The 60,948-nt window shown below is 37.7% G+C and overlaps 1 protein-coding gene across 2 annotated transcripts; it reads left to right on the top strand.

Annotated features, from left to right (window-relative positions):
• Positions 1-13,349: 13,349 nt before the first annotated feature.
• On the top strand, positions 13,350-28,560 carry spp1 (secreted phosphoprotein 1). Of its 2 annotated transcripts, none has more exons than XM_028463480.1 (8): positions 13,350-13,466; positions 21,274-21,345; positions 21,433-21,477; positions 21,555-21,629; positions 21,709-21,747; positions 22,430-22,540; positions 23,681-24,031; positions 26,083-28,560. In XM_028463480.1, exons 2-8 carry the CDS (start codon positions 21,292-21,294, stop codon positions 26,470-26,472), a joined length of 1,065 nt encoding a protein of 354 aa, XP_028319281.1. In that variant the 5' UTR covers positions 13,350-13,466; positions 21,274-21,291; the 3' UTR covers positions 26,473-28,560. The 2 variants fall into 2 exon arrangements, with proteins under 2 accessions (XP_028319281.1, XP_028319282.1); XM_028463481.1 differs by having other exon boundaries at positions 13,361-13,466; positions 23,681-24,025.
• The last annotated feature ends 32,388 nt before the right edge of the window (positions 28,561-60,948 follow it).

The raw sequence follows: 60,948 nt of genomic DNA, 5'->3' as shown, positions 1-60,948 counted from the left end.
TAGCTTTTTGTTCTGTAAGTCTTTGTTTGTTGTGTTTAGTTTCTATTCTAGTTCTTGTTTCATGTGTTAACTCTTGTCTATGGCTGAGTCCGAATAGTCCCTCCTATCTCCTTTCCTATCTCCTTTCCTATCCACTGTTCTTTCACCCCTGGAAGTGTTTAAGTGTCGTCCATGATAAAGAGCGTCCAAGTTCTTTTTAAGCTCAGGAAAAGAGGCTCAATGCTTCCTTTTTCACCTCCTTTAGCCTAGGAAACACTGATGCATCCTTTACCAAAGGAGGCAAGATCATTATGTTTATTATGTGTAAGACATATCAGATTATAACAAAATAGACACTCGGAAAAGAGATCAGAGACATTTTTAGCCAAATTAGACACATTATGTTTTATTCAACATAATTCTTATTTGTGAGTGGAAGGTGAGTGTTAGCAACCATTCTTAATGTGACATTTTTTTAGATTCACTTTGTTCTTCATTGCCTGGTAACCTCTTTTCCTTTGATTTACATTCAAACCTTGTGATATTTGAGATTATATAAGTGGAAAGTGTTATAAATGTGCTTTCAGTTGTCCATTTTCAGGAATTTTTTTCACCACGGCAACCTTCACGGCGTCAGATTTTTACGTCACCTTGTGGAAGTGCGTCTGATTGTCAAAACAAACGTGATGGCTGCTTCCTAGCTCCTCTCCTAACCTCCTAACAGTGGATAGGAAAGGAGATAGGAGCGACTATTCGGACGCAGCCCATGTGTTCCAGGTCTTCCTGCTGGTGTGTCCTTCTCCCAGTGATGTCACTGTGTTTGGGTTGGGAGTGATTAGCTGCCTCATGTTTTACACCCAGGTGTGGCTCTTGTTCAATCAACCCTCACTATTTAGCTGAGTGTTCAGATCCAGAACGATGGCTCAATGATTGTCAAAGTTACAGGGTCCCCACGGTCATGAAATTCCTTGAAAAAACATTTTTCCAGTCTTGAAAAGTCATGGAATAATTTAACTGTTTTGGAAATATAGCCTATTTTGCTTTAATGTTTAAAATATATTAAACCCCAAAGATGTTAAGCGTCATCTCAAAGTGAAAGTACTCCATACCGGCAGCATCATTGAGCGGAATCGCGAGATCTCACAAATTCACGCAAATTCACTCTCCAGTTAATTACGTTAGTTACCTCTGATACACTGGAAAGACCCGCTTATTTTTGTACTTTAATGGTCATGAATAGATCTTAGGGGTTCAGAACTAAGTCATGGAAATTTGGTAAAATGTTTTGGAAAGATTTTGAAAAATCATTGTGAAAAAAGTGTGGGAACCCTGATGTTACGTCTTTATGTGCTGCTGCGTTTTTCTGATAACGTATTTCATGTAGTCTTTCCAATAATGTCTTACCCTGAATTTCCACTGGATACGTGTCCGCAGCGTTACGGCTCCGCCACGCCAGGTTTCACTTTAGTTTATGAGTTCATTTCTACCGGGTCCGGTGCAGGACTCCTATTTCTGGCAGATGCCGGAGCATGACGCAGCAACTCAGCACAGAGCAAGTATAGCAAAACAGGAAGTTAAGCACATACTCAACATTGAAACATCCGGTTACTTTGCAAAATAAAACACTTCAGATCATATTTCAAATAACCACATCACCAAAACGTCATAATGGGTGGGGCCAGGCCCAGAGTCAACAGGTAAGAGGTTTTCAGAGGTCCTTGACGACACCATGGACAAGGAGAAGCTCATCCTTGAGGTGGAGAACCACAAAATAATTTATGATGTCACCCATCCTTTTAATAAGAATAATCATAAGAAAGATAATGCATGGAAAACCATATCAGCAGCTGTAGGTGTGGATGGTGAGTTACTAATTGTCTTCAGTTCTGATGTAATGCAAATTGTATAGACAGACAGATAGATACATAGATAGATATTTTGCAGGTATTGTAGGTGATAATGTAAAGTTCCATGATGTGTAATTTAAACATATATTTATGATGGTACTTGACATTAGTTAAAGTGAATAAAGAAACAGAAATTCAACTGCTTTGCTAAGTTTTGAGTTTAAGTTTCCGTAGAGTGGTTTCTGTGAGGGGATGTCTTGTACTTTGCCTTCGTCTTGACCTCTTTTCACAGGAGGTGTAACTTCACCTGTTTATCTGTTTGTTGTTGCTTTTATAACACATACCTTTAATTGCGTTCTTGCGCGATTATGTAAATATCGTGAGAACTCCTCGGTCTCATGACGTCAGTCGTCCGAACGAAGTGCTCCAGCGGAGCCGTAACGCTGCGGAGACGTATTCAGTGGAAATTGGGCTTAGCAGACAAAAAAGTAAAATGGTGACATAATCCATAATCCATTAGGGCACATTAAACAAGCAGCCGTTTGAAAACCACTTCCTGAACAATTTACACAAAGAGGTTCAGCTCCACTGGACCACCTTAGAGGAAATGTCACATAATTAGTGACGACCTATGGCCGTAACGTCAGAGAAAAGAAGGAAATAACACGTTGGAACGACCTTGAAGTGTGTGATTACACAGTCCGACAGAAAGACCGAAGTAGAAACAAACACAACCAAACCCCGAGCGCCTCAAAACCTCTAACACCCAGAGTAGAATGCAGACTGCAACAAAATCTAAGCCTTAAACATCTGCGGACATGAACTCTCTGAATAATCTTTCATTTGTGATAAACTGGCTTTTAAATAACAACCACAGAGATCTCACATCCTGAACTCGAAGTTCATTTTCAACTTGAAGCTTGTGGACAGAACTTGAACAAATCCAGAGAGCAAAACTGGACACAGGAGGTGTTGCGCTTTATCTGGTCAACCTTTTAATTGGTGACATGTCACAGGAAGGTTGAGTTAGAAATGTTAAAGTAATGCAACATTTTTGAAGTCTCCTGGTGCAGGAGATGGACAAGGATGTGCTTGATGTTGTCGGACATTTTGGTTAATGATAATAACTACAAATGTTTTAAAACACAGATAACAGATACGTTTAGGTCTCACTGATGAAGAAGTTTAAGGTATTTCTTCTAAAAAATGAGAGAATTTACTCACATAGCTTGAAATTCCGTTTTTGACTCCACCTTTAAAATGACCCCCCACTTTTTTCACAAATTTAGCCAAAAATCTTTAAAATGTATGTCTAACAAAACACATTATTATGCATCATATTAAAATAATTGCCATTTAAAAATGGGACTACTTTACAGTTTTAGAGACTGTGTTCCACCATCTTTAAATCAAGTGATTGATGATGTCACACAGCCCCACTGCCTGTAAATATCCCTTTGTGGTCAAAATGGCAACTTGTGCTGCTTTTCGTTGCTCAAAGTAATCATAAAAAGTTAAAGATGGCGACGTAAACCTCTTTTGTTTACTGAATGAGGATAAAAACAGTTGTAAAAAAAAATCTGTGACCACAGAGGGCGACAGTTCAAACTCTGCCGTTTGGTAATCGACAATGAAGCAGAGAAGAAGAGCTCTCCTAAGGGGCCTTTACTCACTTAAACAGTGTGTAGCTCACGCTCTGATCGTGGAATTGTGCCAGATGTGCACTGTTTAAGGGGGAGTAAAGGGCCCTGAGGAGAGCTCTTCTTCTCGCCTTCATTGTCTACTATGAAACAGTTGGAACTGTCTCCCCCTGCGTTCACAGATTTTTTTTGGGTCACAACTGTTTTATCCTCTTTCGTTAAGATGTTTACATTGGCATCTTTAACTTTTCCTGATTTTTTTAGAGCAACTAAAAGCAGTTGACATTTTGACCAGAAAAGCTGCTAAATGATCTAAAAAGCAGGCTGAATTCTTCACTCTAATAGAAAACAATGGGATTTTTACAGGCAGTGGGGCCCTGTGACATCATCATTCACGTGATTTCAAGATTGGTGGAACACAGGTCCTAAAACTCTTGTCTTATTTTTAAAATGACTATGGTGCATAACAGTGCGTTTTGTTAGGCATATATCTTCTATTAAGTACATTTAAAATGTTTTAGGCCAAACTTGTAAAATCAGTGGAGGATCCCTTTAAAATTGGGTTTCTTGTCAAATGGTCATGTGACTTGAAGTTTGTAAACGTTTCGTGCATTTTATTGTAAGAAGTAAAGTCCTGTAGAAGAAGCAGAGACGGCACCGAAGTGGAAAATTATCATCCTTAATAGATTTTCAATTTTTTTTTCAAAAGCATTTTAAGTTTTTAAAAGGAGAAATAAAGCTGGTTCATCTGATAACAAAGCTCAGATTTCATAAACACAGGAAGTAGCAAAGCTGTGTTAAAAGTAATATGTCAAGTTTTGATTTATTCAGACAACTTTTTTCAGGAAATTTGATCTCCTGACATGTTTCGACTGCCAGTCTTCCTCAGAGGTGATTGCTTTCAGGTTGACCATGCCCAGAAAGAGCTCATAAGGGACACAAAAAATGTTTTGCCGCCTTCCTTATGAAAGAAGGGTCACATCAAAGCAATCACCTCTGAGGAAGACTGACAGTTGGCAGTCGAAACATGTCAATGGATCAAATTTCTGGAAGAAAGTTGTCTAAATAAATGAAACCTTAACATATTATTTTAAAAAAGACAACAAAATGAACTTGCTGTAAGAACTACGCATTAAAAGGTGGAAATATTTGGTCCCAGAGCAAAACTAAAGCTGGACAATACAGGAAGTCAGCAGTCACCCAGTCAGTGGAAACTGAGGGCGGACGCTGCAGCGCACGTTTGTTTGTCTGGGAGTGAGCGCGCACGTCCATGTACACAGAGGAGCCACAACATTAAAACCAGTGCTGATGCAGAAGTGAAGAATTAAAATTTAAGCAAAAAAGACACTTTGTTTTACTTTTCTTAGCAGAAACTCAAGCATCATTCTCTTGGAGGCGAGCCACATCTGTAGCCAGTGCTGTTAATCATGGCTGCATGACTTTATGGCTCCTTTAACCACAGCTTTGAATAAGCAGGTTAAGGGCAGGATCCATCTTTGTGAGTTTGGAGCGTGTTTGTTTTGGGACTTTCCGTCGCGCTGAGACGGTTTGTTCTCTCTAAGTGTTGTGGTCAGTAGTTTGAAGCTGTCCAGGCTGTTTCATCACGTAATTGCTCCTTGGCTCGTCAACATAAGTCATCCTGTTTACAAGACAGAACAAAAGCTGAGAGTCAAACTCAAACAGGTCTATAGTTCAGAACCAAGTTTGGGTTTCTATTCCAGTGGTTCCCATTATGAAGGGGATTGGGATGTTCTCACATATGCAGAGTTACAGCATTTAATCCCTTAAGAGCGTTAATGAGTGATAACATGCATTTTGACCTGTATTCGGGATGGTGGACAAAACGAGGTTCACCGAAAAATGTATGTAGTCAACGTTCTCAATTATGTTACTATTAATTTTTGCATTATTGTATATGTTACACATATTGTGGTTGGCGCAAATCTGCAGACGGTCTATATATTTTATTCTATTTTTTCTTTTTCCCCCCCGGCGGGAATCCTCAAAAGACTGGTCGTAGAGAGCTAGGATCTTAGTCCATGGCAGAGTTGGGCAAAATGGTAAAGCTTTACTGAAAAAGAGCCCAGGTGTAGTTTGAACCTTCAACCTTTGACCTACTTGAGACTTCATCAACCAATTCCAGATCATGACTTGTTGCTCATCTGTCTGGCTGCTGCATCTTTAAGGCTGCTTTCACACATACAGTCCGGTGGACTCGATGCAGTTCAGGTGGTGAATCTGCAACATTTTTGCATTTTAATATGGTCCAGTCCGCTTTCACACATTCTATTTGCCAAGTGCACCAAACTTTCTGAGCTACATCACGCAGGCAAAACGGTTGGTCTCCGATTGGACAAAATAGAAAAAAAAATAAAAATAATAATACTTCAGCCTCCAATGAGTCACTACTGACAGTCGCGCCGTCACGTCCTATATTTGGTTTCTCTTCGTATGTTTTTCAAAGGAAATCCTAAAACAATCCCAGCAGAAAAGCCATTAATGATCATTCAAAATAACCCATAATCACACAATGCCACAACCTGCGCTAATGCTCTACATAGATACACAGAGATGACTCCACTCCGTCTCCACCTGTCAGCGCTCAGAGCCGTCATGCCACCGGTAACTTACCGGTAAGGATGGGTAATATGTGAAGATATGATAATATATACGCAGATAAAATGAAGCAGTCGAATGTGCAGCGTCGCTGATCATGTGTAACAGTAGCTTCGTTACAATAGTGCTTCAATGTAAAGTCCTATGTTTGCTCCTGGTTGCTTTCTCACATGGTTAAAGACCACACCATGCTTCGCTTGAGCCGAACTGAGACCTACATTTTTCAGAGGACTGGAGTTCACTTGTTTGCTCCGCACCTGTTTCAGTAACCTTTCATATATAGTATCACAAAAAAGGCCGGAGTATCCGAGGAAGAGAAGCATGGTGCGGAGCAAAAAGGCATGTGTGAAAGCACCCTAAAGGTTCCATATCATGCTATTTTTCACCCATCTCCATTTGTTCTAATAACCCCAAAAATCTAGTATTTGAGATTTATTTTCCCAAACTCGACTGTTTTCCAGAGTTTTAGGCTCAGAAAAGTCACTTTCTAAACAACTCTACACAAACAGGCTGATTTGCGGCCAATATATGCATATTCATAAGTGGGCGAGTCTATAGATGGGACACTGACTTCCTTCTCCCGAACGGTGACGTAGGGCCAGAGGACGGCCCTCCCTCCTCCAACCCACTCCGTAGCTGAGCTTATGCTGCTTTATAAACAAGACACAGAGCGTGGGGGCGGGGCGTTCGCCGGTACATACATAGACTGTAGAAAATACACACATAGCACTGGGCGAAGGACGCTGACATGCTCACATTCGTGGGCGCGTCTGTTTACATGTCAATCACGGCAGCTCAGTGCCGCGTCAAATTTAGGAATGCGTCATCAAATTGGAGCGAGGTGTTTGTGCTCACCCTGCAGTAAGAAAGGAGAAAATCACCCTCTAACTAACGATTGAGGGAATCAATAAAAAAAACACTTTGGACATGTGCATGAAGCCCTAATAGTACTTTAGGATGTTTAAAGCACAGAAAAGTTGATTACGCTTAACATGAGCCCTTTAAGTTTCCTAATGCTATTTTTGCATCAATTTGGTGGAACTGAATTGATTATTTGGTGTTTTACCACCACCTCTGCATCTACCATTGTTTTGATTGCGTCTTTGGAGACAAACAAGGCTTTAAAAAGTTTAAAGTAGAGTATCCCAGAATGAGACGTCCTCAGCTCCTTTCATCTGGTTTTCCAGACAAACACTTTTAATATTGTTACCCTCAAAGTTTGTTTCTGTTGGGGATTTTTTTCTGCTGAGCACAAGGATTTACTCTCCGTGCTTGACTGGTCTTTGCTGTTTTAACGGCAACATTCAATGCAGTGATGTGCTGTCAGGGTAGGCAAGGTAGGCAGTGCCTACCCAAGGGTGAATTGATATTTTGATTATTTGTTTTAATTATAATTTTTTTTTTTTAATTATCATATAATTATAAATTATTTATTTTTCTATTTCCAATAGCCTACAGTACCTAGAAGTTTGAAAGTATCCGCATTTTGTGCGTTTCATAGCCCAAATTACTAAACGGCGCTATTTCCTGGTCTTTTTTTTTTTTTCACTCCGCTGTAAGGCAGAGGGAGGCCACGCCCCCTCCCAAAGGCACGTTGCTCTTCTGCCTCCGTTCCCATTGCGTGTTTTTACGTGTTTGCGCATGCGCAGTCAGGTCCCCAAGATGACAACCATTTACGTGCAAAGGCAGTGTAGAGCGCTGCCTTTGGACGTAACCGCGCTATGCTAAATGCTATATGTAAGTTCACAGTACATTAGTGAATAGATATCATGTGCCTGCTGCTGTTCGTTGGGCGGGATAACACTACAGGCATGATGACAGCACTAGAGTTGATAGAGAAACTTTGTTTTGAAGAAAAACGACAGCTTTTAAAAGATGGGAGACCAACACCTGAGTTACCAGAGCTTCAGCAAAGGTAAGGTCAGAAAATGTTTCATACTTTTCACAGTGAATGGAACAAAAGGAAGGATTGACTTTGTGGATGCTCCTCACTGAGGTTGTTCTGAGTTGTTTTTGTTGTCATTTTCTCCGTGTTTCTGTGTTTCCAACACAAACAACAGATGTGCTGCCGAGTCATGAGATATATCTTGTTGGAGAGTATGGAGGTTATATTAAATAATTGTTTATGTTTCTTTAATGGTGTTTATGATGTTGATTTTGTTAGATGGCTAAATACTTGTTCATGTGGATCTTGTTGGGTTTTTTCTTTCTTATTATGAATTTTATATTTTGATAAGCGCATTGAGATGACTTTGTTGGAAATTGCTTTATACAAATAAAATTGATTTGAATTGAATTAACACTTGACAGCAGAAACATATGAAATTGTCATTGGTGGTCTCGATTTGCAACGTGCCTACCCAGCCCTAGTGGTCACGTCACTGATTCAACGTTCATCATAAAGTTATTAGATGAATGCATGAAAATAATTATTTCTCTCTTTTTTTTGGGATATACCAAATTTCTCAGTCCTATCAGCCGATATTGGCATATTTCTCAATTCATTTCCTAATTAATCAGAACAACAACAACAACAACAACAAGCTAAACAATGCAAAGAAATTTACCAAAAAGAAGCATACATTTTAAAATAGCCACAAAATGAAAACACCAAAGAGTAAAAAAAAACAGCAAAGACACAAAAAGCACCAAAAACACACAAAACAACACGGATGCAAAAAACACTCCCAAAAGACAGAAAATGACAATAACAATACACAAAATGACAACAAAAGCTTGCCACACAACAAAATCATACAATACAACAATGAATAAAATATTTTGAAAGACAGCGTAAAAGAAAACTGACAGATGGAATATGAAAAATATGCAAAAAGACACAAAACATGGACACCAAAAAGTCACAAAACAGCAAATACACAAAAACAAACCCAAAAATACGCAAAATGACTCAAAGCATGAATCAACTTGGAAAATACACTAATGTGGTATGCTATGAAACGAGATTACCTCTTATCGCATCAACTTCCGGGATTTAATCAGTGTGTACTGGACTACAAAACTCTCTAACGTCTTATGGAGCTCAATCACCATGGTAACTTATGATGAACGACTAGCCTGGTCGGGACCAGGTTTTGCTCTGGCTATGATTTTAGTGAGTGCTGAAGACCCGCCTCCTGACCAGTCAGTTCTCTTAGAAAGCGAGATGTCTAATAAAAGGTGATGTGTGAACACGTCACTGTGGGGATCTGATGTGACAGCTGACAGGAGAGAGATTATTTAGACATCAATGCAATCCTTTCATTTACCGATGACATCCTTTAGGAAAGATTTAGATTTATATCTGATGGACTGATCTATAGTCAGCTGATGAAGCCTGTGTCTGGATCCGTATGCATGGACGGATGAAGTCATATAAGAATTAATTAATATATGACTTCACCCGTCCGCGCATAAGGATCGAGACACAGGCTTCATCAGCCAACTCTGTGAATGTGAATCGTCGACTGTTAATACGTAAAAGCGTGACATTATTTATGATATTAATCAATTGAATGGGATCCTATCCAATGGATTCATATGATAAATAATATCACGCTTTTACGCATTAACAGTGTCAGCAGCTTCCTGCCTGAGTTCTTTCATTCCTGCCCATTCTGTAACAACGGTGTTGTTTTTGGTCTGATTTATGGATTTTAATTATTCGTCATTTTAAACTTAAGCAACACCTAACGTGGTCGGGACCAAGTTATGAAGTGGATCAGATCTGAGCAAGTATAAAAGCTCCGCCTCCTGGTGCCCTGCACTAACACTGTTGCGCTTTGCTGCCGTAATGGATTTAAATGAATTTGTTTAAGATGATAAGCTGTTCCTCCACTGTAAAGACAGTCCATCTGTCAGTTTTAAAAAAATGACAACACCATGTGACTTTCCACTGACCTTCTGTCTGTTACAGCTTTCTTAGAAACAAACGTTTTAATGACGTAGATGCTTCAGAGAGTCAGTGAGGACAGAGAGAGACACAGCAACACAAACTGAGACATGCTTAAATAAACAAAGTGATTACAGATCCAAACCTTCAATCACCAAACAGCCACGTTTCCTCAGGGGTCGCACAACACACAACACACACCTGAGTGCGTCGCTGGTGAAGAACCTTCAGAAATGTTGTGTAACTGCCGGTTTGTTTTTACGGCCTCATCAAACCGTCTGCATACACACACGCCGCGCTAATCTGTGTGTTTGCATCTGAGCGTAGATGTTGTGTTTGCATTTGTGTTATTGTGTCAGAACGTATATACGCATGTGTGTCAGACAGACGTTTGACTGTAATTGCAGGTTGAATCTGAGAAAACGTTCAATTAGCCAATCAGCTTAATGATGCTGGAGCAGCGAGGTGCTGCAGGGACATCATGCAAATATTCACTAAAGTGTTTGTCTGGGAGCTCACGTAGTGCATGGATGCATTCGGACCATGGCCGGTGCACTTGCAGAAGGAGGTCATGCTGTTGTTGCAAACAACAGAAGCAAGAAGCAAAGTAAAGCAAAGAAGAAGCAAAGAAATCAGAAAACAGATGGAAAAAAACTTCCATCCATCCATCCATCTTCTTCCGCTTAGCCGTTTCCAGGTTTGCGGGGGCAGCATCCTCAGTAGGGAGGCCCAGACTTCCCTCTCCCCGACCACTTCCTCCAGCTCTTCCGGAGGGACCCCGAGACGTACCCAGGCCAGCCGAGAGACATAGTTTCTCCAGCGTGTCCTGAGTCTTCCCCGGGGCCTCCTTCCGGAGGGACGTGCCCTGAACGCCCCACTAGGGAGGTGTCCAGGGGGCATCCTAATTAGGTGCCCGAGCCACCTCATCTGGCTCTTCTCGATGCGGAGGAGCAGCGACTCTACTTTGAGCCCCTCCCGAAGGAAAAAAACTTCCCTCATCAGAAATGGCAAAATTGTCATCATTGTTTATTAACTATTATTAGTATTGTTAGGCTAATGCTAATACTAGGTTAGTGCTAATGCTAGGTTAATACTAATGCTATACTAATGGTAATACTAGGTTAATGCTAATGCTAGACTAACAATAATACTAAGTTAATGCTAATGCAAGGTCAATGCTAATACCAAGTTAATGCTAATACTAGGCTAATACGAGGTTAATGTTATTGTTAGGCTAATGCTAATGTTATGTTAGTGTTAATGTTTGGTTAATGCTATTGCTCGCCTAATGCTAAGAAAATGATATGCTAATATTATGCTAATACTAATGATATGCTAATAGTATGCTTATGCTAGGTTAATGTTGATGCTAATGCTAATGCTAAAGCTAATGCTAAAGCTAACATATGCTAATGCTAAGCTAATGCAGTGCCACGGGGCCAGCATCTGCATCCTCACTTGCATTTTCTTCAGGAAATGCAAATATTCTAGTTATTATTTTTTATAAATGTATTATTGTTTTTTTTCAAACAAAATCAAACAGAAATTGGCATTATGACAGTGAATATATACCCTCACATGTTGGGAAAATAAGAAACAATTTTACTTTGTAAACGGGTGAGCAAAGAAACAAATTTTGTACAACAAAATTATTGTACAAAATATGACGTAACGATAAAGGCGATATGACAAAGTTTACCTCCTGAAATAGAAATGTTTGTATGATGCGGACTGAAGCCTTACCGACATATTTTGGGACAATATTACTCATTTAAATGCAAGTCTTCCTTGTAAAACGGGTGGCCTAATGGGTCGTAACTTGTGCAAAGGGACAGACGTCAAATCTCATGTGATTTCAGTACATTCGTTTGGCGCAAATACAGCGATTTCGGGAATTATGAAAGCTAGAAATGAAACCCAAAGAAACAGAAAACGGTAAAACGATACAAAAATGGGTAAAATCTTAAATGGAAAATTGGAGCCTCTAAAAGTGAACCATATCAGAGGTAGAGCTGACGAACGCAGCTACACTGCAGCGTGATATACTGTATGTAAAAATAAAGTGACGGCTCCTATGCAGACGTGGAGCAGTGAGGAGGAGCAGGCGTGAGCAGATGCTTGTAGGAGTAACAATGCAACTTGTTACCATGCTTAGGGTGAATATAAACCTACAGACTGTAAATGTCAGTGATGCTCAAAGATAAACTACAGACCAGAGATGAGCAACATTCATCACATCTGGGGACCACAAATATTTGATTGTCTGAACCGAGGGCCTTATTATCAACATTAACGTCAGCATCTAGAAAAATGATCAATCTGAGCATTAATAAAGGAAATCACAAAGCGTTTGTGTTTTTTGGAGTCATTTTGTATATATATTTTTCTCTCATTTTATGCTTTTCTGTTTACTGTATACTTTTGGTATTTGTTTTGTGTATTCTTCTGTTTTTGTCATTTTGTGTATTTTTGTTGTCGATTTGTGTATTTTTGTTGTCGATTTGTGTATTTTTGTTGTCGATTTGTGTATTTTTGTTGTCGATTTGTATATTTTTCCTATACTTTTGTAGTCGTTTTGTGTATTTTTGTTATCCTTTAGTGTTTTTTTTTTCTGTAGTTTTGTATTACAGTTACTGTTTTGTGTTTGCGTATAACTATATGTTATTATAGCTGTGTATTTAATGTTGTTTTGTGCATTTTGTTTTTGTTGGGGGCATCACAAATTGAGTGTTGCTTTAGTTTGGTGGCTTTTGCCAGGAGGAAAAAATGTTTGTCAAGAAAAGATTGCACGACACGTAGTTTCAACCTAAGATGACAAACGCAGACACGAGGGGAAACAATAAGTAGAACAATTTCACAATAAAATTGCTCAATTCTATTAAAAAAAAAAAAAAAAAAAAAAAAAAACCCAGTCCCTCGATCGGGGCCGTAAATAAACATGATTCACAATGTCTATTTTTTTTCACACTTTGTTCTGTTTTTTTTCACTGCGTAGAATTTCCCACTGAGACAAATCGGTCTGTTTTTCCAGACACTTTTTTGAAAATATGCAAAGAAAACCTCCTTCAGGTGCTTTTTCTTCTGTCTGCGAGGAAGCTGAATCACTGTCATACCATCTTCTTCCAAAAGCCTGTCCCGGCATGTCCTTAAATTAACTTTAAATGTGTGTGTATGTGTGCTTCTGTCTGGACTGTAAACGTGTAAATGTCTGCATACCTCTATACATGTCATTGCAATTGCATTAAATGTGTGTGTGTGTGTGTGTGTAGACTGTACCACCGACCACAGGAAGAGTGGGAGGGAGAAAGAGAAGGAGGAGAGTACTGGAGCGGTTAACCTCATGACATCACATGGGCTGCCAACCCCAGCTTGGAGGCTTTATAAGCCGACCTGCTTCTCCTGCAGAAGCATCACAAAGCATCGAGGAGCCTTCAGGGAAACCCAGGAGGTGAACGGCAGACGACTGGACAGACTCCCAACACTGATAACAAGGTCAGGATGATTGTGTGATGCAGGGGTGGAGCAGCCATTTTTAAAGTGAGGGTGTTCTAAGTGTAGGGTAACCGTCCACTCCCAATGTAGTTTATTAAATTATATTATTAAAAACAATGATGAATCTGTTATTAAGTCAGTGATGCTCAACATGAGGCTCTTTTTGTCTTAATTTTAATTAATATTCCCCTAGAAAACCTCAAAAAGGGGAAACTTTTTAACTCCTTTTTATCATTTTGCAAAGTCCTGTGTCCCATTTTTGCCCCTTTACCTTTTGTTTTGTCAGATTTTAGCTTCATTTTGCCAATAAATATACCTTTTCCTCATTTTTGTCCATTTTTACAAGTTCTTTTTGACATTTTTGTCCAATTTTTGTCGATTCTTTAACCATTTTTTTGCCACTTTTCATCCAAATAAGCTGCCTTTGGCCCAATAAATAACACTTGTTTCCTTTTTTCTCTACATTTAGCTTATTTTTGTTCCACATTTTTGCCCTTTTTAACTATTGTTTGCCACATTTTGCTCATTTAAACTAACTTTTCACATTACATACCACCTGTTTCTTCTTTTTTTGTCATTTTTTGCCACTCTTGACTGTTTTTAACCCATTTTAGTCACTTTTCTTTTTTTTCTTGGCACGTTTTTGCCACTTTTGGACCATTTTTGGCCACCTGTCACACATTTTTTGTCACTTTACTTACACTTTCCACATCGCTGTAAACTCTTTGTTTACGTTCTCTATGGCTGGCTGTGATTGGCTTTATCACCATTAAATCAATCTAACTGGACCAATACGTTTTCAACAATGAATCCCCCTGTAAAAAGTGAGGGGGATGATTTTTTGTTTTTATCAAAGTGGTGATGTCGTATCCCCCGCACCCCCCCACGGGTGAGACGCACCTGGTGCGATGTTCTGCTTGGTGAGGCTCAGCTGGTGTTTTCTCCAATACTGAGACAAAAGCCATGTTTACAGAAGTTCTAGTGCAGATACATGTTTTTTTTAATCGTGTTTATTTAAGTGTGTTACAAATACAGAGTAGCCAGTATTCGTGCACAAAGTGAAATGTGCACCACCTCTTATATTTTTATACAGTATTTTATTTGAACTAGATTTCTTATTGAGAAAAGTTAAATATATGATTAAAGTGATTTGATATTTATTGTGTGATGTGTATTTTTAAAAAAAAGAAAGAAAAATGATAATAATGATTTAAAAAATTGAATTTTAATCTATTTTTTAACCAATTACTACATAATGCAGGTGACCCCACATGGGGTCCTGACCCCAAGGTTGAAAAACCGAGTTCAGGGAACTGGATTTGTTTGAGTTGTTTCATATTTTGCTGATCCATGAGGCTTTGTTTTTATGCTCTAGCCTCGACGTACTGTATAATTAATTAATTAATCCAAACACGTCTCTTAGGACACAAATAACAAAAATGTGTGTTACAACACATAATGGAACGTTGAATGACAAAAAACTCCAAAAAGGACAAAAGAAAACGTTTTCTACAAAAGTGCTGTTTACAGCAAAATAAGTTGTTCACAACAAAATTAGTCGCTCAGGACTAAAGAACGCCCTTTATAACTAACATGTTGACTACACGTCAAATGTCCTTTACAACAAAAAAAGATGTAGTGTACGTAAAAATGTCAGTTTCATGAACAATGTATGTTGTGCCAAAAAATGTCAGTTGCAACAAAATATGCGTTCCATTATGACCATTTATACACAAAGGCTGACATTACAGGTGTCGGCATTATGACATGACACCTGTCAAGTGTTACCCAAAATTTTCTGTGGAAATTTGGAAAAAAAAACGCAGGCGGCTTTGTTTTGATTTTATTAGTTTTTTGTTCAGTAAAGGAAAAAAATATAAAACCTAAAACAGTTTGTCGTATATAATGAATGTGTGAAAACATCAGCAGAACTTCATATTAAAATGAACAGCTTTACTGAAGTCAAACCAACACGCTAACAATGCTAACACGCTAACAACAACAACGGCAGCTTAACCGGGTTTGTTAACATCGCAGCTAGCAACGCTAACGGAAGTCAGTCACCAGTTGCAATGTCACCATAATACAAACTGTAACAAGAATTTTTGCATTTTCTAAAGAAAATGCAAGTGAGGATGCAGGTCCGCATCGTACTGCATTAGCTTAGCATTTGCATTAACATTAGCATTAACTATCATTAGCAATAAGCTAGCATTAGCATTAGCTTGCATTAGCAATAACATAGTATAGCATTATCGTAACTTTAGCATTAGCCTAGCGTTAGCAATAACCTAGCAGTAGCTTTTAAATAGCAGTAGCATTTGAATAGCAGTAGCATTAACCTAGGATTTGCATTCGCCTAGAAATGGCAAGAACCTAGATATAGCTTAACATTAGCAATAAGGTTGAAAAGGTTGAAAAAAGTTGAAATGGGTTGAAAAAGTTTAAAAGTTATAAAAAAAAAGCTAAAACATAACAGAATGTCCCAAAATTATTTGAACATTTTGACACCAAACTTGTTGAAATGAGTTGAAAAATGCGGGAGTAGCAGGAGTGAGACCGAAGAATAAAGTTTAAGGATAATAATAGTGAGGATGCCTTACCAATAAAGTCACGTGAATCCTCAACCACAGACAACTGATTAATAACTGTGGGTTGTAACTCGGTTAGCAAAGGCTACGCTAATTAGCTGCTGTGTCTGTCTGACTGTAGCATTGACATGTTGCACTTCCCCAAATCTATGCTGGTTTAATCTGACACAAAAAACAACAATAACGTTTTCCCTCTAGAAAGCAAAATAACACATTTTGTCAATAAAACCCGCACTGATGTCTGCTTATACAGTACCGTTCACTGTTTGACACACTACTGTGTGCAAGTAAAGCTGCTTCAAAACCCCAAAGTCGGCCTCAAACGTCTGGAAGAAAACATTTCTTTTGCCCAAGGTTGAATCCATAACAGCACTTCATTGGAAGACGGACCCGCAAACACACACTGGTGTGGGCGTCGGGGGTGTTTCCGCTGCCTGTGGCTTTCCACTTTTAACCTCCAGAATTATACAGTACAGAACGGCTCCATCATTACAGAGGGCTCCTCCCACTAAAGTAACCCCAAAAGTAAAGCTTGTTACACGGAGGCGGAAACGCAATGAGAGCTCCAACATGAGGCCCAAACACACACCCACACACACGCACACACGCACACACGCACACACACACACACATACAAAGGATGTAGCTCCAAAGTGAGCTTCCAAAGATGGAGTGTTAATACTTTGTTTTGAACACTTAGCCCAACATTAGCTCCACAATCTAAACTGAAGAAAATCTTCTACTTTGACTCCAGTACATGAAAATACAAAGCAGTTTATAGCTAAGATAAGACAAAATATCACATCAGTTACAATTACGCCTTTTTAAATTACCCATGTTCAATTACGACTACAGTTACCAGCCTTTTTGTCCAATTACAATTAAATCACAATTACTTCTTATCCACAGAAAGGCAATTACAATCTCAATTACTAAAGTTCAATTACAATTCATCACAATTACTGATCCCAAAATAAATAACCTAATAAAAGTTAGCTTTCTGTTAGCATCTCTTATGATAAATCAGCTAAATCAGCTGTAAAATACACTAAAAACAAATATCTTTTATCTCATTTCTTTCCTATCTATTGGTTACCTCTGAGCTTCCTAATCAATTCAAATATAGGTTTTAATATTTTTGATGTTTTATGTCAGTATACCCCAAGAGTTTTTAAATGGTAAAATGTGGGAAAGCTTTAATCATTTTTAACTACATACAGTATGTGTAGAACTGTAACATGGTTCCCCAGTTTTGAATTAAATTTGAATTGACCATTTTTGTAGAATTTACAAGGCAATTACTATTACAAAGTAAATTATTTGAACTCAATTACAATTTAATTATGATTACGACAACAGACTTTGAAAATTACAATTATGCCATAATCGGAATTAATGATCAATTATGTAATTACAATTATAATTGACCCCAACCCTGACAAGTACTCACGTTACTGTAATTGAGTTGCTTTTATGGGTACTTGTACTTTTTTGAGTATATTTCTGAATCAGTCATTTTACTTGTACTTGAGTACATTTTAAAAGAAGAAAGGTAATTAATTACATTTCTACACCCAACCTTTACTTTGTAAATATTATTTTTTGTGATTTTTTTTTCTTTTTTTCCCCATTTCATGGTCTTCATTAAACATAATCGAAATTGTGGTTTCTACCTATTAGTTGTTACTTACTTGGCACATTTGGCATGGCACTGTTTTAGAGTTAATAAAATGTAGCTATAATTAGAACCTGAGAATTCTCCTCTCAAACTACCTCAGAAGTATATCGTCATGTATGTAAAGCTACATACACAAAATGTGTTCTCTGCATTTAACCCCTCCCTGAGGAGCAGTGGGCAGCCACGGTGCCAGGGGGCAGTTAGTTAAGGTTAATATAAGGAACTGATCAACACCCACAGTGATGGACCGTCGAGATTAGAACCATATGATTACAATCCTGCTCCCTTAACCACTTGTCCCTTTATCCATAGACAATATATTTTTGTTCAGTATATAGATAATCCAGTATATAGATAATACGAGGCGCAATGAGAGCGCACAATCAGTTCCATTTTTAGTAGCCGTTACATCGCCTCGTATCTCCTTTGACATGATGTGACGTGTTTGTGATGCGACGCAGCGGTTGGACAAAACAAATGATTATCACCTTAAATGCACTATTCCTGTGGTCAGTAGCAATGTTTGAAACAGCTGACTCAGATGACAGTTTACTCTGCTGCCGCACACACACCATGGAGCAACGTTTGTCGGACACACAACCACAATAGGTTCTTATGTGTTTTACTGTAATGTGCAGTTTTTTTTGGCTGAAAACAATAACAAGAGTGTGTGGATAGCAAAAGAAAATTGCTATGGTAATAACGTTGTGGCGTGGAGTCTGCGTCTACAGACACGCCCACTCATGCATATGCATGAAGCCCCCAAAACAGCCTGTTTAAGGAGCACTTTGAAAGTGACTTTTCAGACGCTAAAACTCCAGAAAACAGCCGAGTTTGGGAAAATAAACCTCAAATACTATGTTGTTGGGTTTCTTAAAACAAATGGAGACGAGTTGGAAAATAGCATCATACTGGAACTTTAAGTGTCATTTGTTGCCCTAACAGTTCGTTAACCTAACCCTTAACCCTACCGAGTTCCTTCACCTAACCCAAAAAATGCCAACGTAGCTCCAAAGGTGTCATAATTTAGCAAACAACACTTAATGACAGCCTTTATGACGCCTAATTCATGCTAATGACAGATAATGACCCCATAATGTCAGCCTTATGTATAAAACGTCAGTGTAAAGTGTCAACAATATTGTCAACTCAAACATTCTTTTATCAGCTTTTCATAATCAGCAGAAAACCCAGTATCCCAATCTACCGATATTAAATCATCATGCTAATATCAAGCTGATATTATCGTTGGGCTCTAACAAGGATAATGCCTCACACATGACATGTAAAAGTCTGATCATGTCTCAGAATGTCACAAACAGAATGCAGAGTTTGACCTTTATTCCCTGATTGTAATGATTTTAAGTGCATCTCTCACTGATTTTACATTTAAAGGTCACTGGAATGCTTTGCTGTTGTTTGAATGTTGTCTCTTAACCCCTGGAGCAGGCCTGTCAAACCTATTAGTGATGCATTCAAGTATTTTGTTTTGAAACCCACTTTCTTTCGATGTGCTGTGTAATTTGTGGATATTTTGTAGGATTAATTGAAAAAGTTCTTGTGACAATTTGCAATTTATTATAACTGCATTCATGTGCTGATAAGCAAAGAATTATAGCGATCCTTTGCAAGGGAATTTGGATTAACACAGATCATTTTGACTGAATTATATTGTCATTTATATTTTAATTTAAGGTTTTGTGAGTTAGATACCGGCTGAGCTCACATTTGGTTTGATAAGGTCTGTCCAATGTATTTTTTGAAATCATGTCAATGGCATTTTCATTGTATTTCATCTATTCCTTTTAAATGTACTGTACTTAATATCATGTTGTGGACTGTGGGTGTAAACCGTACAACTTGGTGGCAAATAAGTTTCCCCATTGGGGATTAATAAAGTTTCTCTAATCTAATATTTATCTTGTTACTGCATACAGAGGTGAAAGTAATGGATTACAAGTACTCTTATTACTGCAATTGAGTTGCTTTTATGGGTACTTGTACATTTTTGAGTATATTTCTAAATCAGTAATTTTACTTGTTAAAAGAAGTAAAATATTTCATTACATTTCTACATCCACCTGTTACTGAGTAAATCATTGTTTTTTTTTGTTTTAAAATGATCAACAGACATCGTGAAACTACAATAAAATTAAATCACCAGAAAACAATCAAATGCATCACGTCATAGCCGACCAATCAGATTAAACGTAATGCACAGCACCAGAACAGTGTTGAATGCTGGTTGTTTTCATAAGTTTAGCTTGACTTAGAGCCTGAGAATGTTTTTTTTTAATTTTTGATTTAATTGGGGTTATTTTATTTTAAAAAAGAATTGTACATTTTGACATACCTTTTATTTATTTATTATACAGATATATAAATTACGTTCTAATTGTGCAAGATCTCGTCACTTCCTCTCGAAGTTCATACATGAGATGTTTGTGCATGCAAGGGAACCTTACGAACAAAATAACAATGGGTTGGGGTTGAAAGTAACTAGTAACTTTAACTTTGAGTTTTTCTTGTACTTGAGAACAATTTCAATCAAGTAACAGTACTTATACTTGGGTAGGAAATATTAGTACTCTTTCATGGAGCACAACCCTGCTGTGGCTGCTTCCCATTACTGGGGGTTTCCACTGGATACGTCTCCGCTGCGCCACGACACCAATCCGGTTTTGCCCCGCTGTCCTCCGTCAGGTAATCCACACCGGTTGCGTTTTGAGTGCGCCACGGTGCGCTCCGGTTGAACGACTGTGACGTCACGAGACAGAGCAGTTCTCACAATATTTATATGATAGCGCGAGAACGCAGTTAAGTGTTATAAACGCAACAATAAACAAATAAACAGGTCAGTTTTCCTAACGAAGGAGAACAAGAAGGTCGGACTCTCTGGATTTGTCATAGACACATTTTTTAGCAACAGCCAACAGAGAAGAGATAAAACTGCACCAGTATAACATGAACTAAATAAAAGTTGCTGCAGTTTACAGTGCAGTTACAGTATGAGAGAAAACAATATAGTGAATGTGAATTTGTTTTTACACATTATGACGTTTTGGTGATGTATTTACTTGAAATATAATCTGAAGTGTTTTATTTTGAAAAGTAACCCAATATTTTATTGCGGAATACATGCTTAATTTCCTGTTTAGCTTCATTTGGTCTGTGCTGATTGATGCGTCGTGCTCCGGTGTCCGCCAGATATAGAAGCCCTGCGTATATCTGATGGAGGGCACTGGACTACCACATCTGGGAAGGAGCAGACATGCACCGCAGTGGACCCGGTGGAAATAAACACATAGACTAAAGTGGAAACCAATATACTCCGGTGACGCGGCGGTGACGTAACGCTGCGACGCCGCATCCAGTGGAAATTGGGGGTGACTGCCGTACCTGTCCCCCCATGTTTCTTGGTCGGGATGTAACTGAAACTGAATTGCTCCTTGGGATAAATAAAGTTCCTGAATCTGAATCTTTACACCTATTGATACTGGTTTTGTTTGATTTCGTATGTTTCTGTTCTCATGTTCAGGCATCAAGCTGTGGAACGATGAAAGCGGTGGTAGTTTTTGTTCTGCTCTTCGCCACAGTTCTGTGCCGGCCGGTGAGTCTTTGAAAGAGTCCTCTTATTGTCTGGCTTTTGTCATTTAATTTTTCCTTTATTTATTTTTTAACTCCTGCCAATTTTCAGGCAAGAAAATTTTCCTTAAGCAGTTCAGAAAGCTCTGAGGAAGCGGTAAGTTTCAGGACAGACAGTTGTCGGTTGGTGGGAACAAATCCTTGAAAATAAGACTTTCACGTTCTTGTCCTCAGGCAAGACGTCCAGCACCTCCGGTCCAAAGAAAACAGGCTCAGGTGGTTCCGCAGGCTCGTGCAGCTCCTGTTCAGGTGATAAACTGATTCTGAGTTGGTTCTTTTTGTAGTGCAACCAACAATGTTTTCATCACGTTTGTCTGGGATGTTGCAGGCTGCTGCCCCGTCAGAAGAGAGTTCAGAGGAAGAAGAGGTGAGATATCTTCAATACTCCTCTTAAAGCCCAGACAGTGGTCACCTGCAGGGCCGGCTTTAGGTCATTCGATGCCCTGGGCAAGAGTGGACTTTGCCCCCCTCCTGGGAGCTGTAGTTTGTGTCATGGACCAATTGCTCCTGACAGAGCGCCACGGGGATGGGCAAAGGCCAAATGTAACATTAATGTCAACCCCAAACATTGGTCACCCATAATTTAAACCAAAAAATAATCCTTATGTTGCATCCGAAATCTGTATAAATATGATGAAAAATGTCTTTGCACAAAAGCCAGACAAAAGACTATTTGTAATGTTTTTCAAACAATTGATATTTATTGTAGAACAATGGAGGAAATGCTAGCTACTCGGTTGCCTTTGCCATGTTTTGTTGGGCAATGACCAATGAGTCCTAATTCCATTTTGGCATTTCAAGGACCAATGAATGACCAACATTGTCTATACGGAAACACAAAGAGTGCAACAAATGTATTCAATTGTAAACGCTAGTCTCAGCAACATGGTCGTACTCATTAGAAATGGCAAAAATCCAAGTAAATACCGGTAAGGTTTATTCGAATACCCTCTGTTTAAGTTTTCCACCAGTATGAAATTGGTCTGCAGCCACTACAGACACTACTTTGGCCCAGTTAAATTGACCGAGACATGCCACTGTTTCCACAGCTGGCAAAGGAAGTGAAGTCTGACAGCGTGGACACAACTTCAGCCTCGGATACAACTTCTGTCAACAGTGACAGTGATGAGGATGACGACAGTGATGAAACAGAGGAGAGTGTAAGTAGATTTCCCCCCCTAAATAAGATACGTAAAGCCCCTTAGAGGACCTAAGCTAATTCAGTTGTAGATATTTCAGTATCTTCAAATTCATTGAAAATGAAGATTTTTTCCTGGGTTCACAGTTTTTTAATGCCAAAATCACAAGATGGCGGTAATTTTTATCTACAAATTTTTCCAATTTTACTCAAATTATTCCCCAAAATATCCTCAAATTAATTTTAAAGGGCCTATGTTATGCTAAATTGACTTTTCTGTGCTTTAAACATGATAAAAGTGCTATTAGGGCTTCATACACAGGCCCAAAGTGTTTTTTTCATTGATTCCCTCAATCGATAGATAGAGGGTGATTTGCTTCTTTCTTACTGTAGGGTGAGCCCAAACACCTCGTTCCAATTTGATGATGCGTTCCCACTTTGATGACAAATTTGACGCGGCACTGAGCTGGAGAAGCCGCGCCTCCATGAAGCTCTCTGCCGTGATTGACATGTAAGACACGCCCACAAAGGTAAGCATTTCAGCGTCCTTCGCGCAGTGCTATATATGTATTTTCAACAGTCTATGTATGTACCGGCGAACGCCCCGCCCCCACGCTCTGTCTCATGTTTATAAAGCAGCATGAGCTCGGCTACGGAGTGGGTGGGAGGAGGGCGGGCCGTCCTCTGGCCCTACGTGGGAGGAGGAAGTCAGTGTCCCGTCTATAGACACGCCCCCTCATGAATATGCATAACTAGGCCGCAAATCAGCACGTTTTTGTAGAGTTACTCAGAAAGTGACTTGTCAGAGGCTAAAACTGTGGAAAACCAGCGAGTTTGGGAAAATAAACCTCAAATACTATGTTTTTGGAGATGGGTGAAAAATAGCATGACATGGGACCTTTAAGATCCTGTAGGTACTGATAAATGTTGCTTATTGCTTGGATATTGTTGGTGCCTTACATACTTTAAATACTTTTATAGGTTGAAGTGAAAACTAGGGCACATAAATGGTAAAATTGCTTGTTTTACCGCCTATAATCTGCAGCCCATTTGAGATTCAACTGGTCCTGAATTAAAATGACTTTGACACCCCTGCTCGAGCAGAATAATTTTTGTATGCCACTGTCTCTAATCATCTGACCACCCACCTCTGTACCTCTAGGACCCCCAGGAGGAAGACGAGGATGATGACTCCAGCGATAGTGCCGACTCAGAGTCCGGCGAGCTCTCCACCGCCTCTCCTACCGACACTCCCGCACTTGTGACAGAGGAACCAGTGACCGAGGACCCTTTTGAGCCCACCATCGTCACAGACACAGATTCTGGCCGAGGCGACAGCTTTGCGGGGTACCCCAGCGACTACAAGTCCATCATCTACGTAGAGGACAAGTCCTATCACAAGAGTCCCGATTACTACAAGTCCTATGAGTTTGTGGACAGCGGAAAGAAGTCGGCTTACGGCATGACTGACGGCAACGATGTGGAGAAGTCCTTAAAGGTGTACAAGGTACAGGTCAGTTTATTGTTTCCAGACATTAGCTGGGTTTCCATTACCCTTGGAAATGCGTATAATCTAAATAACGCAATAAAAAAATTGTCATGGAAACACCTGAATTTTTAAAAAGCACTCAAATAGCGGCAAGGCTTTGACACTTTCATGAGGAGGAATTTTAGATGTTTTTAGGTGTATCTGCAAATACACATCACAGGGCATGATGCGACCACTGCTCTCTAAGAAAACATGACGCGGTACATGTAAACAGGAGAGGAGACCGAAACATTTCTTAGAATTATATACAGTTTACAGTATATAAAATTTTTACTCCCACATTAGACATTAAACAACAAAGGAATACAGAGTTTTATAAGGAGGTTATGAGAATCCGTCTTTCTGCAGCGAAGTTCCACGGGATGTGATTTCACAGGAGTTACAAGGCTCCTGTCCAAACAAAGTTCAATGGAAACACGTTCAAAGGGCAATCATACTTTGTCGACATTTGGAAATATGATTTTTATTTTATTTTATCTGTAATGGAAACCCAGTTACTCCTAGCTGAAAACTTGCTTTGCAAAATGTTGGCACTCCAATTTACTTGCAGTTATTGGTGCAGATGTTGCTGGTAATGGCTCTTGTTGTAAATGTAGTGCAAAGAGGATTCCACCCTTCTAGTTGTGGTCTCAAATAGTCTAACCCTAACCCTTTCACTCTGACAGTCAGGTGGTATGATGACCTTGGAAGGTCTGAGTCAGAAGACGGAAAGTCTCTGTGGCGATGGGGGAGGGTAGGGGGAGAGGAGCATATATCTAAGTTTGAGAGTGGGACTGATGATGAGAAGATTTTCAGACGGCAAGTCACAACATTTGACTACCAGCCCTATTTGTCCCTGGTCATTCCAATAATCCAAATGATGTGGCCCTTTCTTGACCCGAACTCCCCACTCCTCTTAAAGTTCCACAGTGGATTCCATCTGAAAGTTCTGAGTTCTGAGAGCTCGGCCCCCTCCATCGATGACTAGCGGATTCCAATAATGCTTTCATCATAGTCTGAATTTGCGATATATCAGGAAAATACCAGTTCCAATCAGCAGAAGTCCTGTTATCATAATTCAATCCGGTCAGGTGGATGTCTTCCACATCCTCAGGACTGACAAACTCTCCCATTGCCCGCCTCCTTGTTGTGAGCTCCTCCCTCTCAAACTACCTCACAGATAAAACAAACACTGCGGTTTAGTATAGAATGCACATTATACTTTGTCATATATGTAAAGCTACATAAACTAAATGTGTGCTCTACATTTAACCCCTCCCTGAGGAGCAGTGGGCAGCCACTGTGTAGCGCCCAGGGAGCAGTTTCACTTTTAGTAGCCGTTACATTGCCTGGTATTGCCTTTGACAAGATCTGACATGTTTGTGACCCAATGCGACGCAGTGGTAGGACAAAACAAATGATTATCACATTAAATGGACTACTCCTGTGGTTAGGAGAGGTGAGGAGGAGAAGAAAGTGACTTAGTAGCTTACTCTCATGACTGTTTGAAACAGCTGACTGACTCCACTGCTGCTGCCACACACACACACACACACACACACACGCACACACACACACACACACACACACACACACACACACACACACACCCTGAAGCAGCACTAAGATGGACTCACAATCACAATAACCGCTTATATAGCTCTATATATTGCTTTGGTGATCACTGATCACCCTCGGAAGAGCGAGGCATGAAGTCTGCGTCTACAGACACGCCCACTCACGCATATGCATAAAGGCCCCAAAACAGCCTGTTTTTAGAAGTGTCATGAAAGTGACTTTTCAGAGGGTTAAAACCCCAGAAAACAGGTGAGTTTGGGAAAATAAAACTCAAATACTACAGTAAGGTGTTAGAGTTCTTAGAGGAAATGGAGATGGTTGAAAATACTGGATCTTTAAGGTCATGTTGTGCATGTGTGTCACCACGTTAAAGTCTTGATGCAAATAGGGTAACTTAGTGTCTATTGCCAAAATCGCAACAAAATTCTACAAATAAAAGTATTTCCATATATTTACAGGCTTTTCACGTTCACTCTGACTTCCTGGAGGAGGATACCAGCACCCCTGAGGTGGAAAGCCAAGGCCTGGACCCTTTATCCGGTCCTGCAGGGGACCAGAACCTGAACCCCCGCCAAGCGTATCTCCCAGAGGAGGAGGAGAGCGTAAGCCCGACTGAGGCCACCACGAGCGACAGTTCCAGCGGTCAAACAGAAGAGGAGGAAGAAGAGGAGAGCGCCAGCACCAGCCAGGAGTCCCAGGACGAGGATAGCGAGAGCAGCGAGGAGGCTACGGCCACACCCGGAGCCGCCGACAGCGACTCAGACGAGAGCGAAGACTCTGAGGGCGACTCAGAGGAAGCGGCGGTTGACACGGTCACTGATGCGCCAGTGGTTGTCACGGCTAAATAAGCCCCGCCCACTAAAATAACCCAAAGTACGGACAGTGATGTCAGATGGCGGAAACCTCTTTATCTCCAATGGCTCAGCAGAGATGCAGTCATCACTATAGATTATTTGTTTAATTGTCTTTTATTTAAATAAACCACCAATCCTTTCATCCTAAATCCGTGTAACCTTCGTTCTTTGGTTTTTCCGTTTTAAAACCAAATAACAAATAAACAGTGTGGTTATTTTATTTTATTGACTTAAGACCAAAACAGAAATACAGAAAAATGAAAAACAGATAAGCAGCAATTTTTCAGTTTTTTTTGTGTTTTCTTTTTTTTAAAAAAAAACTTTTGTGAGATGTTTGCATATTTATGAGGAAATTAGAGCGAGAGCTTTCGTCCACTGCACCTGGTTTCCCTCCACAGGTCCTGGACCAGGGTTCCTCACACAATAGGACTGTTTAGGATTTATTTCAGCAGTTTTCTGGTCCTGCTACTGTTTTCATGCAGTCTGTGGATGTTTTAGCTCATAAAAAACTGCTCAGAGTTTTGTTTTATGATGTGACGGTTCAAATAGTATCCAAATAAACTGGTGACTGACTATGGACTGTGAGGGTGGTGTGAACAACAATAGGTGTTAGAACTTCTACGATTTGACACTTTTTGTACGTTATAATACCGCTAGCCACTAACGGCAGCCGTCAACACACTTGGAATTTGATCACAAGAAATGAGGAGCAGCAGTAGATTCTGGTTTCTTTAATCACATATCATATGCATGTTTTACGTAACATACTTTTTTGGTTTTGATTTATTAATGTATTAATAACGTTTCAATTCACCAGTTCATCAGTAATGTGATTTATTGCTCCTGTTTGGTCCTGGAGTAAAAGTCCGTCTGTGGGTTCCCTCTGTGTGGTGAGGTTAAAACATGAAGCTCTCGTCAAAGTTTCCCCGTAAATATCCAAATATCTCACAAACAGAACAAGCTTTAATTTTAAAACAGAAAACGCTGCTTGTCCGGTTTTTGATTTTTCTATATTTTGGTTTTGGTTTAAAGTCAGTAAAACATAATAACCACACCGTTTATTTGTTATTTTGATTTGGTTTTACAACGGAATAACCAACGAACGAACAGTACACGGATTCTCCTGTTGTGTCTGAGTCGTGGCAATTCCAGCGACGTGCGTTGACCGAGAGGTCAGGCAGAGGTACTGACTGCTTTAACTCCACCAAAAATAAAAAAAACATACAGATATTTCTCATTAACTTTTGTTTACGCTACCATTTTGGATAGATAGACATTGGATTTCACTGCTGATTATGTCAAAACCACAGAGCAAAATCTTGGAGAAAAAAACTCCAATAACTTTGATGCAGTTCTTTATCCAACTTGATATACAGCGATGTTTCTAAATGTTGGATCAACACTCCCCCATGCCATGCCAACTCCAGCATGTAGGCTAGTATTACGATTAAAATCAATTTAACATGCGAATAGTTGTCAATCTGTAAAAATCTGCAATATGTATCTGTCAGAAATACACCAACCAGCTGAGCCTCCATTAATGTCCTTCTGCAAGCTTTACGAGAGCTATTAACATAAGAATTTCAAGCTAATAGGCTAAAGGTGTTAGCATTGGTTGTTTAGATTTTTAGCAGACCACCATGACATGACAGCAGGGAGAGATATTTCTACTTCCAGCAGAGGTTTAATGTAATTATTTCAAATACTGAGGAGTGAAACAGTGAAACATTCTCTTGTGGTTTCCATTAATGTTTTTCTTTCATTATGGTGGTATGAGCAAAACCTGCATGAGAAATATCCCATACAAAACAAGGGAGAAAAATGAGTGATTTTGATTGCTAAACCCCCCCCACCCCAAATGCTAGTTTTTATTATATATGTTAACCATTAAAAAACAGAGAAAATTGCTCAAATTAACCTTCATAATAATCACGTCCAACATTAAGTCACAAAAAAAACACAGCTTTGTATTTGCACACTTTTCTACTTACGCTATATGTTGTTTGTCCCTCGATGGTTTTACTGTAATGTATCATATGGTATAATTTCTAACGTATTAATAAAGGTTTTTCATAAAATGTACATTTTGTTTGCTTTCACTTTCAAAGACATGATATGTTTGTTTCTCCCCAAAGCAGCTAATATTGAGTAAAACAACAAGCAAAGCAACAGCACAGAAATAAAACCAACGGACAGAAAAAGGTCATCTGTGTTTTAAATACAAGCTCCCGACAGGCAACACAAACATGTAGGAGAATGGCTTTTTATTACAGATCTTAAAATCAAGGGCACAAAACAAAGAGCCAGAAAGGCAGAAACCACGTGGAGAGAGCGACAGACCATGAGCTGCCCTGAAACAAACTTGGCACAGCTGCTGCTATTCAGCTAATCAGGACCTCAGACCTGCACAGAAACACATGGAATAGTCCCTCCTTTCTCCTTTCATATCCACTGTTCCGTAGTTCAGTGAACTGAACACTGAAAGATAAGGAAAAGAGGCTCAATGCTTCCTTTATAACCTCCTTTAGCCTAGGAAACACTGATGCATCCTTTACCAAAGGAGACCAGATAATGATGACCCACAATTCCTTGTCGCGACAACATTTAAAGGGACCCGCTCATCCAAGAGCTCACGGAAACTCCCAAAGACTGAACAGGGACGCAGATCATGTAAGTTACCAAAGCAATAATATGCCTTGAACAACTTTAAATAATCTAAAACACGTATTGTATTATATGTAGCCATATTATCAGATTATTACTGACATAAAACAAGCACTTTGTCATTCAAGAAAAAGGGATCGGAGACATTTTTAGACACATTATGTTTTATTCAACATATGAATGCTTTGTGATGTTGTTCATTTGTATGCCTACAACATTATAAAGGCCTATATCTTGCATAAATGTAACAATTTCATAAAATCATACTTATTTTGCATTAATGTTGATTTGTGAGTGTGAGACGTTCTTTTAGTTTAACTTTTGTTCCTTGTAGCCTGGTAACCTCTTTGCCTTTGATTTACATTTCAACCTTGTGATATTTGAGATTGTATCAGCTGTTAGAGGCACAGGGGAAAATCCAACATCAGAAAATATGAAATTTTGTCTAGAATCTTGTTTTTGACTACACTCAATAACCTATAGTCATGTTTAGTTTTATCTTTCATGTATATGTTAAAGTATCAGCTATTGTATAATTTCCACATGGCTGAAAGTCATTTCTTCATATACTATGCATAGTATACAAACAATTTATACAAGATTTATCAATACCTTGCACACAGCTCTTCAGAATTTCCCTCATGTTATCAGTTTTAAATGTGATGAGTTGTTTTCTTCCAGAATGCAGGTTACAACGATGAAAAACTATGTAAAATGTAATATTTTCTGGCAGCCATATTGGATTTTTAAGATGGCTGCCACTCCATTATCACTTCAAGACACGCCAGGACATTCATCATAATTGAAAACATAGGTTTAGACACAAAGTTTCTGATTGTGTGTAACTAAGACGGGTCATTATGTGGCATCTTCAACTTGGAGCACGGCCATTTTGAAAATGGTGTCATAAAATGGGGTTGATGGGGTGGGAAATATTTAACCCCAACATTTCTGGCTTATTTGAGCCCCAACTAAGCCAAAAAAACAATAGAATCAATTTTGATTTCAGACAAATATTAAAAATGGTTAAAAATGGTTAAATCTTTTTTTCTTCAGTTTTGTAGATAAACATAAACTGGTTTATATGAGCGCTATTCTGGCCCATGGCCTCAGTATAAATGTGGATCCTACACTACACAAATCCTTGACACAAATGACAAGAAAAACTTGCAAAATTACAGAAAATTGGACAAAATCCTTCTGTCTAGTTGTAATGTTCAGATTTGTCATTATTTTATATACTGACATGAACGTTGCCAACATGCATACATTGCCCTTCCCGTGGATCATACATGTACCTTTTTGTGTCCAAAAAACATTGTCCCAGCCCGAGTAGTTTGTTTTACATGCTAAGCGCCGACACTGTTGTTAGATATCAAACCCCCGGCTCAGAGCCCTGAATGGGACACTTAGATGTCTCCTCGGGTGTCTCTTTTGGCAGATCCTGTTGAGAACTCTTTGATTATGCATTGACCCTTGTCACACGCTGTGGTGACATCATCGTCTGTGGTTGATGGCGATTGGCCTGCTCTGCCGGTTGTCACGGCAGCAGTGATGGAGACGGCGGGGGTTGCGTCAGCAGTGGTCTCTTCCATCAAGGTGATTTCCTCAGACGACTCCTCAGACGATCGACCCTCGGTCGACTCTTCGGAGTCTTGGCGCGGGAACAGATCTCTATAACGGGAAATCCACCTCCGGGTCTCAGAAATCCGTCCCTGCTGAGAAAAGTCACGGTTGGACATGTCCGAATGGTGCTGCTGCTGCTGCCGAAGCCTCTGGAGATGGAAGAGAGAGAGATTCTCAGATAGATTTTGGGTCGTATCCTATCTTAACTCAGACAAAATCAAATGGGCCGCCTCTTGTCGTCTAATTTTCTGCAGCCTACAAAGAAAGTTGAATTTGGAAGTTATACTGAATGAAGCCCAACATAACACACAAAACTACAACAAAAAACCACAGAAATTGACAGCAAAATGCACACATTGTCAATAAAAGAACACAAAATGATAACAAAGACACACTAGGCAACCACATGAACACAAAATGACGCCAAAAACAGCAACAACATATACAAAACGACTTCAAAGACACAAAATTGACCAAATTGTCAGAAAAAATGCAAACAAATACAACAATGAAACAAAAAATGTAACAAATACAGTACACACAAACTGACTTGCAAAACACACAAAAAGGAAATAAAAAGTTGCCATATTGACAATAAAATAAACCAAATTAATTAAAAAACACACAAAATGCCTAAAAACACCAAGACAACCGACACAAAAGGACTACAAAGACAAAACCCTTTGTTCTTTCCTGTATTAATGCTCAGATTGGTCATTATTTTAAACGCTAAGATAAATGTTCATAATGTGGCCCTGGAATCAGACAATCACATATTTGTGGCCCCGTTCTGACAGAAGTTACCCATCTTTGTCTTAACTCATCTAGTCTTTTTTTACGTTATCTTGTCTCATCTTATTTTGCTATTGCATAATTTCTAATCTCATTATATCTTAAATTGTCTTATCTTACACCTTATATCTTTTATCATATCTTCCCTCACTGATTCTTCTTTTCTTATCCTTAAGTGATTATATCTTGTTTTTTCTGCTTCTTTAATGATCTTTGAGTCATTCCATGTCATTTCACAAATGGCTAGGGATGGACTGGCAATCTGGCATAACGGGCACCATCCTGGTGGGCTGGTCTGCTACTTTTTTTTTTTTTTGACGAGCGAGTGGAGTCAGACATGGTAACAAGTGGCCAAAAACTGTTCAAAAGTGGCAAAAAAATATGACAAGAAAAAAGTATAAAGTGAAGCAGTCAAGTGTGGCCAAAAAATGGGCAAATAAAAAGGAACTAGGTGGTATGTAATGGCAAAGGGCAGCTTAAATGGGCAAAACAATAGTGAAAAGAGCAAAATGTGGCAAAACGAAAGTGAAAAAGGGCAAAAATTTGGAACAAAAATAGGCAAAATGAAGGGAAAAAGGAAACAAGTGGTATTTATAGCGTATTTGAATGAAAAGTGGACAAATACATTTTAAGAAAGGACAACCATTGGATGAAAGTGTCAAAAAGAATTTGCAAAAATGAACGATAAATACAAAAAAAGGGATATGTATTTGCAAAAGATAGCTAAAATCTGAAATAAATGTTAGAACTTTTGGCCAAATGGCCAAAGAATATAAGTTAAAAAGGGTTAAAAAGTTTCCCCTTTTAAGGTTTTCTGGGGTAATAATAATTAAAATGAAGACATAAAAAGCCACATGTTGCATCACTGACTTTTTCCCCCTGTCCATCTCTGCAAATGGCCCACGAAATTTTTAGTTTGATCGAATGAACACTTTCTGAGATATGAATAATTTAGTGAGGGTGATATGTATAGATTTTTGTGCTTTTTTTTGATTCCAAGAGACTGTCATTATCATTAGTGATGTGAACAGTCTATGTTCATAGCTCAAAGCTGATTAAATTACAGGCAGCTGAGGCATATGCTAAGTTGTTTACTGAAGACCCAAACATGTTCCAGATACAAATCCCGACAAACTTTTTTCCATTTTTGAGGTGCTGATAGGATGTATAGCAGAACATCTGGTATATTCTGAGAGAGTAGGTGGAGCTGTATTACCAAGTTTGAGTTTCCTATGTGATGTAGTTCCTGAGATATTGGAAGCTGAAAATGGAAGAAAAATAAGGATGCATGAAAATCGACACGTATCCCCCCTTCACTAAATAGACCGTATCTCCAAAATTATGAATCTGATCAAACTGAAAATTTACAGTGGGTCTATTGAATTATTAATGAACAATTGGTAAGAATTTCAGCATTTTTCAGACTGACGTGTGTGGGATGTCCTGCAGATTTGTTGAAATGACCCCTTTCTCTTATCACTCATCCTATCCCAACTTGTCTTAAACCAGATCTCACCCATTCTTTGTTTTTCTCACCTTACGTCAGCTATCGTATCGTTAAGTTATCTTGTCTCATGTTTACCTTTTGTATCTTCTTTAATCCAATGTTCTCTTATTCTTAAGTTTTCTTTATCTTATCACACATCTTCTAATCTAACTTGTCTCAACTGTTGTCATATTTTACCTCACTGTATAAATATATGTTTTTTTTAATCTTACCCTTACATTAGATCAACGTATCTTCTCACATTTGATCTCATATCTTAACTCATTTCTCCTCATCACATTTTTCTATCTGTGGATGAACTTACTGGTCGAGCAGATGCTGCTGTCAGGATTGTGATGATGAGGATGGACTTTAGAAGCTCCATCTCCGACCTTTTTGTTAGTCTGTAAACAACAAAACCAGAGGTGAAAATAATGGATTACAAGTACTCAAGTTACTTGCTTTGGTACTTTTTTGAGCATATTTCTAAATCAGTAGTTTTACTTGTACTCAAGTACATTTTAAAAGTATTGAGGTGATTTGTCACATTTCTACACCCAACCGTTACTGAGTAAATTTTAGGGTTTTTGTGATAATTTTTTTAAATTCCTGGTTCATGGTCTTTCTGTAAACTGCTTATTTCAGTTTATTAAGACACAGTGAACATAATCACTATGTAATTCCAGCAAGTTCATTTTGTCTTCTTCACTAGATGCCTCTGAGGAAGACTGACAGTTGGCAGTCTAAACATGTCAGGAGATCAACTCTCCTGAAAAAAAGTTGTCTGAATAAATGAAACCTTAACATATTACAATCAAAATGTTCTCAGTGGTGCCGTTTCTTATCAACAGCCACTTTCTACAGTTCAGGTTGTGGTTTCTACCTATTACTGTACGTTGTTGCCCACATGGCACTGTTTTAGAGTTAATAAATGTATCTATACCCAGAGCGTGATATTTTATTTAAATTTTAAATTGAATTCCTTGGTGTTACGTTATTTAAAAAAAAATACTGTACATTTTGACGAACCAAAATATATTAAGGTCCTATTGTGCAAGATTTGATCTCTTCCTTTTTAACTTTATACATATTTACTGTATGTAAGGAAACCGTGGCAAGATTTATTACCAATAATAAACGTGGGGGAGTTAAAGTAGCTAGTAACTTTTACTTTGAGTACTATTTAATTGAGCTACTTTTTAATACTGAAACATTTTAGCTATGACTTACTGGTACTTGAGTACAATTTCAATCAAGTACCAGTACTTCTACTTGAGTAGGAGATATCAGTACTCTTTACACCTCTGCACAAAACAAAATGAGACTGAGACACAGGTGAACTGACCCTCTGACATACCAGGCCTCGTCCCGGTGGGCCGTCGACCCAAAGTGTGTCGGTCCGGTCCGGTATGTTTTTGGTTCTGTTGTTGTTTTTTTGACGAGTTAGTGGAGGCAGACATGGTAACAGATGGCAAAATATGGTCCAAAAGTGGCAAAAAACGTGGCAACAAAAGAGTGAAAAGAGATTACAATGGACCAAAAGCAGTGAAGAATGGGTGAATAAAGAGGAACCAGGTGGTATGCAATGGTAAAGGGTAGCTTAAATGGGAAAAATGTGACAAACAACAGTGTAAAAGGGCAAAAATGTGGCACAAAAAGAGGTCAAATGTAGGGAAAAAAGGAAATGAGTGGTATTTTTTGGGCAACAGTTGGTTTATTTGGATGAAAAGTGGCAACATTTGTATATAAGTGTCAAAAAGAACTTGCAAAAATAATAGGAAAAAAGGAAAATTTAGTGGCAAAAGGAAGCTAAAGTCTGAAAAAAGCGTCAACACTTTTTGAAAAATGGCAAAAAATTGGACAAATGAAGTTGTAAAATGGAAATGGGTAAAAAGGGGTTAAAAAGTTTACCCCTTTAAGGTTTTCTGGGGATTAATAATTAAAATTAAGACATGTTGAGCATCACTGACTTAATAACAGCTTCTACATGGTATATCTAAAAATGTAGTGGGTTGGTCTGGACAGAAAATATCAGGGCTGATTTTTTTTTTTAATTTTTTGGTCCCAGTGCACCCCTGCTGAGACAATATCACATGTTGTAAATGTAAGTTGTCTATAACTTAACTTAGTTATTGTGGCGATAAATCAAGATAAATAAACTGTCTCACCTGGTTTTTCAGACCCAAATCTGTTGGCGAGTCCTCAGGAATCAGTCAGAAAGTCTGAGTTTTCTCAGCTTTAGTTCAGAGGGCGGTGTGACATTCAGACCAGCAGGTGTGGGCGTTAAAAGGCTGCATGGGGCAAACAGGGCTGGGCTGTGATTGGCTGCTGGGACCAAGGGTTGGGTAAGACTGGAGGGTCCCAGTGAGCAGAGGGAGGAGAGGAGGAGGACAGGACAAATCACATATATTAGGGAGCTTGTTTATAATATTCTGATAAATGTATTTCTTCAAACTTTTCAGTTAATTTTATAAAACAATTTGTAGATTTTTCTTTCTCTTCTTATTTCCGGCCCTAGCCTCTTTGGGCACCCCCCTAATATGGCGTTTTTTGTTTTTTTTACACACCAAGTAATTGATATTTACATTGTTATAATATTACTACTATCAGAATAATTTATAACACTTGCATAGTGGTCTTCACCGTACACACAAAGACGCTTTACATGAGGAGAAAATATGAGCAAATGTACTTTGACATTTTTTTATTTATTATTTTTATAAAAGGGTTTCACAAAAGGACACAAGCAGGTAAATAAAAGCCCATTTAAATATACATCTTAGTAACAAGTAAAAGTTTTTTTTAAATTGTAATTAAAGCGAATTATCAATAATACTATCAAGTTTAGTACACTGATAATTAGTTCAAACTGTCAAACAAATGGGCATGAAAAATTGTGAATGTGGTTAAATTGGCAAAAAAAAAAAAAAAAAAAGGGCATGAAATATGGTGAAAAGAGGTTAAAAGTGACATTAATGGGTCAACCTATGTGACATTAGGTGGAAAAAGTGGTGGAAAGGGTTTATAAGTGCTTAAAATGTCTCGACAGAGGAAAAAATGTGCTGAAAAGGCATTGAAATTTGATAGAGAAGTAACAAAAGTGGGAGAAATGTAGCAAAAATGCTTTAAAGGTGCAAAGATAGAGCAAGAAAAAGTGATGAAAATAGGTAAAATATGGTCAAGTTTGGTGTAGTTGCAGAAAAATGGTAAAAATAAGCAAAGATTTGCTCAAACTGTTCAAATAATGTTTTTTGTTTCTTGAAGGCATCTTCCGACCCCCTCCCAGTCTCTCGCGACCCCAAATGGGGTCCCGACCGCAAGGTTGAGAACCCCTGGTTCATACAATGAAACAAACTACTGTTGGAATAGCTTGGGAAAAACTGAGTTTGTTTAAACAACTTTTTGTTTTTTTTGTTTTTGTCAAAACTGTCGAAAATGATCAATCCAAGCCGAAGCAGAGACAAAGTGGGACTTTGAATAATCAAAGTGTGAATGACGTCACAGATACGAGCTTTGGTTGGAGAAGCAGTGGAATGTGACAGAATGCAGCCAGGCTTTGATCAGACCTGTGGGTTTGTGTGACACCATTGTGTTACTTCATCTTTTTCCTTCCCCTATCTTCCCCGTGTGAATATCACAGCATGGATCACTCATCACTCATGACACGGCTTCAAAATGCAGGGATTTTCCCACCGTGATGATGATTCATGGTATGAACTGGCTTTATTCGACTGGTGGAAACATACAGAAGGATCGGTCAAGTTCTTCCCCTTTTAACTCATTAAAGCGTGTCTTTTTGGTGCTGCTCATGTTGGAATAATAAAGAGCCTAATAACCCAACATTATTACAGTAAAGAGAAATGTTTACAAAACCTTTATAGTTAACATTCGTTCTCCACCAGTATTTATATCTTTTTTCAAAGGATGTAATCGAACTATCCATCCATTCATTTTCAGACCGGCTTGTTCCTGTTTTTCAGGGTCACGGGGTAATCAAACTAATAAATGACCAAATCAGGACATCTAAATTTAATATCAGTGATAATCTACAAAGCTTTCATTAATAGAAGTGATGGTGGAAGTTGTTTTTTTCTTTTCCCTTACAAAGTCATTTTTGCAGCATTTGGACCCAAACATACAAAAAAGATTAAAAATGAACAAGAACAGGAAGAAGGTCAAAAAATACAAACCTTATTGTAAACTTTCATAATAAAAATAATTATACAAAAGTTTTATAAAGCGCTTTTCAAGGAACTCAAAGACGCTTTACAAATTGAAACAGACAAAGAATGGGAGTGCTATATTAGGATATAGGCTTTATTATAAATTAATATTAGGATTCAAATTTGAACAGATTTTTTTTTTTTCAAAACAGAAAAATCTGAATTAAAATTAAAAAAACAAAACAAAATTGAAACAGAAAAAGAAACATTTAAACAGGAAAAAATTAATTAAAACAGAAAAATCAATATTAAAACAGGAAAAAAATTGTAAAACAGAAAAATCAATATTAAAACAGGAAAAAAATTGTAAAACAGAAAAACTAAATTTAAGTTTAAAAAAAATAAATTGAAACAGAAAAATAAACATTTAAACAGAAAAAAAATAAATTAAAACTGAAAAACTAAATTTAAATAAAAACACCTAAATGAAAACAAAAAAATAAAACAGAAAAAAATTAATTAAAACAGAAAAATAAAAAAAATAAAACTGAAAAATCTGTATTGAAATTGAAAAATACTTTATTAAATCTTAATTAAAACAGAAAAAAAAATTCTAATAAATAATGAGAACTCTTCAGGTTTCACGTAAAGCTGAAGCAGCTCGAGCGCATCAATCGTTCACTGCTGTCGGGGAAGACAAGAATGTCCTTCTGCAGGTCACATGTGGAGGATCAGGGGTCGTACATGGGGTTACTGAAGTTCCCCACACTGCTGAAATCACTGCTGTCCAGGAGGGGGCCGTAAGATGTCCGTCTGAAAAGACAAGAAAGGGTCAGCGTTAACTAACTGCATACGTGGAATTTGCGGGGGAGCATTGGCCCCACCCCCTTATGGCACTTAAATATTTTAAGTGACTGTACAAAATATATATTAATTCATTTGTTGTTCTTTTAAAAATACAAGTAATTTTTTGGTGCTCGAGTCATGTGACTTGGTTCTTTTTCTGTTGCTCAAATCTCCTTCACAATGTAAATGATGAAGCGACACTGCACCCAGCAGTTCATGTATGGTACTGCAGCATAAATGAAGCAGAACGCGTCCGCTGGCCTGATTTCAGCATGAATTTCACAATTAATCTAAAAAATAGGATATTTAATGAGACGCTCAGTCTCACAGAGCTAAAAAAAAAAAAAAAAAAAAAAAAAAAAAGTAAATAGGACGTTACATTTAATTAAAACAAATAAAATAATGCAGCTTTATTGTGTTTTGGATTAAATGCTGAGATTGTCTTAGAAAGGCTCTGAGACCACTTTTGATGGAATATATGGATTCAGATTGCATCGCTTTAAAGGTGAGGAGTGTTGGCTTGTTTATGTTGCCATTTTGATAAAATAATTGACTGTGTTTGCTGTGATAGTTGTGTCTTACAATGGTTTATATGGTTGTGATATGTTGCTGTATTTGAGAAGCATTTAATTCCTTAACAGCGTGAAAGAGTGAGAACATGCGTTTTGATCCGTATTTGGTATGGTGGACGTTATGACCAGGGTTGGGGTCAATTACATTTGTAATCGTGTAATTAATAATTAATTACAATTATGGCGCACTTTTAATTGTAATTTTGAAAATCTGTTGCTGTCATAATCATAATTAAACTGTAATTGAGTTCAGATAATTGACTTTGTAATTGTCATGTAAATTCTGTAAAAATTGTAAATTAGAATATTAAATAAAATTAGTTAACACTAAACTGGGGAACAATGTTACAGTTCTATGTACAGTTCTACACATATGTAGTTAACAATTATTAAAATATGTTACATGTAAAGCTTTCCTACACTTAACCATTTAAAAAATAAATTAAATTGAGGGGTATACTGACACAAAAAAGGCTCAGACACCCACACCAAAAATATTACAAAAATATTAAAACCTATATTTTCATTGATTATGAAGCCTAACAGGTGACCAATAGATATAAAAGAAATTAGATGATAGATATTTGTTTTTAGTGTATTTTACATCTGATTCAGAACCCGTTATCATAAGAGATGCTAACAGAAATCTAACACAAGAGGAATATTAACTTTTATTAGGTTATTTATTTCAGGCTCAGTGATCGTGATTGATTGTAATTGAACTTTAGTAATTGTAATTGAGGATAAAAATAATTGTAATATAATTGTGATTGGAAAAAATGGTGGTTACTGTAATTGTATCTGAATTGTAATTGAACATGGGTAATTGAAAACGAAATGTTGACGCAAAGTATTGTAGACAACAATATTAATTATGTTACTAATCATTTTTGCATTATTTTGTATGTTACACACATTGTGGTTAGTGTGAATCTCGAGACGTTCTATATATATATATATATATATATATATATATATATATATATCATGTGTGTATTTTTTTTCTTTTGCCCACCTCCCCTGGTAATAATCTAAAACTTTGCCTCTGGTTAACAGGTGCAATGAAAAGATAAGACAAAATGAATAAGATAAGATTCAACGCTTCAGACTAAAACTGAAGAGGCCCAATGGTCAACCGTGGACATTTATAGACAAGAAGAATAAGAAGAAGACGGAAAAGGAGAGAGTGATTTTTTTTTTCCTAATTTGTGCGCTAAAAAAATATTTGTTGCTTTTAAATTGGACTCACCTGATTTTGTAGTAGTACATTCCTCCAAACATTAGGAGTAGTGTAATGATGAATGTGCACATTATGGCTGCAACAGCTCCTGGAGAAGGACAGAGAGAACAAAGGCAATTTTTATTTATTTATTTTTTTATCACAGTGAGGTCTGATCCCATGGCCACATTATCATCAACATTTATTTATATGCAGAAGACAAATTTCAATATATGTGTAACAATATATACATGACCAATAAAGGCTTAAAGCCCAATTTAATTAATTCATTATTAATTCTTGTTTTTTATTTTTGCAAATATTTTGTCCTGGAACTCGTCCTAGGCTATTAATGCAGCACTAATTACACTTAATTCATCTCATAGGGGCAATGTCAAGGATGTGCAGTCAACCTTTTTTGGAGCCAAAATGTGAATGTCAAGTTCAAAGTTGTGTCAAGTGTCAAAAAAGAAAATTTACCATCTCTCAACGAATATTTATTGTACAATTTTGATGCTTACATTTATGAAAAGCTCATCTCAAGTGGAGTATTTTATGTAATTGGACTGAAGCTGTACGACCTACCAGTAAAAAGATCGGTAGGGGTCAAGGTTCATGACGTCACAAAAAAAAGGATACTTTTTTCCCTATAACTTGTTACTATGTTGTTTTGTTACACATGCATTTACATTCTTTGCTCAATAATTGTTAAAGATTACAGTGAATCTTATGTTTCATCATCTAAAAGAGCATCATTTGCTAGAATGCAAAAAAATAATGTGTGGCTTATATTTGGCTACGATTATTTTATTTCTTTGGCCTAACCTGTATATCCTCCCACTTGCAACATCAATAGGGGTCAAAGTTCACGACTTCACAAAAAATACAGTTTTACATATAACTTGTTAACAAATCCAGATACAGTTTGTCATTTTTGCCATTTGTTTCAAATTGCCAAATACGTATTCACCTTGCAAATATAGGTCTTGCCTAGGTATATCCATCTTTTGTGATTCCTTTTGTTCATTTTGTAGTTTTTGGCGTTATTTGAGTCATATTGTGCTTTTTTTTGTTGCCTTTGTTGTGTCATTGTCTGTGTTTTTGTGAATTTACTTTGGAGGCTCCACAAAAGTAAACCGCATGTGGCCCCGGGCCACCAGTTGCCCATGTCTGGTGTAGAAGGTTGGAACCAAATCAAATTGTCAGAATTTAACCATTTTAACCAAACAGATTTTGAAACAAATAATCCTGAAAACATTGACTCAAAACCAGTATGAAAGCAGTTTAGATTCATAAACTTTATCGTATAAAATAGAAATTAACTATATTGTCCACAGTTGGGTCATCACTCCTCAGTGAATATTATAACCAAAGAACACAATGTGCAAACAACACAATAGAATTATATAGAATAGAACAAGAATCACTACATATGCAAAAAGGCAATGTAATATTGTGGCTGCAAATACCTACTCATTGCATCTAGATAAATGTAAATGGCAGAGAGGGGTGCAATTTGATGCCCCTCCAGCAGATGGTGCCCTAGGCGGCTGCCTGTGTCGCCTGGTGGCAAGGCCGGCCCTGCCCTTAAGGTCCACCTAGATTTCTGACATTCCCAAATTGGAATGATAACTGTGTTTGAACCCTTTGGTGCACATGCATGGGGATGGTCTCTTTTGAAAGATAACATTCTGAAGTTTCTCCAGAATAATTTTGAACACTGTAGGTATCAGTACAACTGAGTTACTGTAGTATGAACATGAGTACAAATATTTCCATCCTCGCCTGACAGTTAAAATCTAGTTGTGTATTGGCTTGAAAACAAGATGAGAGCACAATATACGGTGCTACCGACATACAAAAAAAAGTCATCAAAAATATCAATTTTTGAGCACTCTACAGCTGTTTGTTACTAAATATTTGACTAGACAGGTTAAATACTCACAGTCTTTGCTTTTCAAGCATTTTGCAGGTTCTCCAAAGAGTTAAATAACAGTGTTAAACTGAAGTTGGGTTTGGGTTTTTTACTTCTTCTGCGTTTTAGTCGTATTTGGTAATAAATGGTAAAAAAACTAAAATCCAAAACCGGTTCAAACCAGTTTGTTTTTACTCCTCATTGTTTGAAATGTGAATTTCTGACTGATGTTCCTTTCCACTAACTCCAACCAATGAAGGTAGATGCTCTCCTCCTGAGTCTGGTTCCTGATGAAGGTTTCATAACACCTTACATTGACATGATTTTCCAGTATAACCATTAACTGGCTCAGACTAGTTGTTTGGACAAAGCCTTTCCTGTGTCTAATGTGATGACCTAAAAAAAAAGAAAACGCATCGTCACTGTGGACTACGATCTTTGAATAATTATCCTCCCAACACACAAAGACGGTCTTTGACCTAAAGCTTTAATTATTGATTTCTTTATGAGAAACTGGGTCAAACGCAGCATACTGATACTGAGGTTTATTCGAGTAAACTTTTTAGAGCTGAGCCTCCCTCTACGTGTACAGTGTCCTTGGGTGTTTTGAAAGGCGCTTTTAAATAAAATGTATTACTATTATTATTATTATTTAACGCTGAGCCAGCCAAAAAAACTCTGTGTGCATGCTCCTTTAGCACATCCTGTAGTTTGTTGGACTGTAAATGTGTTAGCGTCACACTTTATCAGATCTAACAGGGAATGATGATTGGACTCAGGCAGGCAGGGACTCTACAGTGTAAAGGACAGAGTTCAAAACCATTTACAGATAAATGAAACCCACAAACAACACTTGGATACCTGGAATCTTTTGGAAAAACAAAGAAATGAAAGTATAGGAAGATGTTAAGTATACTTGAAAATGTTCAGGGTGTACAAAGAGAAGAAGGAACAAACCAGTTAGTAGTGTCTTTGTTTGGTTGCTGATCAACCAGAGAGAAGAAGAACAAGGAACGTTGGTTCACTTATTTGCCAGAGAGTGATTATGTCACGCAATGATTTCCAGTGAAAATCACAGCATCTGTTGGGAAATTGTCATTCTTATTCTGACCCATTTCCTCCTGTTCAGGGTCTTGATGGGTAGGGGGGGTGGTTGGGGGTCTGCTGGTGCCAGTCTCCAGCTATCAACAGTAGCTAGGTGGGGGGCACACCCTCGACCCCGTGGTTTGTGAGCTATGGACAACTATCATGCTCGACAAGTTGCTGTGCTCTACGGTGGAATTATTATTTTTGCAAGTTCAGTCAAGAGGAGTCATTGAACACTTAATTCCGAATGAAAATTGTAATTCCGAATTAAACTTAAATCCAAATTAGGTGGCGGGGTTATTCCCAATTAAATAATTCCTCAGTTTTGTAAACACTTAATTCCGCTTTAAGTCAATTCCAGTCGTTCTGCGCATGCTCGTCCTGTCGCGATGACGCGCTCGTGATGACCTAATCCAAGACAGCTGCCCGGTCTCAAGTCGAGACTCTTTATTTAATAAGAGCCCTAGAACACATAGATCTATTTAAAAGAGTGGGTGGATGGAAGCATAAACATTAGGACATTCACACACACGCACAAACTTATCACGCACACAGACTTATTACACGCGAACATGCTTCATCGGGAACATGGAGCCTTGCACCACACCAACAGAGCATCACTAATGATGCGTGGATCATCATAAAGTTCTCCTTTAGTTCTCAACGTCCTGTAGAGTGGAGGTAGAACAGCTGTTGCACTAACCACTGGCTTTGATTGACCAAAGTACGGACTTCTATCTCCCTTCTCCTGCTCAGTGAACGAAAGTGAAACCGTGTAATATTTTCAAGCAGCTGCCATGAAACCACAATTAATTTAAAAGTGAAAACAGTTCTCATGTGGTCTTCTATGTTGTAGACGAAAATAATGTTTGTTGTGTGTTTTTTCCCGATAGTCAAGATACGTCACGTTTGCCCCTGTCCAATCAGAGCCCTACCCAACCCCCAGAAACTGACTAAAGCGGAATTGAATAAAGCTGTCTTCGATGTAAATCTCAATTGGTAATTACTACTTCCATGTAAACACAGATCAGAACACTTTAATTTTTAATAATTTGATTTGCAATAATTCATTCCAAAATAAAAAAAAAAAAAAAAAAAAAAAAACTATGTACCCTTGGCGAGTGGTGCGATTTCTAGACTCTAGGAACAGCAAGAACTTTCTGACCTCTGACTGTCTCCATGTGTGCTGGATATGTCAATCATTATGTGAACTTGCTGTCCACAGTTTGATGAAAAAAAGATAAAATAAATGATTTGAAACTAAGGACTTCATTGTGATTGCTAAAAAAACTACAGAAAGACACCGACTTTTCTAAGACTGCAGCTCTCGTTATGTGCTTCTGGTCTGCACAAGGCCTATCAAGAGAAGTCCAAGGCAGGAGCCTGGATGCTTGCCTGTGTGGTTCTGTTACATGATATTTTGTTATATTTTGTATGTGAGGCTGTAAAAAGGTGAACACAATATTAAGCAGATGGTCATTAGTGTTAATTATTAGGACGTACCTGAACTCAGAGCTCTTGGCTTGTGTTCACCGCCTTGTTTTACTGTAGTTATAGTAGTTTGAGGACTTATTGTGGAACTGCTTGTAGTATGAGGACTTGTTGTGTCACTGCTGGAAGTCTGAGGACTCGTTGTGGCACCTCTGGTAGTCTGAGGATTTGTTGTGGCACCGCTGGTAGTCTGAGGATTTGTTGTGGCACCGCTGGTAGTCTGAGGATTTGTTGTGGCACTGCTGGTAGTCTGAGGACTTGTTGTGGAACCGCTGGTAGTCTGAGGACTTGTTGTGGCACCGCTGGTAGTCTGTGGACTTGTTGTGGCACTGCTGGTAGTCTGTGGACTTGTTGTGGCACTGCTGGTAGTCTGAGGACTTGTTGTGACACTGATAGTAGTCTGAGGATTTGTTGTGGCACCGCTGGTAGTCTGAGGACTGGTTGTGGCACCGCTGGTAGTCTGAGGATTTGTTGTGGCACCGCTGGTAGTCTGAGGACTGGTTGTGGCACTGCTGGTAGTCTGAGGACTTGTTGTGGCACCGCTGGTAGTCTGAGGACTTGTTGTGGCACCGATAGTAGTCTGAGGACTTGTTGTGGCACCGATAGTAGTCTGAGGACTTGTTGTGGCACCGCTGGTAGTCTGAGGACTTGTTGTGGCACCGCTGGTAGTCTGAGGACTTGTTGTGGCACCGCTGGTAGTCTGAGGACTTGTTGTGGCACCGCTGGTAGTCTGAGGACTTGTTGTGGCACCGATAGTAGTCTGAGGACTTGTTGTGGCACCGATAGTAGTCTGAGGACTTGTTGTGGCACCGCTGGTAGTCTGAGGACTTGTTGTGGCACCGCTGGTAGTCTGAGGACTTGTTGTGGCACCGCTGGTAGTCTGAGTTGTTAGCAAGGTATTGATGGAGGTTGTTTGAGTGCCATCACGTGGCATTGTTGGTGACAGATGTGTTTTCTGCCCTCTTACCGCACAAAGCACCAGCAAACCTGTAAATATAACCAAAATGACAAAACCTGCTATTAACACATAGATAGATAGATAGATAGATAGATAGATAGATAGATAGACATTTTTGTGGAGTTTACATGTGCTCACCATGCTTGTTTGGGTATCTTTGGGCCTATGCTACAAAGCTAGATAATTATATCCTGGATTTATTTCCGTTAGTGGGCTTCACCTAACCAAACGTTCTCCGTCTGACAGAAGCTGTCCTACAAATTTTGATTACAACTCCCTAAGTTAAGCGAGTTGTTGAATAACAGTGTTGCATGCCACTGTTATTTATTATAGTTCTTTTATCTCGATTTATTCCTTTATTATTTATTCCTTTATTACGTAGGCATTCACTGGCGGTCGGCAAAGCAAGAATTTCATTGTACAGGGAAACGTGTTTCTAACTGTACAGATGACAATAAACACTTTGACTTGACTTGACTTGATTTTAGCCTGGCTACGTGCGTGCTTTTGTGACAGAGGAGGAGATTACAGCGTCAGACCAATCACAATCACGTAGGAACTGTGTAGAGCAATTTATGTCACAATTGTGGAATAATTCTTTTAAAAACATGAAGAATTAAAATCAATAATTCAGACCAAAAACAACACTGTTGCTGCAGTAAAAGCAGCAAGTAATGAATGCTGGAATTGATAAGTGTTAATATTTAAGTTAGTGAGATTATAAACGGTGAATAAACAGACACTCGGATTAGTGTCACTTTCACTTTTAACTTGTCTGTGGCTCTGATCCTACATCATAAGCAGTGACGTGCCGTGACCACTAGGGTTGGGTAGGTAGGGCGTTCCAAATCGAGACCACCAATGTCAACACCAATGACAATTTCATAGGTTTCTGCTGGCAAGTGTTAATTCAATTCAATTCAACTTTATTTGTATCGCGCAATTTACAACAAAGTCATCTCAATGCGCTCATCAAAACAAAAAATTCATAATCCATAAAGATCCACATGAACAAGCATTTAGCCATCTAACAAAATCAACATTGTATAACACCATTAAAGAAACATAAACCATTATTTAATATAACCTCCATACTTTCCCAACAAGATACAGTATATCTCATGACACGGCAGCGCATCCGTTGTTTGTGTTGGAAACACAGAAACACGGAGAAAATGACAACAACAACAACAACTCAGAACAGCCTCAGTGAGGAGCATCCACAAAGCCAATCCTTCCATTCACTGTAGAAAATACCAACAATTTTCTGACCTTTCCTTTGCTGAAGGTCTGGTAACTCAGGTGTTGGTCGTCTCTCATCTTTTAAAAGCTGTCGTTTTTCCTCAAAATAAAAGTTTCTCTATCGTCTGGCAGGCAGGCAGGGATAACATCCTGCCTGTAGTGTTATCCCGCCTACGAGCTAGAGAACGTAGCAGCAGCGGTCACGTGATATCAATTCACTAATGCACTGTGAACTTACGTATAGCATTTAGCATAGCACAGTTACGTCCAAAGGCAGCGTAAATGCTGTATCTTGGCTATTTTTCAATGGATTCGCATCAAATTCACTGAGAGTGGTTTTTAACTGGTTTTACCTTTCACACTGGGTTTTTTCAACTGGCGCCATTTTGCACGCCATAATAATAATAAAAAAAAACACTAACTCTCATATACAACTTTCAAAAAGTCCTCATATTTGATACATATGATGACAGTGCAGCCCTAAACAAGAATCAATGTGAACATTACCCATCATATTTTACGTTCTCAGCCTTAAGAGAAAAGTACTATAACTCTCATTTACAGAGTTCAAACAGTCTCATATTTGATACACATGGGTTCCCGACCCCTGCCACTCCTTCGGACCCTACGACACTGCTCGCAGCTTTAATTTAGATTGTTCCATTGTCCAAATCCCTGAACTGAAACACCTGAAACCTTTCTTTTGTCACTGTTCTCAATTTGGGTTTTTGGAATATCTCTGTTCCTCACAAGCTATAATTACTTTCTCTTAATAATGCTAAATGTTTGAAAGTCTCTCAATTTCAGCAGATGTGAATTTGTGTGAATAGAACAGACAGACCAGCTGAAGGTTTTATAATTAGTTACAAAAAGAAGCAGATTTTAGGCCATCTGTAAACAGGAAGTGGGAGCAGTTTCGTGTAGGTGTTTCCTGTCTTAGGTAGGCTGCAAAGGAAACAGACATCACATGTAATCCTAATAACACATCATTGCATGGACCAGGGTTGGGCCAATTACATTTTTTAATTACAATTATGTTTTCAATTATCCATGTTCATTTACAATTCAATTATGATTACGATAATCAGCTGTTTTAATTAAAGTTAAAATTAAATTAGAATTACAACAGTGATAGATTCTTAAAATTACAATTATGATTATAAGTATGCCATCATTGTAATTAGAATAGGATAGAATAAAATAGAATAGAATGCCTTATATTGTCACTGTACACATGTACGATGAGATTGAAAAAGGCAACTCCAATAACAGTGAAAAAACAGTGTAAGGACTAAAGAATATATACAATATAAACATAGGACATAATAGAACATAAAAGGAGGTAAGGTGTACAGTCATGGGGAGTATGTACATTTTGCATAATAAATAACTACAGTGCTATATACAGTACAATTAATGATCAGTTACACTATTACAATTATAATTGACCCCAACCCTGGCCTGGACCCGTGAGTAAAACAAACCCTCACCAAGGAAAACCATCAAGTGATCTGACCTGGGATTTTAACCTTTTAATATACATTATTTGACCTTTAGATTTACATTTTCAGTTCAATCAAAGGGAAGTTTAACCGTTTGTTTTGTTTTTTAACACAGTATCTGAGGGAAGTTGGATCCACCTGATAAAAATGAACTCATCACTTCACACTGAAAGAAAACTGCAGTTTACTCACATGTCATGAAGGTTTGTAGAAACACTCCCATCGTCAGTTTCTGTCCCGTCACAAACTGGTCTGTGTCTGTGTGTGTCTGTGTGTGTCTGTGTCTCTGTGTGTCTGTGTGTGTCTGTGTGTGTCTGTGTGTCTGTGTGTGTGTCTGTGTGTCTGTGTGTGTGTCTGTGTGTCTCTGTGTGTCTGTGTTTGTGTGTCTGTGTGTGTCTGTGTGTGTGTGGTTTCTTCAGACTGCAGATGACTGATTATGTGAGGGCGTGTGTGTGTGTGTGTGTGTGTGTGTGTGTGTGTGTGTGTGTGTGTGTGTGTGTGTGTGTGTGTGTGTGTGTGTGTGTGTGTGTGTGTGTGTGTGTGTGTGTGTGTGTGTGTGTCTGTGTGTCTCTGTGTCTGTCTGTGTGTCTGTCTGTGTGTGTGTCTGTGTGTGTGTGTGGTTTCTTCAGACTGCAGATGACTGATTATGTGAGGGCGTGTGTGTGTGTGTGTGTATGTGACCTATCACTGTTGCAAACTGAAGATAGGAGGAAGTTGTGTTGGAGGGAACTGTAACACAGTGATAGAATATTAACAGAAGTTTTACTGCTAAATATAAACTGGCTTCAGCTGAAATTATGACTGTCCAGTTCAGACCTGAGCCTGAAATCAAAATACGCATTCAAAAACATCTGAAAATAAATTTCTATGAGCTATTTTTATTTATTAATTAATTAATTTATTTTTTTTTAATTATTATTATTTATGTTTTCATCATTTTTATGTACATTTTTACTCAAATACAGCCTGCACACAGCTGTAGGAATAGTTTTTCACCAGCAGGGGGAAGCAAAGTCGTTCACAATAACAATATATAACAATATTATAGATTAGAATCTAACTTTATTCTTTTCTTTGTGGGAAATTATATTGTGGCAGCAGCAGCAAACCTCACACTATAGATGTTTACATAATACATGTAATAAAAATCTTAATATATACATACACAAAACGTATACTTATACAAAGATGCTCATACACACATCTATACTACTTCTATTATTGTATTATGCATTGTTCTCATACTTATTATTATTATTAATAATAATATTAATAATAATAATATGTACAGTCTTTGATGGATAGCGTGTTTACAAATATGAACCAAGATTCGTTTAAGTGGGCCATATATTTTACGTGGGAAAAGGGCAAATTCAACATCAATGTGTCCTGGTTTGCACTTCCACGTATAAATTGTAAATTATTTTTAAAACAAATTATAAAGTGTATGAGTTTATCAGTCCCTGCAGGATATTAACTTAAATGTCCCTGCTCGTCTTTTGAATTTGGGGAAATTTTCTTGTAATAATTTGAGAAAAATGTGTTAGATTTTCAACAATTTGAGATTAAAAAGGACTGCTGGAAAACTAAGCGCTGCAAATATTGTGGGTTTCAATTGAATTTGTGTGTTTGGAGGGACTGAGATATCTATAACTCAATTAGTTTGTTATTTACACAATGATGACGATTTTTAAAATCATTTTACTTTTGAGCTGCAGCCAAATATGATGCTCTAAAGCAGTGTTTCTCAAATGGGGGTACGCGATGGCACTGCGCGGGGTACTTGAAAGAGAGAGGAAAATTAACAAATAAAAGCATAAAAAATATGGGGTTTTATCATGTTTAGCTTTTAGTTAAAAATGAAAATCAAACTGAATTTTTTACCAGCAACTCACAATTCAACAAAAAAAAAAAACACACAAAATAAGAGATAAATATACTGAATAATAAAAAGAACAGACAAACATGAACAACACACGCACACACTAAGTGAAAAAAATACTTACTATTACCAACAACACACAAAAACGACAACAAAGACACGCTAAATGAGAAAAAAATACACATGATCACTACAAAATACACAAAAAAAAAATCACAGAGAAACATACAAAATGACATCAAAAACACACACAATGAGAGAAAATAATTTAAATAATACCAAAAACACACGGAAATGTCAACAAAAACACACAAAATGATGATATTGATCTTGATTAGAACATAATACAAAGTCTAAATCCTAAAAACTATAGAACTAAATCTATTTAGGAGGCACTAAACACATTTACAAAATGAAATACTATACATTGTGTGTTATCACTCTTCATTCCATCATTATGCTCTATAGTTGTTTTTTCATAGTGTTGTGAGCAAAATGTAGTAGTCGGACACAAGGGGGGGACTTGCATCCTACAGTAAGAAAAAGGTGTCGTTGAGCCAAAAACGTTTGAGAATTACGGCTCTAAAGGGCCAGATTTGGCCCCCGGGCCTTGAGTTTGACACATGTGGTGTATAGTATGAATACACACTATCAGTGTTTATGATTAATGTGCCTTGGACTGACTTTTAGCGCTTGTGTGAGCAACATGATGAATTCTTTTATTTTGTTTCCACAGTTATTTATTCTAAAATCTAGACTTCAGTGATTTATTGTGAGCTTTTACAAGCACCAGGGTGCTAAACAGCATCCAGCAATGCTGAGTCATGTTAAGGAACAAGCAGTGTAAAGATTATACAGCAATTCATAAAACAAAGACAAATGGTGTTGTTACATGTTTCCATCCAATCAGGGGCCTTTCTTTCAGGGTTGGGGTCAATTACATTTCTCAGTTACGATTACGTTTTCAATTAACCGTGTTCAATTTCAATTCAATTGATTACAGTGACCAGCATTTTTTTTTACATTTACAATGAAATAATTTCATTTTTTTTATTACGTTATCAATTCCTAAAGTTTGATTACAACGAATCACAATTATTGAGGCTGCAATAAATAGTTAATAAATAAAAAGTTAATCTTCATCTTGTGTTAGCTTTCTGTTAGCATCTGTTATGATAATGGGTCCTAAATCATCTGTAAAATACACTAAAAACAAATATATATCATCTAATTTCCTTCCTATTGCTTGGTTACCTTATAGGCTTCCTAATCAATAAGAATATTTGTATTACTGTAACTTTTGGTTTGGGCATTTGAGCCTTTTTTTTGTCAGTATATCCATTAATTTAAAATATAAAATGTTTTTTGGGAAAGCTTGATATTAATAATTGTCATCTAGCTTAATTTTTACTATTGTTTTATACAGTTTTAGCTTAACTTTTAATGTGGTTTTTAGGGATGTAACGATTCACTCAACTTCCGATACGATTCGATTCACGATACTGGGTTCACGATACGATTCTCTCACGATTTATTTTACAAAATGGGACTGTAGACAAATTTGTAGAAAATACTGTACTATTTTCCTTTTATTTTTCATTGTCAAAAGAATCCCTTGATAAACTATTCAAAACAATGCAATTTAACTAAAAATAAATCTTGAATGAAATAAATAAAGGAATAATACAAATGAAAATGAAGCCTATTAATTTAAATTCTGGTTCTATAATAAACAATGCAAAACTGCATAATAGTTCTTTTTCTTTTAAAAGTGCAACTGAAAATGTATTTTGTGCCTTAACAATTGGACTTAAAAAAAAAAAAAAAAAAAACGTGACTGCACTGATTTACGTCATATTTGTTTGGACCAGCAGAGGGCGCTGGTAACACAGTGGTTGGTTGGCATGCAGATATCTTGCAGTGAAGAAGAGAAGCTATTCTAGCTGACAGAGCTAATAGAAAAACGTGACTTTTACAGATATTCAAGTAATATTACAGATATTCTTTCGGTGCTAAAGGGGTAATGAATCATTTATTAACATATTTAAGAGTAGAAGGCAGCCAGAAAGAAAGTATTAGCAAACTCCGCCCGCCGCCTACACTTGTGATAAAAAAATACTGCGATTCAATTTTCAGAAAATCGATATCAACCGTGATACCTATGAATCGATTTTTAACTGCCTTACGATTAATCGGTACATCCCTAGTGGCTTTATGTTATGCACTGTAAAGTGACCTTGGGTGACTTGAAAGGGGCTGGTTTTCAAATAAAATGTATTATTATTATTATTATTATTATTATTATTATTATTATTATTATTATTTGTGTAGAACTGTACATAGAACTGTAACATGGTTCCCCAGTTTTACGTTTAATTTAAAATGTACAATTTTCATTCAATTATCAAAACTCAATTACAATTTAATGACGATTATGACGAAAACATATTTTTCTAAAATGACAATTATAATTATGCCATAATTGCAATGAATAATCAATTACACAATTATAATTATTATTGACCCCAACCCTGCTTTCTTTGATATCTGACTTTGATATCGTTCTTTGCTAACGGTCACGGCTGATTGATAAGACGAAGGCAGTTTGAACCCATGATGTTTGCCCACACAGTCGTTTCACCCTTTGAAGGAAACTTCTGGTTACACAACACGCTGAGTATTATGCCGCAGCTTTGTACAAAGAGGGTAAAACATTAAAGGGATTTTCAGGTGCCACTCCATCAATAGAATAATGGGGGCAATTATCTGTGGAGTGGAGAAAGGTGTGCATTTTAAATGAACGGGTCGGCATTTCAGCTTCACAGATGTCCATCTGCGGTCCCAGGCTAGAGCCTGTTTGTACCTGTTTACATGTAAACATGCGCATATCCGTGATATGGACCCAACTGTGCCCGATGTGCTTGTTTTTAAGCCTTTTATTCAGTTTTCTATTCACATGATTAATGGGGTTTTTTCGGATTTGTGTGAAAATTCCAGTGTGACCAAAAGATTTAATTAAAACAAAAAAAACCTATTCAAAGTGTTAAACTTATTTATAGTTCTACAACAGGAATGGGCAACTGTCATCAAAGTGGGGACAACAAAAATGTGTGAAACCAAAGGATTCTCAACCTTGGGGTTTTTTTTGACAATTTGAGCCCATTTTTGCTCCACCAAACTTGCCATAATTTAACCTATTTTCATCATTTTTTTTGCCATATTTTTGCTCCTTTTAATGTATTTTTGCTACATTACTGCCACTTCTCTATCACATTTCAATGCCTTTTCTGCACATTTTTTTTCCCACTTTCAAGACATTTTCAGCACTTATAAACCTATAATGTCTCAAATGTTAACCCATTATTGTCACTTTTAACCTCTTTTCACCATATCCCAGGTATATACCACATTCACAATTTGTCATGCCCAATATTTGCCAGTTAAAACTAATTGTCTTTAATCCTTTTTTTTTTTAACCACTTTTTCTGTTTTTGCCCTCTCTAATTTGCAGCTTTTAACCAATTTTTGTTGTTTTTTTTTTTAAATCCCATTTCTTTCACTTTCAACCCATTTGATTTCTGATTAAAACAAGGATTTATATCTTTAAGATGTATATTTATTTATATATATATATATACACACACACTATGGTGTAAAATGATTCTAAACCTCCTGAATAACAGTGGATATTATTCAGATAAATAAAGATTCATAGAACAATGGACCATCATTTTGCTGACTTTATGGATGGACCCCAAAAATCTCGCCCCTTTATTCCCCCTTATACATGGCCCTGTCTCCACATGACTGTTCTTCAATGTTCATGTCTGTGTTCAACCACCTTCTGGTACAGTGGGGGTCCCTGCTCTCTGGAACCTTCATTTTGGGGGTCGCAGGCTTAAAAGGTTGAGAACTAAGCGCTCATTGGACGGATTTCTTGACTGAGAAGTGCAGTGATGAGTGTAATGGCGGTGTCTATCTGACTACACAATTTAGATTTATCAAAATATGGAGTTTTATGCACATTGGAGCAACTTTTGATAAGAAACAACAAATGCAAGACACAATTTGTCACCATTGCTGACTTTCTCCGCTCTGTATTTTCTGATTTTATGGCATTGTTTTGGTACGTAGCATACCCGACCTGTATATCAGTGGATTCAGCTCAGCCTGTAGATTTACGTAGGCTCTTATTATAGAGCTCTGTGTTAATTTTGTGACTCACAGCAGTTTGCAGAGTTGTCGACTTTTCCCTTGTTGAACATAATGGCCTGGTGTGTGTGCTGTGGTCTTTGGTTCTGAATGTGGGTTGGCCACAGTTTTACTTTCTTAAGACTACGGAGAGGTGTAGAATGTGTGATTTCAGTCATTCTTTACAATATTATGACTCGTGAGGGTGAAGGAAGCTGGAGCTGCCCCCGCCGGCGGGTCCGTTGGGGCTGAAGAGGTTAAGAGTGACATTTCCAAAGCAGTTAAAAAAATAAGCCTAAGTAATTGATAAGTATGAGTACTAGTCATTGACTTAAATCAAATCAGAATTGTGGTGTTAAAACCAGATTCCCAGTGCAGAGACACTAAAAATCAAGAGTCTAAAGGTCACATGGTGATAATGCCTGATTATGATTGGACGCAGCTCAGCTCTGCATAACAAAGTAATGCTCCTCATTTCTCGGGGTCTTTAGAGTCGTTTCAGCTCATCTTTTCCTGCTCCAGTGATCATACTGAGCAGTTAATGAGCCGCCGACCTTTCATCGCTCCATCTCATCTTCATCACACACTTAAATCACAACCAACCAGCCTCACCAGGATGCAGAATTTACATGTAAAATGATGCCATGATTGATTGGCTCCTGGGGGCAGCAGCTGCTGTAGGAGCTCCTCCACAGGTCAGCCGGTACATTAGGTACACCGACAGTTGGAGATGGGAACACGGATATTTTAGTCTATTTTTAACCCCCCCCCAAAAAAAATACAATTTTATCAGAGGTTTAATGAGTACTGATATATCCTACTCAAGTAGAGGAACTGTTACTTGAATAAAAATGTACTCAAGTACAAGTAAGTCATACATAAAATACTCAAGTACAACTAAAAAGTAGCTCAATTAAATATTACTCGTAGTAAAAGTTACTAGTTACTTTCACCCCCCACGTTTATTTTTGGCAATAAATCTTGCCACGGTTCCCTTGCATACAGTAAACATCTCATGTATAAACTTATAAAGGAAAAGACTGAATCTTGCACAATTGGAACATAATGTATTTTCCACAAAGACATCTGTATAAAATAAAAGGTTTGTCAAAATGCACAATTATCTTTTTTAAAAATCTAAGTATAGCTACATTTATTAGCTCTAAAACAGTGCCATGCCAAATGTTCCATGTGGGTAACAACATAATGAGTAGAAACCACAATCTGAACTATATAAAGTGGCTGGGTGTTGATCAGAAATGGCACGACAAAAAACATATGGATTATGTTCAGTTTACAAAGAGACCATAAAACATAAATAAGAAAATAATCACAAAAAATAATAACTTACCAGGGTGTAGAAATGTAAGAAATTGCTTTACTTCTTTTAAAACGTACTAAACTACAAGTAGATTTGGAAATATACTCAAAAAAGCACAAGTACCCATAAAAGCAACTCAATTACAGTAACATCAGTACTTGTAATCTGTTACTTTCACCTCTGAATTTTATTTAATGACAAAATCATGTTGATACAATACATTGTATCCATTCAGAGACATGAACCTAGCTCTGTGGAAAGTTAGTTAAAGTTACACACACAGAGGAACCACTGTGTCACTTTATTTGTTCCTGTTAAATCACATGTCAAACTCAAGGGGCGGGGCCCAAATCTGGCCCTTTAGAGCAGCGATTCTCAACTGGTGGGTCCCAAAAGTGGGTTGCAGACCTTTACTGGGTGGGTCGCGGACAGCTGGTCAAAAAAAATATACTGTATATACTTAATATCTCTCATATTGGACTTGTTTTTTTATTTTGAAAGACACTGTATGTTGCACAGGAAAATATATAGATTTACATTTTTAAAAAATAATAACAAAATCTGTGTGCATGTGTGTGTGTGTGTGTGTGTGTGTGTTTAACAGCTATTTTTGAAAAACTACTTTAATTAATTAAAAAAAAATAAAAAAAAAAAAATAAATAAAAAAAAGTGGGTAGCGATTTAATGACTATGGCAAAATGTGGGTCCCAGGGTGAGACCAGTAGAGAACTGCTGCTTTAGAGAATTAAATCTGGCCTATTCGCAAAAGTAAAAATGAAAACATGAAACATTTTGTAAATTACCAACTATATCTCAGGCCCTCCAAATACCAAAATTCAATTAAAATCCACAATATTTGCAGAGCTCAGTTTTCCAGTTTTTATATCACATGACAGCAGTCATTTTTATTCTCTAATGGTTGAAAGAACTCGAAATGTTTCCAAAACCTGGCAAATTTCCCCAAATCAGGGAAATTCATAGGCGGAGTTTTTGTCGAGGGGCGGGGGAGAAAAGCTTTCATTACAGTTTTCCCAAATTAATTACAAAAAATACAATTCTTAATATAATGTACAAAAATATACACATATTTTAAGTGCAATAAAACACAGTAACTGCACAAAATATGTATGAATTCATTTGTTGTTCTTTTAAAAATACAAGTAATTTTTTTGGCACTCGAGTCATGTGACTTGGTTCTTCTTCTGTTGCGCAATTCTTCTTCGCCTGCCTATGGGGAATTTTAAGTGAAGTTTCTGCAGGGACTGATATACTCACATAATTTATCATTTATATATCATCAGAATTAGAATCTGAATCAACTTTGTTGACCAAGTAATGTATGTTATACACATGAGGAATTTTACTTGATGAACTGTGCTCTCTCTAATAGTGTAAACATTAAATAATAACAATCAACTAGAAAAAAAATTGAAAAATATAAGCATAAATATAAACAGTAATTAGACTAATATGTGCAAAACTAAATAAAATAACAAGATAACAATAACAAGATAATATAATAATAATAATAATAATAATAATAATAATAATAATAATAATAATAATTTATGTGAAAGTGCAAACTAGGGAACATTAATGTTGAATTTGCTCTTTTTCCCACCTAAAATCTGTGGAACCACTTAGCAGAAATATTTCTCTAAAACAAACAACTCGACACTAACTGATGTTCTCCAGATGCTGATGCAGTCCTTGTCATTGTTTTACGTTCATCAATTTGACCCTCACTAAATTCATTACAGTCTTTCTCTGTCTTTACGCCTTTAAAATCAAATATGAACACCATTATCTTTATCTGATAAAAATTAGGGTTTAATTAAAACACCATCTTAAATCTATCTTGTTTCTACACCATCGTTAACATACGCTTTAACAGCTCATTATGATCTTTGCCTCCTTGAATAACCTTGAAGAATCTGAGTTCCTGTTTCGTCCTTTTAGTTTATTATTATAATATTCATATTAGTAGCTTTTACCCTTCACAGAGCTAAGCAGAGTCATGGGTCTAATCCCAATGTCCACACTCATTGACTTTGAGGCGTCTGTGAGGGCTCAGGAATGTCCCATTGGAAAATCAGGAAGTGCGTGAGGGAACCTCCGGTGACTTTTCCAGGCATTCTTGCGCCCTTTCTGTAAGTGCCAATCTCCGCAGACTTCCCCCCCCTTTGTCAAAATTTTTGATTACAGTTTTCCCATCTTCATTCAAAAAAATACAATTCTTAATCTCTGCTTTGATTCTAACAACATTTTGATGCTAACATTTGTGTAGTTTTCAGTGAAATTATCCCAAACTTTTGAGACTTTAGGTTGGTTTTTTTTCTGTTGCGCAATTTTTCTTCACAATGACAATGGTGAAGCGACACTGCACCCAGCAGTTCATGTATGGTACTGCAGCATAAAAGAAGCAGAAAGCGGTCGCCGACCTGATTTTATCATGAAATTCCAACATTAAACCGATGCCTCAACTCGTTTCTATTATATTCTGTTTTTTCTTTTGCCCCATCCCTGCAAAAATCTCAAACTCCGCCTATGATGAATGGTTGTGACGATGTAATAACATTGAACTGTAAAAGCAGGTGGACTTCAGCTTTTTTGGGGAGTCATTCCATCGTGAATGTATAGTTTCCTGCTCTTTCCAAGGGCAATATTCGCATTGATCTTTTGATCAAGGACAAGGCGTCGCATCATATTAACATTTTCCAGCTTGAATTCTTGACTTACACAAACACTCCCACACCCTTGTTTCCTCCCCCTTGCTCTTAGGAAATGAAAAATCACTAATTGGACAACGGACCCACGTTGCCGCTGCCCTCCAAGTATTGCGCCTCAATCACAGGAGACACAAAAGGCCCATTAAGCGCTGACGAGCTGCCCTGTTGAGTCCCCTTCAAAGTTCTTCTGCTGATTGCAGCTGTCGGTGTCTGCGTGGGAGAAACGCTGCCTCAAAACTCTCCTCCTTCCAATGAGCCCATCGTTGATGCTGGAAACACACAGGTTAAGGCCCTCAGCACACACGCGGTGAGAGCCTGAATGGTAAACACGGAGCGGTTGATCCATCATAGACTGCTAAATCGTTTCAAATTACTACTGTGTGCATTGCTTCCAGCTCTCTTTGTGGTAGAAATCAGTAATTTCCTAGGAAATAGAAACACTGCTGGAACACACACTTACCTGGAAAGTCTCTGGTCTTTGGAGAGAGCAGACGTGTTTTCATTCACTCCTATAACACGACCTTGGCTACAGCTGGCTACAGCTGAACAGCCTGAAAAATTGGGCCCAAGACTGAAGGAAAATGGTGAAAAAACCGCAGGGAGGCCCTTCAGAACCCAATTCGGGTTTGGAAGAGGTCAAGGAGATGATACGCGAGGGTCTACGAAACCTATCTGCCGAGATAAAGTCGTTGGAAAACTCACTGGAAAACCTACAAAGCGAAGCAAAGGTACTGAAAGAAAAGAATGAAAGAAATGCTGAAGAGATAAAATTGTTGAACGCCAGGGTTGAACAGCTGGAACAAAAGGAAAGAGAGAAAGATGTCATCATCACAGGCCTAAAGATAAAACCCAGGAGTTACGCGACCATGGCCACCACAGCCGCCATGGATGCACACTTGGCCGCTGCTCAAGCCTTTTTCCATCCATAGTTTTCCCCGAGTTGCAAACATTTTCTCCAGTATACACCACTCATTCTTAGACTCAGCCAACCTGAGTGGATGCTTCTTCCGCATTATTTTGCATCATTTGCTGGGCGCACATGAGAGATGTCACGGGACGTCATGTGACTTTCCGTTTTCAGTACAGAATTATTGTATTTTTCTCTTTTGGGGAATTTTGAGTCTTTAGTATGTATAGTATCGTCTCCTTATCTTCTCTCTGTCCCTGAGTCCTCCTCATGTTCCTGGATAGTTCTCCTCCTGTGTCCTGTCTGTTGGAGGCAGGTTCTCTTGCATTAGCATCATTGCTACAGGTGTTGCTACTCCACAAAAACAACCTTGGACTACTTTACCTCAGGCTTAGCTTCACTTATTGGCTTCAAAAAGCTCTTCAAATAGACTGCCTTTTTTTTTTTGCCATTTTCTACTATCTTCAAAGCTGACAGAGAAACAATTTTTGCGCAAAGTCACACTTTAGACTTAATGTGGGGGCGTGGCCTGACTTTCCCCTCTCTTCTTCACTAACGCTCAGTTTTTACATTCAGTCTTGTGTGCACAATGAAATTTCCAGTGTTTTCAACTCAATAAAAGACGCAGCAGTCCAAATTTAATACTTCAAAATTTAATCAAAACACCTAAAAGCAAAAGAGGTGCTGGAAATGTTTATTTTTATTTATTTTATTTTTTTAATGTGGTGCTAGATCTAATCAAATAAGTCTAAAATCTAGGACGTCCCAGATCTTGCTGAGTACGGGTGAGTGAATGTAGCATAGAGATCTACCAGGCTTTAACTCACAGCATTGAGCAGCCAGAAATGAATGACACTTAAAGGTTAAACTTGTTGATCCATTCAGCAGACTTTAATTTCAGTCTCTGCTGCTCAGTCATCATAGATAACTCCAAAGTGAAGTTTCACGATTCATATTTCAAACCTGTTTGTCTCGTATCCTTGGGTGGGTGAGCGCTAGGTTGACGGCTAACTGGAAATGATTGTGGACAGCTGATCCACCACAGGGCATAGCCCTGGCCCGAGGTCAGCGTTTGATGACCCTGTGGAAAAATGATGAGACAGCGCCAGGCCCCAAGCTGTTGGATAGAACAGGAAGAGATAGAAGAGGAACTGAGCACGGAGGATTACATCACATCAGTGGATAAAGCTCACCTGTCTCAGAAAGGTCTAATCGAGCTCAGGTAAATTCACATAAAAACTCAATATTTCATTTATTGTGAAGCCACATTTAAAGTGTTGCTGTGGAGCTTTGTCATTCATCTCAGCACCAAACAATCTCCACAACAGGAGCCACTAATAATATAATATGTTTTATATTTACAGCTTTTGAAACTCAGGTTTATAGCTTTTCATCACGTAATTTTGACTTTTTATATCAAACATGTGACTATCCATCTCGTTATCATACATTTCCATCTCATAATTGTGACTTCATCTCATAAATAAGAATTTTCATTTAATAATTATGGCTTTATGGCCGAATTGTCTTTTTGTCTAAGTTATCATTTTCTATCTTATAAATATCACTTCATTTTATATGTAAGGCTTTCTATCTCATAATTGTCACTTTTTATCTCATCAATTTCACTTTTCATCTCATAAATATGACTTTTCATCTTGTATTTATGACTTTCTATATCATAATTGTGACGTTTTGTCTCACAAATTTGACTTTTAGTCTCACAAGTTTGACTTTTCAAACCACTAAATATAACTTTTTATCTCATAAATATGACAAACCACTAATTATGACTTTTTTTTTTACTTTAATCTTGTCTTATTGACTTTTTATCTCAGAATTGTGACTTTTTGTCTTAGTTGTGATTTTCTTTATCTG

Source organism: Gouania willdenowi, chromosome 12 (assembly GCF_900634775.1).
Source record: "Gouania willdenowi chromosome 12, fGouWil2.1, whole genome shotgun sequence".
In the NCBI taxonomy this organism is placed as follows: domain Eukaryota; kingdom Metazoa; phylum Chordata; class Actinopteri; order Blenniiformes; family Gobiesocidae; genus Gouania; species Gouania willdenowi.
This window is presented reverse-complemented; position numbering and strand designations above follow the sequence as displayed.

Bases quoted from the DNA above. Each gene is read 5' to 3' on its own strand.
- spp1 (XM_028463480.1), top strand. From the start codon at position 21,292: ATGAAAGCGGTGGTAGTTTTTGTTCTGCTCTTCGCCACAGTTCTGTGC. The intron at 21,346-21,432 runs GTGAGTCTTTGA...GCCAATTTTCAG, and splicing joins CCACAGTTCTGTGCCGGCCG to GCAAGAAAATTTTCCTTAAG. The intron at 21,630-21,708 runs GTGATAAACTGA...GGGATGTTGCAG, and splicing joins CTCGTGCAGCTCCTGTTCAG to GCTGCTGCCCCGTCAGAAGA.